The sequence below is a fragment of the Ranitomeya imitator genome, chromosome 3 (assembly GCF_032444005.1).
Source record: "Ranitomeya imitator isolate aRanImi1 chromosome 3, aRanImi1.pri, whole genome shotgun sequence".
Lineage (NCBI taxonomy): Eukaryota > Metazoa > Chordata > Amphibia > Anura > Dendrobatidae > Ranitomeya > Ranitomeya imitator.
The window spans coordinates 751,868,492-751,940,580 of NC_091284.1; positions in this window are offsets into that span (position 1 = coordinate 751,868,492).

Below are 72,089 nucleotides of genomic sequence, written 5' to 3' on the forward strand. Positions count from 1 at the left end.
GGTATGTGTAAAGAGCTCCATGGAGTAACCCGTTGTGTCGCCTGCTGCATTCTTCTCTGTTGTTGTTTTTGCTGAAGAGGACAAGGAAGTGACTTGTCCCTGACCGTGAACATCCACTAACGACGCGCTGCTTTTACTTTTACCAGTTTCACGAGATGAGGCAAAAGAGCTAGAGGCTGAGTCAGCAAGATAAGCCAAAACTTGCTCTTGCTGCTCCGGCTTTAAAAGCGGTTTTCCTAATCCCAGAAAAGGGAGCGTTCGAGGCCTTGTGTAGCCGGACGACGAACCTGGCTCCACAGCTCCAGACTTAGGTGCAATATTTTTTCCCCCACGACCACCTGATGCTCCACCACTACCACTACCCTCATTACCAGCTGACAATGAACGCCCCCGGCCACGACCTCTTCCACTAGACTTCCTCATTGTTTTAAAAACGTAACCAAACTAACGTTATTTGTTGCAGTCACACAACTTACACGGTGAGCTATAACTTCAGTATGATTTAGCTACCCCTTTACAGGTTGGTGAGACCACAGCGAAAATCAGGCCCAATGTTACACACTCTTTTTTTGGTGGCTGCAAATTAGAGAGATGCCCCACACGCAGGACTGTCACTGAAGCACAAATGTTAATATTAATGTCACACTATTATTTTTTTTTTATTTTTATTTTTTTCAGGAACACTTTAGAAACCCCCCAAAAAAAAAAAAATAGATTTTTGCAGGGAGAATTTAGAAAACAAATGTAACAAACTATATGCTTTCTATGGGCCACTGAGTGAGAGATGACGCACACAGGAATCAGGAGTGGCACACAAGCCCAGAGGCCAATATTTTTCTACCAATGATTGATGGAGTTATTTTCTCTGGTAGATTTTGGAACCCAAATCAAGGAAAAAAAATGTAGGCTTTCTATGGACCACAATTGGAGAGAGAGAGAGAGAGAGATGGCACACCCAGGAGTCAAGACTGGCACACAAGCAGAAAGGCCAATATTAATCTCCCACTGTTTTTTTTTTTTTTTTTTTTTTTCAGGGAGACTTTAGAAAAAAAAATAATAAAAAAAATATGATTTTATCAGGAAGAATTTAGAAACCAAATAAAATAAAATGATTTTTTCAGGGAGAATTTATAAAACAAATAAAAACAAAAATAGGCGTTCTATGGCCCACTGACTGAGAGATGACGCACACAGGAGTCAGGAGTGGCACACAAACCCAGAGGCCAATATTTTTCTACCAATGATTGATGTAGTTATTTTCTCTGGTAGATTTTAGAACCCAAATCAAGGAAAAAAAATATAGGCTTTCTATGGACCACAATTGGAGAGAGAGAGAGAGAGAGAGAGAGAGAGAGAGAGAGAGAGAGAGAGAGATGGCACACCCAGGAGTCAAGACTGGCACACAAGCAGAAAGGCCAATATTAATCTCCCACTGTTTTTTTTGGTTGTTTTTTTTTTTTTTTTTTTCAGGGAGACTTTAGAAAAAAAAATAATAAAAAAAATATGATTTTATCAGGAAGAATTTAGAAACCAAATAAAATAAAATGATTTTTTCAGGGAGAATTTATAAAACAAATAAAACCAAAAATAGGCGTTCTATGGCCCACTGACTGAGAGATGACGCACCCAGGAGTCAAGACTGGCACACAAGCAGAAAGGCCAATATTAATCTCCCACTGTTTTTTTTGGTTGTTTTTTTTTTTTTTTTTTCAGGGAGACTTTAGAAAAAAAAATAATAAAAAAAATATGATTTTATCAGGAAGAATTTAGAAACCAAATAAAATAAAATGATTTTTTCAGGGAGAATTTATAAAACAAATAAAACCAAAAATAGGCGTTCTATGGCCCACTGACTGAGAGATGACGCACCCAGGAGTCAAGACTGGCACACAAGCAGAAAGGCCAATATTAATCTCCCACTGTTTTTTTTGGTTGTTTTTTTTTTTTTTTTTTCAGGGAGACTTTAGAAAAAAAAATAATAAAAAAAATATGATTTTATCAGGAAGAATTTAGAAACCAAATAAAATAAAATGATTTTTTCAGGGAGAATTTATAAAACAAATAAAACCAAAAATAGGCGTTCTATGGCCCACTGACTGAGAGATGACGCACCCAGGAGTCAAGACTGGCACACAAGCAGAAAGGCCAATATTAATCTCCCACTGTTTTTTTTTTTTTTTTTCAGGGAGACTTTAGAAAAAAAAATAATAAAAAAAATATGATTTTATCAGGAAGAATTTAGAAACCAAATAAAATAAAATGATTTTTTCAGGGAGAATTTAGAAAACAAATAAAACCAAAAATAGGCGTTCTATGGCCCACTGACTGAGAGATGACGCACACAGGAGTCAGGAGTGGCACACAAACCCAGAGGCCAATATTTTTCTACCAATGATTGATGTAGTTATTTTCTCTGGTAGATTTTAGAACCCAAATCAAGGAAAAAAAATATAGGCTTTCTATGGACCACAATTGGAGAGAGAGAGAGAGAGAGAGAGAGAGAGAGAGAGAGAGAGATGGCACACCCAGGAGTCAAGACTGGCACACAAGCAGAAAGGCCAATATTAATCTCCCACTGTTTTTTTGGTTGTTTTTTTTTTTTTTTTTTCAGGGAGACTTTAGAAATAAAAATAATAAAAAAAATATGATTTTATCAGGAAGAATTTAGAAACCAAATAAAATAAAATGATTTTTTCAGGGAGAATTTAGAAAACAAATAAAACCAAAAATATGCGTTCTATGGCCCACTGACTGAGAGAGAGAGAGAGATGGAACGCTTAGTACTGGCACACAAGCCCAAAGGGCAATATTAATCTCCCTTTTTTTTTCCAGGGAGAATTTCTGAAACCCAAAAAAAAAATAAAATAGGCTTTCTATGGCCCACTATTTGTGAGAGAGATGGGACGCTCAGGACTGGCACAGATGGCACGCTCAGGACTGGCACAGAAGCCCAGAGGCCAATATTAATCTCCCTTTTTTTCTGGGAGAATTTATAAAACCAAAAAAATATTTAAATAGGCTTTCTATGGCCCACTATTTGTGAGAGAGATGGCACGCTCAGGACTGGCACAGATGGCACGCTCACAACTGGCACACAAGCCCAGAGGCCAATATTAATCTCCCTTTTTTCAGGGAGAATTTCTAAAACCCAAAAAAAAAATAAAATAGGCTTTCTATGGCCCACTATTTGTGAGAGAGATGGGACGCTCAGGACTGGCACAGATGGCACGCTCAGGACTGGCACAGAAGCCCAGAGGCCAATATTAATCTCCCTTTTTTTCTGGGAGAATTTATAAAACCAAAAAAATATTTAAATAGGCTTTCTATGGCCCACTATTTGTGAGAGAGATGGCACGCTCAGGACTGGCACAGATGGCACGCTCACAACTGGCACACAAGCCCAGAGGCCAATATTAATCTCCCTTTTTTCAGGGAAAATTGATAAAACAAAAAAAAAAATTAAATAGGCTTTCTATGGCCCACTATTTGTGAGAGAGATGGCACGCTCAGGGCTGGCTGGCACAGATGGCACGCTCAGGACTGGCACACAAGCCCAGAGGCCAATATTAATCTCCCTTTTTTTCTGGGAGAATTTATAAAACCAAAAAAATATTTAAATAGGCTTTCTATGGCCCACTATTTGTGAGAGAGATGGCACGCTCAGGACTGGCACAGATGGCACGCTCACAACTGGCACACAAGCCCAGAGGCCAATATTAATCTCCCTTTTTTCAGGGAAAATTGATAAAACAAAAAAAAAAATTAAATAGGCTTTCTATGGCCCACTATTTGTGAGAGAGATGGCACGCTCAGGGCTGGCTGGCACAGATGGCACGCTCAGGACTGGCACACAAGCCCAGAGGCCAATATTAATCTCCCTTTTTTTCTGGGAGAATTTATAAAACCAAAAAAATATTTAAATAGGCTTTCTATGGCCCACTATTTGTGAGAGAGATGGCACGCTCAGGACTGGCACAGATGGCACGCTCACAACTGGCACACAAGCCCAGAGGCCAATATTAATCTCCCTTTTTTCAGGGAAAATTTATAAAACAAAAAAAAAAATTAAATAGGCTTTCTATGGCCCACTATTTGTGAGAGAGATGGCACGCTCAGGGCTGGCACAGATGGCACGCTCAGGACTGGCACACAAGCCCAGAGGCCAATATTAATCTCCCTTTTTTTCAGGGAGAATTTATAAAACCAAAAAAAAAAATAAATAGGCTTTCTATGGCCCACTATTTGTGAGAGAGATGGCACACTCAGGACTGGCACACAAGCCCAAAGGCCAATATTAATCTCCCACTGTATTTTTATCAGGGAGAATTTATACACCCCACAAAAAAAAATACAGAAAAATGAAAAGGCTTTCTATGGCCCACTATGTGAGAGAGATGGCACACACAGGGATGGCACTCTAGCAGAAATGCCAAATTGCCAATCTTAATCTCCCACCAAAAAAAAAAAAAAAAAAAAAACAGGGAATGTCCTACAATTACTATCTCCCTGCCTGCAGTAATCTCAGCCAGGTATGGCAGGCAGCTACTATCTCCCTGCCTGCAGTAATCTCAGCCAGGTATGGCAGGCAGCAATAAGGAGTGGACTGATGCACAAATGAAATAAAAAGTGTGGACAAACAAAAAAGATAGCTGTGCAGAAAGGAAGGAACAAGAGGATTTGTGCTTTGAAAAAAGCAGTTGGTTTGCACAGCGGCGTACACACAGCAATGCAGCTATCAGGGAGCCTTCTAGGGCAGCCCAATGAGCTACAGCGCTGAGGGGAAAAAAAAAAAAAAAAAAACTTCCACTGTCCCTGCACACCGAGGGTGGTGTTGGACAGTGCAAATCGCTGCAGCACAAGCGGTTTTGTGGTTAATGGACCCTGCCTAACGCTATCCCTGCTTCTGACAAAGCGGCAGCAACCTCTCCCTAAGCTCAGATCAGCAGCAGTAAGATGGCGGTCGGCGGGAACGCCTCTTTATAGCCCCTGTGACGTCGCAGACAGCAAGCCAATCACTGCAATGCCCTTCTCTAAGATGGTGGGGACCAGGACCTATGTCATCACGCTGCCCACACTCTGCGTTTACCTTCATTGGCTGAGAAATGGCGCTTTTCGCGTCATTGAAACGCGACTTTGGCGCGAAAGTCGCGTACCGCATGGCCGACCCCGCACAGGGGTCGGATCGGGTTTCATGAAACCCCGACTTAGCCAAAAGTCGGCGACTTTTGAAAATGTTCGACCCGTTTCGCTCAACCCTACTCACTGGCAGGGTCCTCTCTCCTACTGTACCAGTCGTGACTTGTATTGTTTAAGATTATTGTACTTGTTTTTATTATGTATAACCCTCCTCACATGTAAAGCGCCATGGAATAAATGGTGCTATAATAATAAATAATAATAATATAACAGCTTCCACTCTTTTTGGAAAAATTTGTACAAAATTTTGGAGGTGTCTGTGGGAATTTTTGGCTAATCTATTCATTCAGGTAAGCATTTATGAAGTCAGTGACTGGTGCTGGAGGAGATGGCCGGGCTCACAATCTCCATTTTAGTTCGTCCCAAAGCCATTCAATAGGGTTGAGATCAGATCTCTGCTCTTTCGCACTAAACTTACCCAAACGAGCCTTATGCCTTTAGAGACCTTGCTTTGTGCACTGTACAGTTATGGGGAAAAAAAGAAAAGAGCCTTCTCCAAACTGTTCCCACAAAGTTAGCAGCATAAAACTATCCAAATTAGCTTAGTATACTGAAGAATTAAACATTTTTGCTACTGGAACTAAGGGGACTAGTTTGAAGCTTTAAAAACAACCATTCAGTATTACCTCTCTGCCACCAAGCTTTACGGTTGGCACAATACAGTCAGGCAGGTCATGTTCTTTTGGTATTTGCCAAACCCAGACTCACTCATCAGTTGTCAGATAGAGAAGTGTCATCCGTCACACCACAAAACACTTTTCCATTGCTCTAAAGTCTAGTGGCGACTGCTTTACACAACTTAATTCAAAGCTTGGCATTGTATGACTTACATGCAGCTTCTCTACCAGGGAAAGCCATGCCATGAAGCTCCTGATGCACAGTTTTGGTATACAGTGGTACAGAAAGAATTCAGTCCCCTTTACATTTTTCACTCTGTTTCATTGCAGCCATTTGGTAAATTCAAAAAAGTTATTTTTTTTTCTCATTAATGCACACTCTGCACCCCATCTTGACTGAAAAAAAACAGAAATGTAGAAATTTTTGCAAATATATTAAAAAAGAAAAACTGAAATATCACATGGTCATAAGTATTCAGACCCTTTGCTCAGACACTTACAGTATATTTAAGTCACAGTCTGTCTATTTCCTTGTGATCCTCCTTGAGATGGTTCTACTCCTTCATTGGAGTCCAGTTGTGTTAAATTAAACTGATAGGACTTGATTTGGAACGGCACACACTTGCCTAACTGTGGGAGTCGGCTGTCAATCAGAATTATGTCAACAGTCATGCCCCATCAACAGAGCAAGGTTGGAAATAAGTTGCCACTCTGTTGATGTGACATCAGCATAGGCAGCTGAATCGCTGGCAGGAGCGGTCTGTGACAGTTCTGTGTCTGAGAAGAATGGCGCCGGGCACAACAGGCAGGTAGGCACCTGCCTGTTAGAATGTAGGCACATTTTTTTGTCCTTTTTAATATTGTATATGAGAAATGATAGAATTAACTTTATTTTTTGGCAATTTCTTAGAGAACCCCACGGCTTATTATGAACATTTTTATTATAGTCAGATATACAGTAAAGAGGCACTAGAAAAAACAGTATAGGCACTATGGCGCTGATTCCACAGTGCACCTGCTTCATTCTCCGGGTTTGGTGAAAGTCAGACACTCACCAATGATCAAGTAATGACTAGGGTTGAGCGAAACGGGTCGAACATTTTCAAAAGTCGCCGACTTTTGGCTAAGTCGGGGTTTCATGAAACCCGATCCGACCCCTGTGCGGGGTCGGCCATGCGGTACGCGACTTTCGCGCCAAAGTCGCGTTTCAATGACGCGAAAAGCGCCATTTCTCAGCCAATGAAGGTAAACGCAGAGTGTGGGCAGCGTGATGACATAGGTCCTGGTCCCCACCATCTTAGAGAAGGGCATTGCAGTGATTGGCTTGCTGTCTGCGACGTCACAGGGGCTATAAAGAGGCGTTCCCGCCGACCGCCATCTTACTGCTGCTGATCTGAGCTTAGGGAGAGGTTGCTGCCGCTTTGTCAGAAGCAGGGATAGCGTTAGGCAGGGTCCATTAACCACAAAACCGCTTGTGCTGCAGCGATTTGCACTGTCCAACACCACCCTCGGTGTGCAGGGACAGTGGAATTTTTTTTTTTTTTTTTTTTCCCCTCAGCGCTGTAGCTCATTGGGCTGCCCTAGAAGGCTCCCTGATAGCTGCATTGCTGTGTGTACGCCGCTGTGCAAACCAACTGCTTTTTTCAAAGCACAAATCCTCTTGTTCCTTCCTTTCTGCACAGCTATCTTTTTTGTTTGTCCACACTTTTTATTTCATTTGTGCATCAGTCCACTCCTTATTGCTGCCTGCCATACCTGGCTGAGATTACTGCAGGCAGGGAGATAGTAGCTGCCTGCCATACCTGGCTGAGATTACTGCAGGCAGGGAGATAGTAATTGTAGGACATTCCCTGTTTTTTTTTTTTTTTTTTTTTTGGTGGGAGATTAAGATTGGCAATTTGGCATTTCTGCTAGAGTGCCATCCCTGTGTGTGCCATCTCTCTCACATAGTGGGCCATAGAAAGCCTTTTCATTTTTCTGTATTTTTTTTTGTGGGGTGTATAAATTCTCCCTGATAAAAATACAGTGGGAGATTAATATTGGCCTTTGGGCTTGTGTGCCAGTCCTGAGTGTGCCATCTCTCTCACAAATAGTGGGCCATAGAAAGCCTATTTTATTTTTTTTTGGGTTTTATAAATTCTCCCTGAAAAAAAGGGAGATTAATATTGGCCTCTGGGCTTCTGTGCCAGTCCTGAGCGTGCCATCTGTGCCAGTCCTGAGCGTCCCATCTCTCTCACAAATAGTGGGCCATAGAAAGCCTATTTAATTTTTTTTTTGGTTTTATAAATTTTCCCTGAAAAAAGGGAGATTAATATTGGCCTCTGGGCTTGTGTGCCAGTTGTGAGCGTGCCATCTGTGCCAGTCCTGAGCGTGCCATCTCTCTCACAAATAGTGGGCCATAGAAAGCCTATTTAATTTTTTTTTTGGTTTTATAAATTTTCCCTGAAAAAAGGGAGATTAATATTGGCCTCTGGGCTTGTGTGCCAGTTGTGAGCGTGCCATCTGTGCCAGTCCTGAGCGTGCCATCTCTCTCACAAATAGTGGGCCATAGAAAGCCTATTTAAATATTTTTTTGGTTTTATAAATTCTCCCAGAAAAAAAGGGAGATTAATATTGGCCTCTGGGCTTCTGTGCCAGTTGTGAGCGTGCCATCTGTGCCAGTCCTGAGCGTGCCATCTCTCTCACAAATAGTGGGCCATAGAAAGCCTATTTAAATATTTTTTTGGTTTTATAAATTCTCCCAGAAAAAAAGGGAGATTAATATTGGCCTCTGGGCTTCTGTGCCAGTCCTGAGCGTGCCATCTGTGCCAGTCCTGAGCGTCCCATCTCTCTCACAAATAGTGGGCCATAGAAAGCCTATTTTATTTTTTTTTTGGGTTTCAGAAATTCTCCCTGGAAAAAAAAAGGGAGATTAATATTGCCCTTTGGGCTTGTGTGCCAGTACTAAGCGTTCCATCTCTCTCTCTCTCTCAGTCAGTGGGCCATAGAACGCCTATTTTTGGTTTTATTTGTTTTCTAAATTCTCCCTGAAAAAATCATTTTATTTTATTTGGTTTCTAAATTCTTCCTGATAAAATCATATTTTTTTTATTATTTTTTTTTCTAAAGTCTCCCTGAAAAAAAAAAAAAAAAAAACAACCAAAAAAAACAGTGGGAGATTAATATTGGCCTTTCTGCTTGTGTGCCAGTCTTGACTCCTGGGTGCGTCATCTCTCAGTCAGTGGGCCATAGAACGCCTATTTTTGGTTTTATTTGTTTTCTAAATTCTCCCTGAAAAAATCATTTTATTTTATTTGGTTTCTAAATTCTTCCTGATAAAATCATATTTTTTTTATTATTTTTTTTTCTAAAGTCTCCCTGAAAAAAAAAAAAAAAAAAACAACCAAAAAAAACAGTGGGAGATTAATATTGGCCTTTCTGCTTGTGTGCCAGTCTTGACTCCTGGGTGCGTCATCTCTCAGTCAGTGGGCCATAGAACGCCTATTTTTGGTTTTATTTGTTTTCTAAATTCTCCCTGAAAAAATCATTTTATTTTATTTGGTTTCTAAATTCTTCCTGATAAAATCATATTTTTTTTATTATTTTTTTTTCTAAAGTCTCCCTGAAAAAAAAAAAAAAAAAAACAACCAAAAAAAACAGTGGGAGATTAATATTGGCCTTTCTGCTTGTGTGCCAGTCTTGACTCCTGGGTGTGCCATCTCTCTCTCTCTCTCTCTCCAATTGTGGTCCATAGAAAGCCTACATTTTTTTTCCTTGATTTGGGTTCCAAAATCTACCAGAGAAAATAACTCCATCAATCATTGGTAGAAAAATATTGGCCTCTGGGCTTGTGTGCCACTCCTGATTCCTGTGTGCGTCATCTCTCACTCAGTGGCCCATAGAAAGCATATAGTTTGTTACATTTGTTTTCTAAATTCTCCCTGCAAAAATCTATTTTTTTTTTTTTGGGGGGTTTCTAAAGTGTTCCTGAAAAAAATAAAAATAAAAAAAAAATAATAGTGTGACATTAATATTAACATTTGTGCTTCAGTGACAGTCCTGCGTGTGGGGCATCTCTCTAATTTGCAGCCACCAAAAAAAGAGTGTGTAACATTGGGCCTGATTTTCGCTGTGGTCTCACCAACCTGTAAAGGGGTAGCTAAATCATACTGAAGTTATAGCTCACCGTGTAAGTTGTGTGACTGCAACAAATAACGTTAGTTTGGTTACGTTTTTAAAACAATGAGGAAGTCTAGTGGAAGAGGTCGTGGCCGGGGGCGTTCATTGTCAGCTGGTAATGAGGGTAGTGGTAGTGGTGGAGCATCAGGTGGTCGTGGGGGAAAAAATATTGCACCTAAGTCTGGAGCTGTGGAGCCAGGTTCGTCGTCCGGCTACACAAGGCCTCGAACGCTCCCTTTTCTGGGATTAGGAAAACCGCTTTTAAAGCCGGAGCAGCAAGAGCAAGTTTTGGCTTATCTTGCTGACTCAGCCTCTAGCTCTTTTGCCTCATCTCGTGAAACTGGTAAAAGTAAAAGCAGCGCGTCGTTAGTGGATGTTCACGGTCAGGGACAAGTCACTTCCTTGTCCTCTTCAGCAAAAACAACAACAGAGAAGAATGCAGCAGGCGACACAACGGGTTACTCCATGGAGCTCTTTACACATACCGTCCCTGGCTTAGAAAGTGAAGCAGTTAACAGTCCATGCCCATTACAAATTGAATCTGACATGGAGTGCACTGACGCACAGCCACAGCCAGACTACTATGCTGGTCCTTTGACTCAGACCACAACATTGCCCTCGCAGGGTGCTGATCAAGAATCAGACCCTGATGAGACTATGTTGCCCCATCACGAACGCTATACCACCGAACGACACGGTGACACAGACGAAGTTGCGCAGGAGGTACAAGAAGAGTTATTAGATGACCCAGTTCTTGACCCCGATTGGCAGCCATTGGGGGAACAGGGTGCAGGCGGCAGCAGTTCTGAAGCAGAGGAGGAGGAGGGGCCGCAGCAGGCATCAACATCGCCACAGGTTCCATCTGCCGGGCCCGTATCTTGCCCAAAACGCGTGGCAAAGCCAAAACCTGGTGGAGGACAGCGTGGCCATCCGGTTAAAGCTCAGTCTGCAATGCCTGAAAAGGTATCCGATGCTAGAAAGAGTGCAGTCTGGCATTTTTTTAAACAACATCCAATTGATCAGCGCAAAGTCATCTGTCAAAAATGTTCTACTTCCTTAAGCAGAGGTCAGAATCTGAAAAGTCTCAATACTAGTTGCATGCATAGACATTTAACCACCATGCATTTGAAAGCTTGGACTAACTACCAAACGTCCCTTAAGGTTGTTGCACCCTCGGCCAATGAAGCTAGTCATCAACGCAACATCCCTTCCGGCAGTGTAGGACCACCATTTAGCGCACCACCTGCTGTATCTGTGCAGGTATCTTTGCCAGGCCAAAGCAGTCAGGGTCAGGGAATCACCAGTTTCGTAGTAGGAAACACTGCATCTAGGGCACCGGCGGCAACAATACCATCTCCCACCGTCTCTCAGTCTGCCATGTCCACCGGCACCCCCGCTAGTTCCACGATCTCCAGCTCTCCAGTCCAGCTCACCCTACATGAGACTATGGTTAGAAAAAGGAAATACTTAGCCTCGCATCCGCGTACACAGGGTTTGAACGCCCACATAGCTAGACTAATCTCGTTAGAGATGATGCCCTACCGGTTAGTTGAAAGCGAAGCTTTCAAAGACCTGATGGACTACGCTGTACCACGCTACGAGCTACCCAGTCGACACTTTTTTTCCAGAAAAGCCATCCCAGCCCTCCACCAGCATGTTAAAGAGCGCATCGTCCATGCACTCAGGCAATCTGTGAGCACAAAGGTGCACCTGACAACAGATGCATGGACCAGTAGGCATGGCCAGGGACGTTACGTGTCCATCACGGCACACTGGGTAAATGTGGTGGATTCAGGGTCCACAGGGGACAGCAAGTTTGGGACAGTTCTGCCTAGCCCACGGTCTAGTAAACAGTTGTCTGTAGCCGTTCGCACCCCCTCCTCCTCCTCCTCCTCGTCCTCCTGCAGAAGCAAGAGCTCGTCCACAGACCGCAGTCGCACAAACACTCCATCCGCACCTGCCACTGTTGCACACCAGGTCTCCCATTATGGGGCAGCTACTGGCATACGTCAGCAGGCTGTATTGGCTATGAAGTGTTTGGGCGACAATAGACACACCGCGGAAGTTCTGTCCGAGTTCTTGCAGCAAGAAACGCAGTCGTGGCTGGGCACTGTAGATCTTGAGGCAGGCAAGGTAGTGAGTGATAACGGAAGGAATTTCATGGCTGCCATCTCCCTTTCCCAACTGAAACACATTCCTTGCCTGGCTCACACCTTAAACCTGGTGGTGCAGTGCTTCCTGAAAAGTTATCCGGGGTTATCCGACCTGCTCCTCAAAGTGCGTGGACTTTGCGCACATATCCGCCGTTCGCCTGTACACTCCAGCCGTATGCAGACCTATCAGCGTTCTTTGAACCTTCCCCAGCATCGCCTAATCATAGACGTTGCAACAAGGTGGAACTCAACACTGCACATGCTTCAGAGACTGTGCGAACAGAGGCGGGCTGTTATGTTTTTGTGGGAGGATACACATACACGGGCAGGCAGTAGGATGGCAGACATGGAGTTGTCAGGTGTGCAGTGGTCGAAGATTCAAGACATGTGTCAAGTCCTTCAGTGTTTTGAGGAATGCACACGGCTGGTTAGTGCAGACAACGCCATAATAAGCATGAGCATCCCCCTAATGCGTCTGCTGATGCAAAGTTTGACGCACATAAAGGATCAGGCGTCTGCACCAGAGGAAGAGGAAAGCCTTGATGACAGTCAGCGATTGTCTGGTCAGGGCAGTGTACATGACGAGGTACCGGGCGAAGAGGAGGTGGAGGATGAGGAGGATGATGGGGATGAGTATATTTTTAATGAGGAAGCTTTCCCGGGGGCACGGGAAATTGGTGGCGTGGCAAGGCCGGGTTCTGGTTTTTTGAGGGACACAAGTGACGTAGATTTGCCTGCAACTGCCCCTCAACCAAGCACAACCGCAGATTTGACAACGGGAACTTTGGCCCACATGGCGGATTATGCCTTGCGTATCCTCAAAAGGGACACACGCATTACAAAAATGATGAACGATGACGATTACTGGTTGGCCTGCCTCCTTGATCCTCGCTATAAAGGCAAATTGCAAAATATTATGCCACATGAGAACTTGGAACTAATATTAGCAACAAAACAATCAACTCTTGTTGACCGTTTGCTTCTGGCATTCCCTGCACACAGCGCCCGTGATCGTTCTCACACGAGCTCCAGGGGCCAGCAGACCAGAGGTGTTAGAGGGGCAGAAATCAGAAGTGGCGTTGGACAGAGGGGTTTTCTGACCAGGTTGTGGAGTGATTTTTCTATGACCGCAGACAGGACAGGTACTGCAGCATCAATTCAAAGTGACAGGAGACAACATTTGTCCAGTATGGTTACAAACTATTTTTCATCCCTTATCGACGTTCTCCCTCAACCGTCATTCCCATTTGATTACTGGGCATCCAAATTAGACACCTGGCCAGAATTGGCAGAATATGCATTGCAGGAGCTTGCTTGCCCGGCAGCTAGTGTCCTATCAGAAAGAGTATTCAGTGCTGCAGGTTCAATACTAACAGAAAAAAGGACTCGTCTGGCTACCCAAAATGTAGATGATCTAACCTTCATTAAAATGAACCACAACTGGATTTCAAAATCTTTTGCCCCACCCTGCCCGGCTGACACCTAGCTTTCCTATGAAAAGGTCTTGCCTGTGGACTATTCTGAATGACTTTTCCAATCTCGTAATTTTCTTCACCTGATTGTCCAGCATACGACATGTTTCCACCTCACGAAATGGCCAAACTCCCCACACGGGGCCGTGCTATCGCCACTTTGCGCTTGGACCCTTGAGAGTGCTGTTTGTCTGAAGAGGTGGGTGTGGCCGCTTTTGGTCGACGGCACTGCCACTGGGTCCCTCATAGTACAATAAAGTGTCTCTGGCGGTGGTGGTGCGCACCCAACGTCAGACACACCGTTGTAATATGAGGGGCCCTGTGCCTGTACCGCCGGCCACAAGACAGTTCCCCCCCCCAGCTCAAACAGTGCTCTACCACTAGCAAAATTATCTCTCACAGCTTCACCAATGTGTAGTCTAGCCGCTGACATCCTTCAATGCCTGGCACTGACAATACCATTGTTTTGACATTTTTGTTATGTTAGGCCTTCGAAGCCTGTCTGCGGTCCCTTCTTTCTACAACTACTACACTGACCAGGCCACTGCTGGCCGTGTTACCCTGGAACCAATTTAAAAGTGCCTACAGTCAGCCCAATTTTGTTATGTTAGGCCTTCGAAGACTGTCTGCCGTCACTCCTTCCACTAGACTTCCACTGACCATACACTGCTGCCCATGTACCCCTGGAACCAATTTAAAGTGCCTACAGCCAGCCCAATTTTGTTATGTTAGGCCTTCGAAGCCTGTCTGCGGTCACTCCTTCCACTAGACTTCCACTGACCAGACCACTGCTGCCCGTGTACCCCTGGAACCAATTTAAAAGTGCCTACAGCCATGTGTTATTATTTTAGGCCTTCGATGCCTGTCTGCGGTCACTCCTTCCACTAGGCCTCCACTGACCACACCACTGCTGCCCGTGTACCCCTGGAACCAATTTAAAATTGCCTACAGCCAGCCCAATTTTTTTATTTTAGGCCTTCGATGCCTGTCTGCGGTCCATTCTTTCAACTACTACTACACTGACCAGGTCACTGCTGCCCGTGTACCCCTGGAACCAATTTAAAATTGCCTACAGCCAGCCCAATTTTTTTATTTTAGGCCTTCGATGCCTGTCTGCGGTCCATTCTTTCAACTACTACTACACTGACCAGGTCACTGCTGCCCGTGTACCCCTGGAACCAATTTAAAATTGCCTACAGCCAGCCCAATTTTTTTATTTTAGGCCTTCGATGCCTGTCTGCGGTCCATTCTTTCAACTACTACTACACTGACCAGGTCACTGCTGCCCGTGTACCCCTGGAACCAATTTAAAATTGCCTACAGCCATGTGTTATTATTTTAGGCCTTCGATGCCTGTCTGCGGTCACTCCTTCCACTAGGCCTCCACTGACCACACCACTGCTGCCCGTGTACCCCTGGAACCAATTTAAAATTGCCTACAGCCAGCCCAATTTTTTTATTTTAGGCCTTCGATGCCTGTCTGCGGTCCATTCTTTCAACTACTACTACACTGACCAGGTCACTGCTGCCCGTGTACCCCTGGAACCAATTTAAAATTGCCTACAGCCAGCCCAATTTTTTTATTTTAGGCCTTCGATGCCTGTCTGCGGTCCATTCTTTCAACTACTACTACACTGACCAGGTCACTGCTGCCCGTGTACCCCTGGAACCAATTTAAAAGTGCCTACAGCCAGCCCAAGTTTGTTATGTTAGGCCTTCGATGCCTGTCTGCGGTCCATTCTTTCAACTACTACTACACTGACCAGGTCACTGCTGCCCGTGTACCCCTGGAACCAATTTAAAATTGCCTACAGCCAGCCCAATTTTTTTATTTTAGGCCTTCGATGCCTGTCTGCGGTCCATTCTTTCAACTACTACTACACTGACCAGGTCACTGCTGCCCGTGTACCCCTGGAACCAATTTAAAATTGCCTACAGCCATGTGTTATTATTTTAGGCCTTCGATGCCTGTCTGCGGTCACTCCTTCCACTAGGCCTCCACTGACCACACCACTGCTGCCCGTGTACCCCTGGAACCAATTTAAAATTGCCTACAGCCAGCCCAATTTTTTTATTTTAGGCCTTCGATGCCTGTCTGCGGTCCATTCTTTCAACTACTACTACACTGACCAGGTCACTGCTGCCCGTGTACCCCTGGAACCAATTTAAAATTGCCTACAGCCAGCCCAATTTTTTTATTTTAGGCCTTCGATGCCTGTCTGCGGTCCATTCTTTCAACTACTACTACACTGACCAGGTCACTGCTGCCCGTGTACCCCTGGAACCAATTTAAAATTGCCTACAGCCAGCCCAATTTTTTTATTTTAGGCCTTCGATGCCTGTCTGCGGTCCATTCTTTCAACTACTACTACACTGACCAGGTCACTGCTGCCCGTGTACCCCTGGAACCAATTTAAAATTGCCTACAGCCATGTGTTATTATTTTAGGCCTTCGATGCCTGTCTGCGGTCACTCCTTCCACTAGGCCTCCACTGACCACACCACTGCTGTCCGTGTACCCCTGGAACCAATTTAAAATTGCCTACAGCCATGTGTTATTATTTTAGGCCTTCGATGCCTGTCTGCGGTCACTCCTTCCACTAGACTTCCACTGACCAGACCACTGCTGCCCGTGTACCCCTGGAACCAATTTAAAAGTGCCTACAGCCAGCCCAAGTTTGTTATGTTAGGCCTTCGATGCCTGTCTGCGGTCCATTCTTTCAACTACTACTACACTGACCAGGTCACTGCTGCCCGTGTACCCCTGGAACCAATTTAAAATTGCCTACAGCCAGCCCAATTTTTTTATTTTAGGCCTTCGATGCCTGTCTGCGGTCCATTCTTTCAACTACTACTACACTGACCAGGTCACTGCTGCCCGTGTACCCCTGGAACCAATTTAAAATTGCCTACAGCCATGTGTTATTATTTTAGGCCTTCGATGCCTGTCTGCGGTCACTCCTTCCACTAGGCCTCCACTGACCACACCACTGCTGTCCGTGTACCCCTGGAACCAATTTAAAATTGCCTACAGCCATGTGTTATTATTTTAGGCCTTCGATGCCTGTCTGCGGTCCATTCTTTCAACTACTACTACACTGACCAGGGCACTGCTGGCCGTGTACCCCTGGAACCAACATCAGAAAATATAAAAATAAGTATTTTGCTTATAAAAAAGAAAATACTGGTGAGATATCAAATGCAGACATTTTAACATTAAAAACAAACACACAACTCTAATCTGGTACAGTACTAAAAATGGCCACCAGCTACAATTACTTTCTCCTGCAAGTAGTTAACTGAAAGTTTTTTTAAATTGAAAACACACATATGGCATCCACCGAGTGTTGTCCTGTCGCGTCTTCTTTATATTATTGCCGAGAAGATGCAAAATAATGAAAATAATAAAATCATTAATTACCAAAATAATAGAGAAAGTCAACACCACATTGCAAATAAACATTCATTCCAAATAAAGAAGCAGGGCGCGTCCGAGGGTGAGTATATACCTAATAAGAATATAATCACCCTCGGACGCGCAATGCTTATTTCCAACAGCCTTCCTTCCTAAGAATCAGCCCTTCCGTCGTGTAGAGAGACGTTGTGTTACACTCCAAGGTGTTCCCCAGGTTGCCTTTCCTGAGCTTCGATCTTCCGGCTCTCGTTTAGTAGTTCTTGGAAACTACTCTGCATTAGGCCTTCAAATTGGGTATGGGGTGTAGAGAGATGGTGTGTTCCACTCCAAGGTGTTCCCCAGGTTGCCTTTCCTGAGCTTCGATCTTCCGGCTCTCGTTTAGTAGTTGTTGGAAACTACGCTGCATTAGGCCTTCAAATTGGGTATGGGGTGTAGCGAGAGGGTGTGTTACACTCCAAGGTGTTCCCCAGGTTGCCTTTCCTGAGCTTCGATCTTCCGGCTCTCGTTTAGTAGTTCTTGGAAACTACACTGCATTAGGCCTTCAAATTGGGTATGGGGTGTAGAGAGAGGGTGTGTTACACTCTAAGGTGTTCCCCAGGTTTCCTTGCCATTGCTTCGGTCTTCCGACTCTCGTTTAGTAGTTGTAGAAAAGTACACTGCATTAGGCCATACAAAATGGGTATGGGGTGGAGAGAGATGGTGTGTTACACTCCAAGGTGTTCCCCAGGTTGCCTTTCCTGAGCTTCTATCTTCAGGCTCTCATTAAATTGTGGTTAAATGGAACAACTGCATTTGGCGTACTAGTTGGTTTGGGGCCTACTATCGGTGTCTGCCACTCCTTGCTGTTCTCCTCCACTGAACAAAGCTGTGCCGCCTGTTTACTACGGTTGCCAATTTTGAACTGCATTTCGACTACTTACTGATTTGGCCCTACTCTCTGTGTCAGCCTCTCATTCCAGTTGTCCTCCACTGCAATGCCCCCTGGTTATTCCTGTGTTACCAATTTTGAACTGCATTTAGCCCACTTTCTTCTTTGGGCCTATATCTGTGTTTCCACTTCATCGTGCCCATTGCCCAGCCAGTGATAGATGAGTCTGCTGGTACATTGACCCATAACGCAACATTCCCCGTGCACGCTACACAACAACATTGTGACCCTGCTGAAAGTCAGGTTGCTCTTCCCGCATACCATACCACCTTACACGGGGACAAAGAGGAAGGTGCAGATGAAAGTGCAGGTTCCTTCATCAGGTGGGGGGAGGAATACTAGTTGGCGACGTCACTGGCACAGGGCCTCTCATAGTACGCAAAAGTGTTGCTGCCGGTGGGAGGCGCCCCCGCCGTGCAAACACACCGCTGTACTTTGAGGGGCCCTGTGCCAGTGCCAATGCCAACGAGTGGGCCCCCCCTGCTTGCTCAGGTTCACAGCACTTGCAAAGTTGAAATACTTACCTCTCCCTGCTCCACTGCCGTGACGTGGTCCAGATTTCCTGGGCCCACTAATTACTTGAACCAGCCCTACCCCCCACAACTTTAGCCAAATGACCCCCAATTTCAAATGCCTTCCAATTATTATAAGGTAAATTACGCTTGACAAGCTTCATTAAGAAGAATGGATGGTTTTGACATTAAAATGGCCACTCTAGGTGTTTTCCTGGCCCCCACTCACTGCCGACTATGCTGCCCCATTGACTTGCATTGGGTTTCGTGTTTCGGTCGATCCCGACTTTACGTCATAATCGGCCGATTTCACTCGACCCGACTTTGGACATAGTCGGGTTTCGCAAAACCCGGCTCGACTCTAAAAAGGTCAAGGTCGCTCAACTCTAGTAATGACGTATGGTCCTGACGTGCCATACCTTTTTAATTCTAGGCTTATCCCCATTTGACCAGATGATGAAAAATACTACAACTCTAGATGTGCTCTCTGTAATTCAGGTGGAAATGTTCTTGTTTGTTTCCGTTTTAATAACATAGAAGCGGATTGCGCACCTTTCCACAGCCTAATGCACAAAAGCATCTGGAGAAAAACTGCCTGACTCTGTCTTGAATTCTTTTTAATCCACATACTTTAATAAAGCTGAAGAATTTATTTTGTTTACGCCACTCGAGGTGCCGCTACAAGGCCACGGTGTACATTCACGGACTGACAAGTTATGATGCCTGCATTGCAATAAAAATGTCAGATTTGCACATGCTGGTAGACTGGAATTGAGAAGAATAAAAGGAGATTTAGTAATCTTCTGAGCAAAATGTAAAAACTTTGTGACAAGGATAAATGTATAAGCCTTAAATGCTAATAGTTAAAACAGATTGAATGATTGTGCTTGGGTTGGTTTATACTTGGAGCGCAACAACGAAGACGAAATCGGAAAAGTTTATCAACTAATGGGAAACTATTAAAGTTTAGCAATTTGCAAGAGTAGGAACGTATAAAAATGAAGCACAGCTCTTCTGCTGGCCCTGCCATGTAATTGAGAGGCAGACACTAAAATATAGGCGTGTGAGGACTATTTTGGCAGAAGCTTAGTTATAGAATGAACAATAATATGTGACCTCTCTAATCTTTTGGATGCCAGTTAACTTCTAGTGAAGAGACCAAAAAAATTAAATGCTTCACTATATTTTAATGGCAAATCCAAAACTAAAATTAGAATATAAATACCAGGGGATGAACCCAGTAATGCATAATAATTTTGAGATTTTAAGTAAACTAATGCTTGCCATTATATTTTGACATTTTAATTCCAATTTTATCCCTGAATGCACAGTCCATATACACTGGCACTTTCTTTTTGTCTCATTTGTCTATCCGTTGTATTGAAAATACCAAATGGCAGTCATACAGGACTTCCGCTACACCAAATTCTGCAGGCACTCAAGAGAGTTGTGCCTCCAGCAGTTAAAGGAGTTGCCATCTCTTCTGATAAAAGTTTGCAATCACTCTATGAATCCTGCAGTCACTCTGAGTCATTCTTCTGATTCCTATAAACATAAAGATGAATGACGTCGGGGAGATCAAAACATCCAACACCGCGGAGACACCATCACGTGTTTCTCAACGCAGTGATCCAGAACACTGCTCCCATTCCTTATGGGAAATATGCAAATGCATGTGGAAAAGCCGCGGAGACACCATCACGTGTTTCTCAACGCAAGCAATAAATAGCCAGGTCTTTCACCGGGAAGGGACAACCACGGGAAAGGCAGCATCCAAAAAGGAAAACCACCTATGCCAAAACATGGTATCCATCCACAGACAGCTGTTTCGGGGTATTTGCCCCTCATCATTGTGGAGTAGGAAACTGGCTATTAGGAGCAGATAGTTGTTTCGGGGTAGGTTATTCATCCTTATGTTTATCGTCCTTTTACTAGGCACTGCTCCTAATAGCCAGTTTCCTACTCCACACTGGTTGTTCCTTCCCAGTAAAAGACCTGGCTATTTATTGCTTGCATTGAGAAACACATGATGGTGTCTCCACGGCTTTTCTACATGCATTTGCATATTTCCCATAAGGGATGGGAGCAGTGTTCTGGATCACTGCGTTGAGAAACACGTGATGGTGTCTCCGCGGTGTATGATGTTTTGATCTCCACGAGGTCATTCATCCTTATGTTTATAGTCCTTTTACTGGGCACTGCTCCTAATAGCCAGTTTCCTACTCCACACTGAGGAGGGGCAAATACCCCGAAACAGTTGTCAGGAGTGATGTTTTCTGGAGGAATCCAGACCCTTTTGCAGAGAATTCTGTTTTTTTTCTGTGGTATTTTGTACCGACAGCTTTGAAGATGAGTTACGTGAAGAACAACATCCGAGTGACGTTGGAGCCATCTATCCGGGCAAGGAATAGCGTGGTCTTTATTGTTCGTGACCTTATTGAGGAAAAGGCTGGAGGAAAGCGAGAAAACATCTATAGTATCAATAAGTTCCCTAATCAAGGTAATTACGACATTACTTTTATGTCAGAGCATTATTGCCTGAATATCTATGAGTGGTTCCGGAATCATGCCAGAGATCCCTGTTTGAAGGGAGTGAAATGTGAACCACTGTTTGGTCTTCAGGAAAGGCAGGTGACTATCACTGTCTATAACCCCTTTACTGAACCTGCATTGTTGGAGAGCTTCCTCTCACAGTATTGTGACTTTGTTTCAAAGGGAGAGAAGCAAGTGAACTGCTTAGGAATCTTCAATTGTCGATACAAGTATCGTGTAAGGTTCAGAAGAGATCCTGGCAGTGTGGGTGGGTTCAGACACCCTCCGGCGAACTTCTCTGTGGCAGGGCATAGGGGTTTCCTCACGTACCCTGGGCAGCCTCTGTTTTGCCGGAGATGTTTCTCTTTTGGACATGTCCAGGCAGACTGCCAGAAGGGGCAGTGTTGCCGAAAATGCAAGAAGGAGGGGCATATGGCTGGTGATTGCCCGATGGCTAAGACCTGTGACGTGTGTGGTAGTAGTTAAGTAAACAGGGCAGCACACTGCAGCGCCAAAACATGCAAACTTGAAAACACGAAATTTGAACTGCATTACTGCACTAGAAATATGAAAAATGAGAGCTTTTAGCGCATAAAAATGGCCAATTTTATGTGTACCTCGTAGCCACTTTACGGCATCTCTCTTATACGAGGTCCTACGCTTGACCTACCTCGCTGAGAATAAACGTCTCCATCTGAATGGGTACATGTGAAACCTCTTCTTGGACTCAAATTCTCTTTCACTGTGGAGGGGTATTGGACCTACTATAATTAAAACACCTGAAGCTAGGAGGCGGGGAGTGCACGATCAGAAGGCTAGAGAATACATTTCAAAAACCTGACCTGCACATCCAAACATAGACTGAGTGTGAACAGGTGCTGAACCCAGAGTCGCCAACTCGTATATAGTTAAGTAAACAGGGCAGCACACTGCAGCGCCAAAACATGCAAACTTGAAAACACGAAATTTGAACTGCATTACTGCACTAGAAATATGAAAAATGAGAGCTTTTAGCGCATAAAAATGTCCAATTTTATGTGTACCTCGTAGCCACTTTACGGCATCTCTCTTATACGAGGTCCTACGCTTGACCTACCTCGCTGAGAATAAACGTCTCCATCTGAATGGGTACATGTGAAACCTCTTCTTGGACTTAAATTCTCTCTCACTGTGGAGGGGTATTGGACCTACTATAATTAAAACACCTGAAGCTAGGAGGCGGGGAGTGCACGATCAGAAGGCTAGAGAATACATTTCAAAAACCTGACCTGCACATCCAAACATAGACTGAGTGTGAACAGGTGCTGAACCCAGAGTCGCCAACTCGTATATAGTTAAGTAAACAGGGCAGCACACTGCAGCGCCAAAACATGCAAACTTGAAAACACGAAATTTGAACTGCATTACTGCACTAGAAATATGAAAAATGAGAGCTTTTAGCGCATAAAAATGGCCAATTTTATGTGTACCTCGTAGCCACTTTACGGCATCTCTCTTATACGAGGTCCTACGCTTGACCTACCTCGCTGAGAATAAACGTCTCCATCTGAATGGGTACATGTGAAACCTCTTCTTGGACTCAAATTCTCTCTCACTGTGGAGGGGTATTGGACCTACTATAATTAAAACACCTGAAGCTAGGAGGCGGGGAGTGCACGATCAGAAGGCTAGAGAATACATTTCAAAAACCTGACCTGCACATCCAAACATAGACTGAGTGTGAACAGGTGCTGAACCCAGAGTCGCCAACTCGTATATAGTTAAGTAAACAGGGCAGCACACTGCAGCGCCAAAACATGCAAACTTGAAAACACGAAATTTGAACTGCATTACTGCACTAGAAATATGAAAAATGAGAGCTTTTAGCGCATAAAAATGGCCAATTTTATGTGTACCTCGTAGCCACTTTACGGCATCTCTCTTATACGAGGTCCTACGCTTGACCTACCTCGCTGAGAATAAACGTCTCCATCTGAATGGGTACATGTGAAACCTCTTCTTGGACTCAAATTCTCTCTCACTGTGGAGGGGTATTGGACCTACTATAATTAAAACACCTGAAGCTAGGAGGCGGGGAGTGCACGATCAGAAGGCTAGAGAATACATTTCAAAAACCTGACCTGCACATCCAAACATAGACTGAGTGTAAACAGGTGCTGAACCCAGAGTCGCCAACTCGTATATAGTTAAGTAAACAGGGCAGCACACTGCAGCGCCAAAACATGCAAACTTGAAAACACGAAATTTGAACTGCATTACTGCACTAGAAATATGAAAAATGAGAGCTTTTAGCGCATAAAAATGGCCAATTTTATGTGTACCTCGTAGCCACTTTACGGCATCTCTCTTATACGAGGTCCTACGCTTGACCTACCTCGCTGAGAATAAACGTCTTCATCTGAATGGGTACATGTGAAACCTCTTCTTGGACTCAAATTCTCTCTCACTGTGGAGGGGTATTGGACCTACTATAATTAAAACACCTGAAGCTAGGAGGCGGGGAGTGCACGATCAGAAGGCTAGAGGATACATTTCAAAAACCTGACCTGCACATCCAAACATAGACTGAGTGTGAACAGGTGCTAAACCCAGAGTCGCCAACTCGTATATAGTTAAGTGAACAGGGCAGCACACTGCAGGTCCAATACCCCTCCACAGTGAGAGAGAATTTGAGTCCAAGAAGAGGTTTCACATGTACCCATTCAGATGGAGACGTTTATTCTCAGCGAGGTAGGTCAAGCGTAGGACCTCGTATAAGAGAGATGCCGTAAAGTGGCTATGAGGTACACATAAAATTGGCCATTTTTATGCGCTAAAAGCTCTCATTTTTCATATTTCTAGTGCAGTAATGCAGTTCAAATTTCGTGTTTTCAAGTTTGCATGTTTTGGCGCTGCAGTGTGCTGCCCTGTTTACTTAACTATATACGAGTTGGCGACTCTGGGTTCAGCACCTGTTCACACTCAGTCTATGTTTGGATGTGCAGGTCAGGTTTTTGAAATGTATTCTCTAGCCTTCTGATCGTGCACTGCCCGCCTCCTAGCTTCAGGTGTTTTAATTATAGTAGGTCCAATACCCCTCCACAGTGAGAGAGAATTTGAGTCCAAGAAGAGGTTTCACATGTACCCATTCAGATGGAGACGTTTATTCTCAGCGAGGTAGGTCAAGCGTAGGACCTCGTATAAGAGAGATGCCGTAAAGTGGCTACGAGGTACACATAAAATTGGCCATTTTTATGCGCTTACAGCTCTCATTTTTCATATTTCTAGTGCAGTAATGCAGTTCAAATTTCGTGTTTTCAAGTTTGCATGTTTTGGCGCTGCAGTGTGCTGCCCTGTTTACTTAACTATATACGAGTTGGCGACTCTGGGTTCAGCACCTGTTCACACTCAGTCTATGTTTGGATGTGCAGGTCAGGTTTTTTGAAATTTGAAGTGTGTGGTAGTAGTGACCACATGTATAAGGATTGTCCGCGGAGGGCGCCTAGACGCTCAGAGAGTGAATGGAGAGAGGAGGAGGAGAGAAGGAGGAGGTTGGCGATTATCAGGAAGGAATATGAAAGAATGGAGAGAGAGGAAAGGAGGGAGAGGGAAAGATGCTCTGTGACTCCAGATGACATTGTGCTAGCCCCCCGTGGTGCTATGAGTGATGCACAGAAGGAAGATAAGGAGTTTTGGTTGGCGGCAAAAAAAGTAGAGAAGGGGTTTAATAAGGAAGAAGATCAGGAAGAAGATGAGGAAGAAGATGATGACTCTACTGTGCCTGAAATGTTTTCTCTTGAGGAAGCAATGGATGCAACGGAGGAAGACGTGCACATTTCTGAAGCTGAGAGCCCTGTGCATCCCTCAGATCCTCAGAATATTGGAGGGCTTTCTTCAGATGAGGACAGGGGTGGGAATAAGTGTCAGAGGGAGGAGGATGGGGAAAGTGATGAGGCATGCAGTAGTATGCCTAAGAGGAAAATTGGGCCAGCTAAAAAAAAATGGAGTGAGCACGAAGGTGTTAGTGGTTCAGAGACTTGCTGTTCAGTCCGAATGGCAGAGGAGGACTATGGTGATACTGGGTAAAATGAAAGCTCAGTGGATCTGTTGTTTTGTTTTCCTCTCCTTTCTGTGAGTCTTGACCTTTGTCAAGGGCTTTTTGTGTAATGTGTGTAATTTTGTGGTAATTTTTGCATTGTGTTTTTTGTTTTTGCAGTATGGGTTTTTCTATAGTTTCTCAAAATGTGAGAGTTTTTAAGGAAGCGAGGAGGAGAGCAGCAATTTTGGATTTTTTAGCTATGCAGAGTGCATCTATTTTTTGTTTGCAAGAATGTGGGATTGTGGATGGTGTGAAAGGGGATGAGTGGTCTTATGGTGCGTCTGTATGGTCTGGTAGTGCAAATAATAGAAATGATGGTGTGGGTATTTTAGTTAAGGGGCAGGAGGTTGTTTTGAATAATTATTTGGTGGTGGAGGTGGGGAGGTGTATCTTAGCAAATTTTGAATATAAAAATGTTAAGTTTTGTGTTATCAATATTTATGCGCCAGTAGAAAAAAAAGGGGGGAAGTTATTATTTGAAAAAGTGAAGCTTTTTGTTCCAGGAAGAGTGCCTGTGGTGATTGTGGGTGATATGAATTGTGATGTGGGGGGAGTGAATGTGGATGTGTCTGGAAAAGTTTTGCTGGAGTTAGTTACTGACTTTGATTTGAGTGATATGCAGCGTGTGTGTAAGGTTAACCCTTTGTTAGATACCTTTTTTTCTGATAGTGGAAGAGCACATTCCAGGTTGGATTATTGTTTTATTTCTAAAAATATTATTCCTGTTGGATATAAGCAGGATAGGGTCGTTTTTTCGGACCATGTTTGTGTGTTGTGCGAGTTAGATATTAATGTTAGTGGTGTGTTTGGAAAGGGTTTGTGGAAATTAAATGTGAAATTGTTGGAAAATGAAGCTGTGAGGAAGGAGTATGTGAGAAAGTATGAACAGTGGTGTAAAAGTAAGGAAAGTTTTGGGAATGTTTGTGAGTGGCGGGATTGGGTTAAGAGGCAGACAAAAAAATTTTTTAAAAGTGTGGGGTATGAATTTGCGGCAATTAAGAGGGAAAAGTTTGTTAAGTTGAATGCCCGTTTATGTTTATTGTATAAATTGAGGGAAGGAGGAATGGAGGTGGAGGAGGGGATAAAAAAGGTTAAAAAAGAAATTAAAGAGTTTCTGGAAGAGAAAGGGAAGAGTATTATTTTTAGGGCAAAAATTGATAGAATGGAGCAAGATGAAAGGTGTTCGAGGTTTTTCTTTAAAAAGGTTTTTGGGAAAAAGCAGAGTATGGGTGTTTTGAATGCAGTGGATGGAAGAGAGGTAAGTGGGGAGGATATGAGTGAACATGTGGCTAAGTTTTATGAGGAGCTGTATGCAGTGAAGTGGAGGGATGAGGCTTTGGAGGAGGATGTACTAAGTGTATTAGAAAATAAATTGAGTGAGATGGAGAAAGAGAGAGTGATGGGTGAGGTGACAGGTGATGAGGTATGGAAGGTAATGAATAGCATGACGTTAAATAAGACTCCAGGAGAGGATGGTCTTCCTATAGAGTTTTATAGGGTGATGTGGCATGTGATTGGTAAGGATTTTGTGGATATGTGTAAATATATGTGGTCTAGTATGGAGATGGCTGAGAGTATGCGTGCAGGGATGGTTGTGTTAATACCTAAAAAAGGAGATTTGAAGAGTTTAAAAAATTGGAGACCGATAACGTTGTTGAATTGCGATTATAAGATCTATGCGAAAGTAATGGCGAATAGGATGCGTGATGTGATAGAGAGTGTGATTGGGGATGAACAGTGTTGTGCAGTGCCTGGGAGACGTATACATGAGTGTGTGTGTATGTTGAGAGATTGTTTGTGGACTGTATGAGTCGGAAGAAGAGTGTATTTGTTTTGAGTTTGGACTTTGAAAAGGCGTATGATCGGTTAGCACATAGTTTTTTGTTCCGGGTATTATTGAGAATGGGGTTTCCGCCTGATTTTGTTTGGAGGGTGAGGAGCTTATATAAAGACATTTATAGTTGTGTTTTGATGAATGGTTCTGTGGGTAGAAGAGTGAATGTTTTTTCAGGTGTGCGACAAGGTTGTCCTTTGTCTCCTGTGGTTTTTATTTGTGCGATTGAACCGTTGCTTTGTATGTTGAGGAAAGATAAAGTGATTAGAGGTGTATAAGTGCCAGGAGGTGGGGGGAGGGAATGGAAGGTTAGTGCTTATATGGATGACGTGTGTGTTTTGTGTGATTCAGAGTATTCTGTGAGGCGGGTGAAGTTATTAGCGTCTATTTCTTGTGGTGCGTCAACATTTCAGGTGAATTGGGAGAAGAGTGAGTGTAAGGTTTTTGGGGGAGGGGTTTTAAGTAAGGATGTAGGAGTGAATGAGGTGACTGGGTCTATTAAGGTTTTGGGTGTGAAATTTTCAGAGAGTTTGGATGGGAAAGAAAGTTGGGATGATGCGAAAGGAAAGGTTGAGCGGAAGTTATGTTTTTGGAAGATGAGAAGTCTTTCATTTTTTGGAAAAATCTTAGTTATTAAAAGTGTGATTTTTGCCTATTTTCTTATATATCATCATGGGCGACTTCAACATCCCCATTGACACTTCCCTCTCAGCTGCCACTAAACTTCTATCTCTCACTTCCTCCTTTGGCCTCACTCAATGGTCTTCTACAGCCACCCACAAAGATGGTCACACACTGGACCTCATTCTCACCCGCCTCTGCTCCCTATCTAACCTCTCAAACTCACCTCTTCCTCTTTCTGACCACAACCTACTTACATTCTCTTCCCTTTCCACTCCTTGTCTACAACCCCCACCCCACAAACTCTCACACCCTCGCAGAAATCTTAAACACCTTGATCTTCACTCACTCTCTGAATCCCTCCTCCCTCTCACAGACATAAGCTCCCTACACAATGCGGATGATGCTGCCACTCTATATAACACCACAATAGCTGCAGCTTTGGAATCTCTTGCCCCTCTCACACATACCAAAGCTCGCAAAATCAACAGACAACCCTGGCACACCAGCATGACAAAAGAACTGAGGCGAGCTTCCAGAGCTGCTGAGCGCAGATGGAAAAGATCCCACTCCATCGAGCACTTCATCGCATTCAAACAGTCCCTCACTGCTTTCAAAACCATGCTCGCCACAGCAAAACAAACCTACTTCTCATCTCTCATATCCTCCCTGTCTCACAACCCCAAACAGTTATTCAACACCTTCAACTCTCTCCTCCGTCCCCCAGCACCTCCTCCCTCCCCACTCATCTCAGCTGAAGACTTCGCCTCATTTTTCAAGCAGAAAATTGAGAACATCAGAGACAATTTTAGTAAACAACCCCCAGAACCCTTCCTCCCAACTACCCAGCCCTCCACCTCCAAAACCAACTTCTCCACCATTACAGAAGACGGACTCTCCACTCTACTCTCAAGATCGCATCTCACCACCTGTGCACTTGACCCACTCCCATCCCACTTCATCCCAAACCTCACCACAGTCTTCATCCCAACCCTAACCCATCTCTTTAGCCTATCACTAACAACTGGCATTTTCCCCTCAAGCTTTAAACATGCCACAATCACACCTATCCTCAAAAAGCCCTCTCTTGACCCATCCTCTGTATCTAGCTATCGCCCTATATCACTTCTCCCCTTTGCCTCAAAACTACTGGAACAACATGTCCATACTGAACTGTCCTCCCATCTATCTTCCTGCTCCTTCTTCGACCGCTTTCAATCAGGCTTCCGGTCACACCACTCCACTGAAACTGCCCTAACTAAGGTCACCAATGACCTATTAACCGCCAAGAGCAAGCGACACTACTCTGTCCTCCTCCTCCTGGACCTGTCCTCTGCCTTTGACACAGTGGACCATTCCCGACTCCCCTTCTTGAAGAAGCACTCGTGCGAAACGCGCGTCAAGGGGTCAGCAGGAGGACCTAGGACACTTGTTATTATGGGTGAGTGATGGCATCCGATCTAGAGGTGTGGTGAATATGGGGACTTTGTAATTAAGGTAGCATCCGTATATAGTTACACATGGAGTCTGGATGTTAGACCTATATAGAGTGTATCTCTCCCCCCTTCTCACTATACTCAGGATTAACTGTACCCACCCGTACATATATTGTAGTATTGGTCCATTGAGTCTGCTGTATTAGTAGGTTCCCTATACATATGTATATTATTTTTCCTCTTTATGGTATTTTGCCCTCAGATTGGGCTGCTTTTGTATGTTTTTAATGTATTAATAAAATGATTGTTTTACTTTTACAATCAGTTGGTGCTTTTTGTACTCCATGTTCTCTAGTTTGTTACATGCTTTAGGAGTAGTACACCTATGATTATTTTGGTTTTATCCATGTACGTACGGAGAGAGCAGGGCCTTTGCCCCTCTCAGTCTGGTTACTTTGCTAGATTTGTTGTGATTTTTGTTCTAACATTCCCTATTATTACAGACCCTCTCATCCCTTGGCATCACAGAATTGGCCCTATCCTGGATCTCATCATACCTAACTGACCGTACATTCAGCGTCTCCCACTCACACACCACCTCCTCACCTCGCCCCCTATCTGTCGGAGTCCCGCAAGGTTCAGTTCTAGGACCCCTGCTCTTCTCCATTTACACCTTTGGCCTGGGACAGCTCATAGAATCTCACGGCTTTCAGTATCATCTCTATGCTGACGACACACAGATCTACATCTCTGGACCAGATATCACCTCCCTACTAACCAGAATCCCTCAATGTCTGTCTGCTATTTCATCCTTCTTCTCCACTAGATTTCTAAAACTTAACATGGACAAAACAGAATTCATCATCTTTCCCCCATCTCACGCGATCTCCCCAACGAACCTATCCATTACAGTAAACGGCTGCCCACTCTCCCCAGTCCCACAAGCCCGCTGTCTTGGGGTAATCCTTGACACTGATCTCTCCTTTAAACCACATATCCAAACCCTTTCCACTTCCTGCCGCCTCCAACTCAAAAATATTTCACGGATCCGCACATTCCTAAACCAAGAATCTGCAAAAACCCTAGTCCATGCCCTCATCATCTCCCGCCTTGACTACTGTAACCTCCTGCTCTGTGGCCTCCCCTCTAACACTCTTGCACCCCTCCAATCTATTCTAAACTCTGCTGCCCGACTAATCCACCTGTCCCCCCGCTATTCCCCGGCCTCTCCCCTCTGTCAATCCCTGCACTGGCTCCCCATCACCCAGAGACTCCAGTACAAAAGCCTAACCATGACATATAAAGCCATCCACAACCTGTCTCCTCCATACATCTGTGACCTCGTCTCCCGGTACTTTCCTGCACGCAACCTCCGATCCTCACAAGATCTCCTTCTCTACTCCCCTATTATCTCCTCTTCCCACAATCGCATACAAGATTTCTCTCGTGCATCCCCCCTACTCTGGAATGCTCTACCACAACATATCAGACTCTCGCCTACCATCGAAACCTTCAAAAAGAACCTGAAGACCCACCTCTTCCGACAAGCCTACAACCTGCAGTAACCACCGATTGACCAAACCGCTGCACGGCCAGCTCTACCCTCACCTACTGTATCCTCACCCATCCCTTGTAGATTGTGAGCCCTCGCGGGCAGGGTCCTCTCTCCTCCTGTACCAGTTGTGACTTGTATTTTTCAAGATTATTGTACTTGTTTTATTATGTATACCCCTCCTCACATGTAAAGCGCCATGGAATAAATGGCGCTATAATAATAAATAATAATAATAATAATAATAATAATATATTGCAGTGGTCTTTCCACCGGGGTATATGTGTATGAGAGGGCTAAATAGGATTCTGTTTGTGTTTTTGTGGAATTCTAGAATGGAGAGGGCTAGGAGGGAGGTTTTGGTGAAACGTTTAGAAAAAGGTGGGTTGGGTTTTCCAAACCTTGAGGTGTTTTTTGGTGTAAATATTGTGGTTTTTGTGTTGAGGGTGATTAGGATGGATGGGAAGTTTTCTTGTCTGTGTAGGTTTTTGTTTGGGCCGTATTTATTTCGTTTGAGGTGGCGAGAGAGGGATCTGATGTATCCGGTGGCTTTTGACGTGCCTAGATGGTATGTGTGGGTTTATAAATTTTTGGTGAAGTATGAGTTGTGTGATGTGGATGTTAGGTTGTTGAGCAATAAGAAGGCGGTGTATAGGATGATTGAATGTAGAGAGACAGAGTGTGGAATAAACATGGTTAGAGGGAATGATATAGAAAAAGTATGGAAGAAAGTGCGGTTGGACGGTATGACGAATAGGCAGAGTGAGATTGTGTGGCAGTCTTTGCATGGAGTGTTACCAGTTAGAGAATTTCAGAAGAATCGTGGGTTGGGGAGAAGTGATATGTGTCCGAGAGGTGGGTGTGGTGGAAGGGAAAGTGTAATACATGTGTTTTGGAATTGTCATTATGCTAGGGAGGTGATTGGAAGAATGGGACCATTGTGTAAAGAATTGTGTGGTGTGAGCTTGTCATCATTCGAGTTGTTCATGTTTGGCTTGGGAATGTGTGATGGAGTGAAGGAGAGAGTGTTGTGGTTAATAGTTGCATGTATAAAGGAAGTATTATGGGATGTGAGGAATGTGTATGTTTTTAAGAGAAAGGAAATTGTAGTAAAGAATAGTCTAAAAGTGATTTTGGGGAAGATGTATGTGTGTTTTCTATGGGATAAAAGAAGAAAGGGGGAGGTGGATGCCGAAGGGATTTGGAAGGTGAAGAAGTGGAGATACCTTGTAAATATAATAACTTGTTTTTTCTGATGTTGTAGTAAACTGAAATTTTCCGATGATGATGGAAACAGCTTTTGTGTTTTGGATTTGACGCAGCTGTTTGGGATTTTTCTTTGGTCTTGGATTTCTGGACCGTGGATTTTCCCATCTGAGGGAAAAAAAAAAAAAAAAGAAACAGCTGTCTGTGGATGGATACCATGTTTTGGCATAGGTGGTTTTCCTTTTTGGATGCTGCCCTTCCCGTGGTTGTTCCTTCCTGGTGAAAGACCTGGCTATTTATTGCTTGCATTGAGAAACATGTGATGGTGTCTCCGCGGCTTTTCTACATGTATTTGCATATTTCCCATAAGGGATGGGAGCAGTGTTCTGGATCACTGCGTTGAGAAACACGTGATTGTGTCTCCGCGGTGTTGGATGTTTTTATCTCCCCGAGGTCATTCATCCTTACGTTTATAGTCCTTTTACTAGGCACTGCTCCTAATAGCCAGTTTCCTACTCCACACTGATGAGGGGCAAATACCCTGAAACATCTGTCTGTGGATGGATACCATGTTTTGGCATAGGTGGTTTTCCTTTTTGGATGCTGCCCTTCCCATGGTTATTCCTTCCCGGTGAAAGACCTGGCTATTTATTGGTTGCGTTGAGAAACACGTGATGCCGCAATGCCGGCGGCACTCGGGACCGGAGCGTTCAGCTGCACAGATATACATGCAGCCGCACCCTCTGGTGTCGAGTGTCGGCGGCAGCTATGGGTATTGATGCCAGTTTCTCGCATCACACGCACAAGTGTGACCCCGGCCTAAGAGAGAGATAGGGAGGTGCCATCAGCAGTGTGATTGATAAGCAATATGGTGTAGTATCCTTCCTTTTTCATTTGACTTACAATTACATTTTTTCTTCATTCATAAAGCAATAGAGAGCAGAAACAAGACAGCGCAATCGTTTTTACAGACAAAACCAATTAAATCAGTGACAGACAGTGTGACAGAGTTTTTGCATTTGTTCTGCAAAACAAATTCTCTAAAATCAAGGCTTATAAATGCGATTTGTCAGTGTCACAAAGATTGTGTTTTATCAGTCACATTTTACATCAGTACATGACTCACAAATACAATGCCCTGTTGCAGGTGCTGATTTTTTTGGTAATGAACCTACCTAGTATTTATATGCAAACAGGGAGAGGAAAAGGGTAAAAATTCAGCTCACCAATCTCAGCAGGAACCCAACAACCATATAACACGCACAAATGTGTAAGGCTAGGTTCTCATTTCGTTTTCGGGTGAGCGCTAACGGACAGCGTTGCACGGCGAAATTAACGCCGTGCAACGCGTCTGTTAGCGCTCCCATTGCCAGCAATGTTAAAGCGCATTGCTAGCGCGTGCCATTTTTGGCACGCGCTAGCGATGTGCCGTTCTTTTGTGGCGTGCCTCGGACGCTGCTTGCAGCGTCCGAGGCGCGTCCGAGGTCCGTTCCCCGCTCTCGCAGATCGGGGATCTGCGCTAGCGGGGCCGTTTAACGCGACCCCTAAAAAGACATTGCGTTAGCGCAATCCGCTAGCGCTTAGCGCTAAACGGATTGCCCTAACGCAATGAGAACCTAGCCTATGTCCTAGTAGAGTGTACAGGTAATACTGTACATGCATGGAGGTGCCTTGCTCAGAGGCGCTGTCCACGAGGAAAAAACAGAGGAAAAAGAGTAATCTCCAGCGTGAAGACTTGGATTAAAAGTCCAGATTTATTAAAAAATATATTTAAAAATCAAAGTTCATAGTGATACAACAGATGGACAAGGTCCCTGGTACAACCAACACGTTTCTACCTGTTAAGGTCGAAACATGAGACTTTTAATTGCTGCTTCTGTCATTTGTATTGTGTTTGTTATATAGGACTCCCTGGTCTAACCAAACAGCATTCCATGATTAAGACCTTAACAGGTGTTGGTTTTACCAGGGACCTTGTCCATCTGTTGTATCACTATGAATTTTGATTTTTAAATATATTTTTTTAATAAACTGGACTTTTAATCCGAGTCTTCACGCTGGAGATTACTCTTCCTCCTCCCTTTTTACCTAGTATTTATCACGTCAAGTTGATTTTTTTTAAATAGAAAAAAATAAAAAAAAGGAGGCATTTTGCCTAGCATGTTTATTTTTGCACATATGATTTACTATTCCAATTAGATAACTATATTGCAGCTGACTGCCACATTTTGCAATTTACGCTTATTATGTCTTTTTTGGCAAGGGTTAAATAAAGGTTTTATTTAAAAGATTGTCAAAAGTTAATAATGGAGAGAAGGCTAGTGTCATGATCGAGTTCTGAGTTTGTGTTCAACTGTCTTGTCTCTGGACTGGTCATGTGGGAGTTAATCCCCTCTGCCTCACTTTGAAGCTGACTGAGCTATTTAAGTCCTCTGCAGCCTGTGGGCCAGTGTCAGCTATAGTTCATGCTGCACGGTTTGAGCACCTGACCTGTACACTTGTACTAGTGTTCCTTTTGCCTCTGACTGCTTGTTCCCGTTTATGACTTGTTCTGACCTCTGGCTTGTATCCCGACTTCGTCTTACGTCTGACATTTTGGTCACCACGTTCCCGGTAGGCTCTGACTTCTTGTTTGACCCCGACTATTCCTCTTACTCCCCCTGTGTACTACGCTGATCTCTCTGTGTATGACCTTGGCTTGTCTGACTTCTCTTTCATTAGCCGTGACACCTGTGTTGTTCAGAGTTGCTGCGCTGCGTGTACAACCTCTTTTCCTTAACCAGCACCCCCTGGTAGAGGTTGCACTATACTGCACTGCAGCAGCACATTACAGCTAGAAGACAAAAGCGTAATAGGGTCTTATCCGATGGTATGGAGAAAATAGAAATGTGAGACCACTCACCTGATAAGGTTGCAGACTAGCAACATAAGAAAGGCATATGTAACAGCTGCTGCAGGACACCAGTCAGAAATACCACAGGAAAAACTATGTGCAAAAGGTGGTGTCATTCAATTAATAGCATTGAACAAAATGTATTTTAAAGAAAAAGTGGCAATGGATCAGGTAGTGTTAAAGAAAAATATAACCCAAACCATGGCTAGGAGTGTGGGGCCTACGAGTAGCATCAGAAGCATGACTGTTGTGAATTCTGTTGTTAAGCTCCCTCCTGTTGTCATGAATGGTACTTCGGCTGGTTCTGTCCATGGGCTTCCTCTGGTGGTTGTGAGTGGAGCTGCGGCTTCTGAGGTTCCTTCCACAGGTGACGAGGTTAATTCGTTAGCTGGCTGCTCTATTTAACTCCACCTAGATCATTGCTCCATGCCACCTGCCAATGTTCCAGTATTGGTCTAGTTCGCTCCTGGATCGTTCTTGTGACCTGTCTTCCCAGCAGAAGCTAAGTTCCTGCTTGTTTTTCTCTGTTTGCTATTTTTTCTGTCCAGCTTGCTATTTTGATTTTTGTCTTGCTTGCTGGAAGCTCTGGGACGCAGAGGGAGCGCCTCCGCACCGTGAGTCGGTGCGGAGGGTCTTTTTGCGCCCTCTGCGTGGTCTTTTTGTAGTTTTTTGTGCTGACCGCAAAGTTACCTTTCCTATCCTCTGTCTGTTCAGTAAGTCGGGCCTCACTTTGCTAAATCTATTTCATCTCTGTGTTTGTAATTTTCATCTTTACTCACAGTCATTATATGTGGGGGGCTGCCTGTTCCTTTGGGTAATTTCTCTGAGGCAAGGTAGGCTTTATTTTTCTATCTTTAGGGCTAGCTAGTTCCTTAGGCTGTGACGAGGCACCTAGGGAGCGTCAGGAGCGCTCCACGGCTATTTCTAGTGTGTGTGATAGGTTTAGGGATTGCGGTCAGCAGAGTTCCCACGTCTCAGAGCTTGTCCTGTATTATTAGTAACTATCAGGTCATTCCGTGTGCTCTTAACCACCAGGTCCATTATTGTCCTCACCACCAGGTCATAACAGTACAGGTGGCCAAAAGTATTAATGCATCTCAATAGAGGGATAAGAGAAGTTCTGAGACCATTTTTTTTCTTTGCAGTGTGTTTTGTCTCTCTTTTCCCCTTTACTTCTGGGTGGTTCAGGATACAGGTGTAGATATGGACATTCAAGGTCTGTCCTCTTGTATGGATAATCTCACTGCAAGGGTACAAAACATTCAAGATTTTGTGGTTCAGAATCCGATGTCAGAGCCTAGGATTCCAATTCCTGATTTGTTTTTTGGGGATAGATCTAAGTTTCTGAATTTCAAAAATAATTGTAAATTGTTTCTTGCTTTGAAACCTCGCTCCTCAAGTGACCCTGTTCAACAAGTGAAAATCATTATTTCTTTGTTACGTGGCGACCCTCAAGACTGGGCATTTTCCCTTGCGCCAGGAGATCCGGCATTGCGTGATGTGGATGCGTTTTTTCTGGCGCTTGGATTGCTTTATGATGAACCAAATTCAGTGGATCAGGCAGAGAAAATCTTGCTGGCTCTGTGTCAGGGTCAGGATGAGGTAGAGATATATTGTCAGAAGTTTAGGAAGTGGTCTGTACTCACTCAGTGGAATGAATGTGCGCTGGAAGCAATTTTCAGAAAGGGTCCCTCTGAAGCCCTTAAGGATGTCATGGTGGGATTTCCCATGCCTGCTGGTCTGAATGAGTCTATGTCTTTGGCCATTCAGATCGATCGACGCTTGCGTGAGCGTAAAGTTGTGCACCATTTGGCGGTATTATCTGAGCATAGACCTGAGCCTATGCAATGTGATAGGACTTTGACCAGAGCTGAGCGGCAAGAACACAGACGTCGGAATGGGCTGTGTTTTTACTGTGGTGATTCCACTCATGCTATCTCCGATTGTCCTAAGCGCACTAAGCGTTTCGCTAGGTCTGCCACCATTGGTACGGTACAGTCGAAATTTCTTTTGTCCGTTACTCTGATTTGCTCTTTGTCATCCTATTCTGTTATGGCATTTGTGGATTCAGGCGCTGCCCTGAATTTGATGGACTTGGAGTTTGCTAGGCGCTGTGGTTTTTTCTTGGAGCCCTTGCAGTATCCTATTCCATTGAGAGGAATTGATGCTACGCCTTTGGCCAAGAATAAGCCCCAGTACTGGACCCAATTGACCATGTGCATGGCTCCTGCACATCAGGAGGATATTCGCTTTTTGGTGTTGCATAATCTGCATGATGTGGTCGTTTTGGGGTTGCCATGGCTATAGGTCCATAATCCAGTATTGGATTGGAAATCTATGTCTGTGTCCAGCTGGGGTTGTCAGGGGGTACATGGTGATGTTCCATTTTTGTCTATTTCGTCATCCACCCCTTCTGAAGTCCCGGAGTTTTTGTCGGATTACCGGGATGTATTTGATGAGCCCAAATCCAGTGCCCTACCTCCTCATAGGGATTGCGATTGTGCTATCAATTTGATTCCTGGTAGTAGGTTTCCTAAGGGCCGACTGTTCAATTTATCTGTGCCAGAACACGCCGCTATGCGGAGTTATATAAAGGAATCCTTGGAGAAGGTTCATATTCGCCCGTCGTCGTCACCACTGGGAGCAGGGTTCTTTTTTGTGGCCAAGAAGGATGGTTCTTTGAGACCTTGTATTGATTACCACCTTCTTAATAAGATCACGGTCAAATTTCAGTACCCTTTGCCGCTGCTGTCTGATTTATTTGCTCGGATTAAGGGGGCTAGTTGGTTCACCAAGATAGATCTTCGTGGTGCGTATAATCTTGTGCGTATTAAACAGGGCGATGAATGGAAAGCAGCATTTAATACGCCCGAGGGCCATTTTGAGTACCTGGTTATGCCATTCGGGCTTTCCAATGCTCCATCAGTATTTCAGTCCTTTATGCATGACATCTTCCGAGAGTACCTGGATAAATTCCTGATTGTGTACTTAGATGACATTTTGATCTTCTCGGATGATTGGGAGTCTCATGTGAAGCAGGTCAGAACGGTGTTTCAGGTCCTGCGTGCTAATTCTTTGTTTGTGAAGGGATCAAAGAGTCTCTTTGGAGTTCAGAAGGTTTCATTTTTGGGTTTCATTTTTTCCCCTTCTACTATCGAGATGGACCCTGTTAAAGTCCAGGCCATTTATGATTGGACTCAGCCGACATCTGTGAAGAGTCTGCAAAAGTTCCTGGGCTTTGCTAATTTTTATCGTCGCTTCATCAGTAATTTTTCTAGTGTTGCTAAACCGTTGACTGATTTGACCAAGAAGGGTGCTGATGTGGTCAATTGGTCTTCTGCAGCTGTGGAAGCTTTTCAGGAGTTGAAGCGTCGTTTTTCTTCTGCCCCTGTGTTGTGCCAGCCAGATGTTTCGCTCCCGTTTCAGGTCGAGGTTGATGCTTCTGAGATTGGAGAAGGAGCTGTTTTGTCGCAAAGAAGTTCTGATGGCTCGGTGATGAAACCATGTGCCTTCTTTTCTAGAAAGTTTTCGCCTGCTGAGCGCAATTATGATGTTGGCAATTGAGAGTTGTTGGCCATGAAGTGGGCATTCGAGGAGTGGCGTCATTGGCTTGAAGGAGCCAAGCATCGCGTGGTGGTCTTGACGGATCACAAGAATTTGACTTATCTCGAGTCTGCCAAAAGGTTGAATCCTAGACAAGCTCGTTGGTCGCTATTTTTCTCCCGTTTTGATTTTGTGGTTTCGTACCTTCCGGGCTCTAAGAATGTGAAGGCTGATGCCCTGTCAAGGAGTTTTGTGCCCGACTCTCCGGGTGTTCCTGAGCCGGCGGGTATTCTCAAAGAGGGGGTAATTTTGTCTGCCATCTCCCCTGATTTGCGGCGGGTGCTGCAAAAATTTCAGGCTGATAGACCTGACCGTTGCCCAGCGGGACTGTTTGTCCCTGATAAATGGACTAGTAGAGTTATCTCTGAGTTTCATTGTTCGGTGTTGGCTGGTCATCCTGGAATCTTTGGTACCAGAGATTTGGTGGCTAGATCTTTTTGGTGGCCGTCTTTGTCGCGGGATGTGCGTTCTTTTGTGCAGTCCTGTGGGACTTGTGCTCGGGCTAAGCCCTGCTGTTCTCGTGCCAGTGGGTTGCTTTTGCCCTTGCCAGTCCCGAAGAGGCCCTGGACGCATATTTCTATTGATTTTATTTCGGATCTACCTGTCTCTCAAAAGATGTCGGTCATTTGGGTGGTTTGTGATCGCTTCTCTAAGATGGTCCATTTGGTACCCTTGTCTAAATTGCCTTCCTCCTCTGATTTGGTGCCGTTGTTTTTCCAGCATGTGGTTCGTTTACATGGCTGTTATGAAAGGTAATTCAGTACCACAATGGACATAGAGGTCAGCGCACATACAGTGACCTGGCAATAACCCAAAAAACAAGAACGAGCTCTGAGACGTGGGAACTCTGTTGACCGCAATCCCTAATCCTCTCCAACCACACTAAAGGCAGCCGTGGATTGCGCCTAACGCTCCCTATGCAACTCGGCACGGCCTGAGAAACTAGCTAGCCTGAAGATAGAAAATAAGCCTACCTTGCCTCAGAGAAATACCCCAAAGGAAAAGGCAGCCCCCACATATAATGACTGTGAGTTAAGATGAAAAGACAAACGTAGAGATGAAATAGATTTAGCAAAGTGAGGCCCAACTTTCTGAACAGAGCGAGGATAGGAAAGGTAACTTTGCGGTCAACACAAAACCCTACAAAAACCACGCAAAGGGGCAAAAAGACCCTCCGTACCGAACTAACGGCACGGAGGTACACCCTCTGCATCCCAGAGCTTCCAGCAAGCAGTAAAAAACAAATTGACAAGCTGGACAGAAAAAAACAGCAAACAAATAGCAAAGAGGAACTTAGCTATGCAGAGCAGCAGGCCACAGGAACGATCCAGGAGGAAACAGGTCCAATACTAGAACATTGACTGGAGGCCAGGATCAAAGCACTAGGTGGAGTTAAATAGAGCAGCACCTAACGACTTCACCACATCACCTGAGGAAGGAAACTCAGAAGCCGCAGTACCACTTTCCTCCACCAACGGAAGCTCACAGAGAGAACCAGCCGAAGTACCACTTGTGACCACAGGAGGGAGCTCTGCCACAGAATTCACAACAGTACCCCCTTCTTGAGGAGGGGTCACCGAACCCTCACCAGAGCCCCCAGGACGACCAGGATGAGCCATATGAAAGGCACGAACAAGATCGGGAGCATGGACATCAGAGGCAAAGACCCAGGAATTATCTTCCTGAGCATAACCCTTCCACTTAACCAGATACTGGAGTTTCCGCCTTGAAACACGAGAATCCAAAATCTTCTCCACAATATACTCCAACTCCCCTTCCACCAAAACCGGGGCAGGAGGATCAACAGATGGAACCATAGGTGCCACGTATCTCCGCAACAATGACCTATGGAATACGTTATGTATGGAAAAAGAATCTGGAAGGGTCAGACGAAAAGACACAGGATTAAGAACCTCAGAAATCCTATACGGACCAATAAAACGAGGTTTAAACTTAGGAGAGGAAACCTTCATAGGAATATGACGAGAAGATAACCAAAACCAAGTCCCCAACCCGAAGTCGGGGACCCACACAGCGTCTGCGATTAGCGAAACGTTGAGCCTTCTCCTGGGACAAAGTCAAATTGTCCACTACATGAGTCCAAATCTGCTGCAACCTGTCCACCACACTATCCACACCAGGACAGTCCAAAGACTCAACCTGCCCTGAAGAGAAACGAGGATGGAACCCAGAGTTGCAGAAAAACAGCGAAACCAAGGTAGCCGAGCTGGCCCGATTATTAAGGGCGAACTCAGCCAAAGGCAAAAAGGACACCCAGTCATCCTGATCAGCAGAAACAAAGCATCTCAGATATGTTTCCAAGGTCTGATTGGTTCGTTCGGTCTGGCCATTAGTCTGAGGATAAAAAGCCGAGGAAAAAGACAAGTCAATGCCCATCCTACCACAAAAGGCTCGCCAAAACCTCGAAACAAACTGGGAACCTCTGTCAGAAACGATATTCTCTGGAATGCCATGTAAACGAACCACATGCTGGAAAAACAATGGCACCAAATCAGAGGAGGAAGGCAATTTAGACAAGGGTACCAAATGGACCATCTTAGAGAAGCGATCACAGACCACCCAAATGACTGACATCTTTTGAGAGACGGGAAGATCTGAAATAAAATCCATAGAGATATGTGTCCAAGGCCTCTTCGGGACCGGCAAGGGCAAAAGCAACCCACTGGCACGAGAACAGCAGGGCTTAGCCCGAGCACAAATCCCACAGGACTGCACAAAAGTACGCACATCCCGCGACAGAGATGGCCACCAAAAGGATCTAGACACTAACTCTCTGGTACCAAAGATTCCAGGATGACCAGCCAACACCGAACAATGAACCTCAGAGACAACTTTATTCGTCCACCTATCAGGGACAAACAGTTTCTCCGCTGGGCAACGATCAGGTTTATTAGCCTGAAATTTTTGCAGCACCCGCCGCAAATCAGGGGAGATGGCAGACACAATTACTCCCTCTTTGAGGATACCCGCCGGCTCAGATACACTCGGAGAGTCGGGCACAAAACTCCTAGACAGAGCATCCGCCTTCACATTTTTGAGCCCGGAAGGTATGAAATCACAAAGTCAAAACGGGCAAAAAACAACGACCAACGAGCTTGTCTAGGATTCAACCGCTTGGCGAACTCGAGATAAGTCAAGTTCTTATGATCAGTCAAGACCACCACGCGATGCTTAGCTCCTTCAAGCCAATGACGCCACTCCTCGAATGCCCACTTCATGGCCAGCAACTCTCGATTGCCCACATCATAATTTCGCTCAGCAGGCGAAAACTTCCTGGAAAAGATGGCGCATGGTTTCATCACCGAGCAATCAGAACTTCTCTGCGACAAAACAGCCCCTGCTCCAATCTCAGAAGCATCAACCTCGACCTGGAACGGAAGCGAAACATCTGGTTGACACAACACAGGGGCAGAAGAAAAATGACGCTTCAACTCTTGAAAAGCTTCCACCGCAGCAGAAGACCAATTGACCAAATCAGCACCTTTCTTGGTCAAATCGGTCAATGGTTTAGCAATACTAGAAAAATTGCAGATGAAGCGACGATAAAAATTAGCAAAGCCCAGGAACTTTTGCAGACTTTTCAGAGATGTCGGCTGAGTCCAATTATGGATGGCTTGGACCTTAACAGGGTCCATCTCGATAGTAGAAGGGGAAAATATGAACCCCAAAAATGAAACCTTCTGAACACCAAAGAGACACTTTGATCCCTTCACAAACAAAGAATTAGCACGCAGGACCTGAAACACCGTTCTGACCTGCTTCACATGAGACTCCCAATCATCCGAGAAGATCAAAATGTCATCTAAGTACACAATCAGGAATTTATCCAGGTACTCTCGGAAGATGTCATGCATAAAGGACTGAAACACTGATGGAGCATTGGCAAGTCCGAATGGCATTACTAGATACTCAAAATGGCCCTCGGGCGTATTAAATGCAGTTTTCCACTCATCGCCTCGCTTAATACGCACAAGATTATACGCACCACAAAGATCTATCTTGGTGAACCAACTAGCCCCATTAATCCGAGCAAACAAATCAGATAACAATGGCAAGGGGTACTGAAATTTAACCGTGATCTTATTTAGAAGGCGGTAATCTATACAAGGTCTCAGTGAACCATCCTTCTTGGCTACAAAAAAGAACCCTGCTCCTAATGGTGACGATGACGGGCGAATATGCCCCTTCTCCAAAAACTCCTTCACATAACTCCGCATAGCGGCGTGCTCAGGCACAGATAAATTAAAAAGTCGACCTTTTGGGAATTTACTACCAGGAATCAAATCGATAGCACAATCACAATCCCTATGCGGAGGTAGGGTATCGGACTTGGGCTCATCAAATAAATTCCGGTAATCAGACAAGAACTCAGGAACCTCAGAAGGGGTGGATGACGAAATAGTCAGAAATGGGACATCACCATGTACCCCCTGACAACCCCAGCTGGACACAGACATGGATTTCCAATCTAATACTGGATTATGGACTTGTAGCCATGGCAACCCCAACACGACCACATCATGCAGATTATGCAACACCAGAAAGCGAATAACCTCCTGATGTGCAGGAGCCATGCACATGGTCAGCTGGGTCCAGTACTGAGGCTTATTCTTGGCCAAAGGCTTAGCATCAATTCCTCTCAATGGAATAGGACACTGCAAGGGCTCCAAGAAAAACCCACAACGCCTAGCATACTCCAAGTCCATCAAATTCAGAGCAGCGCCTGAGTCCACAAATGCCATGACAGAATACGATGACAAAGAGCAGATCAAGGTAACAGACAAAAGAAATTTTGACTGTACCGTACCAATGGTGGCAGACCTAGCGAACCGCTTAGTGTGCTTAGGACAATCAGAGATAGCATGAGTGGAATCACCACAGTAGAAACACAGCCCATTCAGACGTCTGTGTTCTTGCCGTTCAACTCTGGTCAAAGTCCTATCGCACTTCATAGGCTCAGGTTTAAGCTCAGGTAATACCGCCAAATGGTGCACAGATTTACGCTCGCGCAAGCGTCGACCGATCTGAATGGCCAAAGACATAGACTCATTCAGACCAGCAGGCATAGGAAATCCCACCATGACATCCTTAAGGGCTTCAGAGAGACCATTTCTGAAAATAGCTGCGAGCGCACCTTCATTCCACTGAGTGAGTACGGACCACTTTCTAAATTTCTGACAATATACCTCTATTTCATCCTGACCCTGACACAGAGCCAGCAAATTCTTCTCTGCCTGATCCACAGAATTAGGCTCATCGTACAGCAATCCGAGCGCCAGGAAAAATTCATCTATATTACTTAATGCAGGATCTCCTGACGCAAGAGAAAATGCCCAGTCCTGAGGGTCGTCACTAGTGTTGAGCATTCCGATACCGCAAGTATCGGGTATCGGCCGATATTTGCGGTATCGGAATTCCGATACTGAATTCCGATACTTCCCGCGTATCGGATACCGGAATCGGAAGTTCCCAGAATTCAAATTGAACGCAGCAGCCAATGAGGAATGAATGAAAGTGTGGGCACATCCTGTTTAGCATGGTGGGCATGTAAGTACTGGCAAGGCTGGGATTGGCTGCTGAAATGATGTCACTCTGCACTATAAAAAAGCGCTGCCGCCATTTTGCGCTCACTCTGCTGTGATTTCAGTTAGGGACAGGACGCTGTGTTCTAACTGAGGGCCAGTTGAGCTTGCTAATTGCTTTATTTTCCTTTCCAAAGGCTAATTTAGCAAAACGCTGTGTGTTCTTCACTGTTCACCTTGCTCTTGCCTTGCAGCGCTGTTTTAACAGCGTTCTGCAAGGTCTCTGTGTGTGTGTGTGTGTGCAGCTCACTCTGTAGTCTGTGTGCAGCCATATACCCGGTTGTATTCAGCTCAGGGGGGGTTCACACAGCCTTACACAGTTGTTCTTTTTTGCTCTTAGTGCAGCCTGCTGCACATTTTTTCTCAAATTTCCTATTAGTGTTTTTCCACCAGTCTCCAGCTCTATTGTGGAAAAACACTACATAGGATAACCTAGAGGGGGTTTTTTGGGCCTTGCAGCGCCGTTTACGGCTGTCTGCACGGTCTCCGTGTGAGCCCAGCTCGCCCTGTAGTCTGTGTGCAGCCATAGCCGGTTGGATTCAGCTCAGGGTTCGTTACTGGCTCATACCTTGAGAAAAATTTTCCTTTTTTTCAAATAGTGCAGCCTGTTTAAAATTTGAAAAAAAAAATTCCTATTAGTGTCTTTCCACTCGTATCCAGCTAAATAGTGGAAAAACACTATATAGGATAACCTAGAGGAGGGTTTTTTGGCCTTGCAGCGCCGTTTACGGCTGTCTGCACGGTCTCCGTGTGAGCCCAGCTCGCCCTGTAGTCTGTGTGCAGCTATAGCCGGTTGGATTCAGCTCAGGGTTCGTTACTGGCTCATACCTTGCGAAAAATTTTCCTTTTTTTTCAAATAGTGCAGCCTGTTTAAAATTTGACAAAAAAAAATCCTATAAGTGTCTTTCCACTCGTATCCAGCTAAATAGTGGAAAAACACTATATAGGATAACCTAGAGGAGGGTTTTTTGGCCTTGCAGCGCCGTTTACGGCTGTCTGCACGGTCTCCGTGTGAGCCCAGCTCGCCCTGTAGTCTGTGTGCAGCCATAGCCGGTTGGATTCAGCTCAGGGTTCGTTACTGGCTCATACCTTGAGAAAAATTTTCCTTTTTTTGAAATAGTGCAGCCTGTTTAAAATTTGAAGAAAAAAAAATTCCTATTAGTGTCTTTCCACCAGTCTCCAGCTCAATTGTGGAAAAACACTACATAGGATAACCTAGAGGGTTTTTTTGGGGCCTTGCAGCGCCGTTTACGGCTGTCTGCACGGTCTCTGTGTGAGCGCAGCTCGCCCTGTAGTCTGTGTGCAGCCATAGCCGGTTGGATTCAGCTCAGGGTGCGTTACTGCCTCATACCTTGAAAAACAATTTCCTTTTTTTCAAATAGTGCAGCCAGTTTAAAATTTGAAAAAAAAAATTCCTATTAGTGTCTTTCCACTTGTATCCAGCTAAATAGTGGAAAAACACTATATAGGATAACCTAGAGGAGGGTTTTTTGGCCTTGCAGCGCCGTTTACGGCTGTCTGCACGGTCTCCGTGTGATTTAAACTAGCTCTGTAGCCCGATCTGCACCAAAAAAAAAGTTAAGTTCACCAAACACAACTTAACACTTGTGTAGGCCACATTTGAAAAATAATAAAGTTTAGTCCACAATTTACAACATTAGTGTTTCTTACACCTGTTAGGAGGAGCATTACAGGAATAAGCACACTAAGGCCTTAGTACTTTTCTGCTTATCTTTATCTGTCAACCAAGATGAAGAGGGCAGGGAGTAAGGCACGTGGGCGTGGGCGCGGAGCAGGGAGAGGAGCAGGGAGAGGACGTGGTGATTCTGTGCCTGCTGCGGGCGCCGGTGACTCGTCGTCACTCAGTTTCAGCAGGGAACAGTCCTTCATGCGCAGCTTTGTCGGAGAGCGCCGTGCACCGCTGCTGCGTGAAGACCAAATTGAAGCCGTTGTCGGGTGGATGGCAGCTAACGCCTCGGCATTGACTTCAGTTAGTGCCACATCCTCTCAGGCACAGAGCACTGGAGAGCAGCCATCTGTCTCTTCACCACCTGCCAAATTGGCCAGGCAGTCAGAGAGCCCAGGACAGGAGCCGTCTCTACTTCTGTTCTCTGAATCTCTTGGCTTGGAAACAGGGGGCCAGCCAAGCAGCATTGGAGAAATGGAAGAAGAGGCAGTGTGCAGTGATGCCCAACACCTTTTTCTCTCTGACTCTGAAGAGGCAGGTGGGCCAGTGCCTCCGGTGACCACAGCGCAGTACGCATCTGATGATGAAACTCAGGTGCCGCTTTCTCGTGCGTACTGTGCTGCTGAGACTACCCAGGAGGAGCAGTTGGTGGCAGAGGGTAGTGGAGATGATGAGGTCCTTGACCCATCGTGGCGTGAGGAACAGGAAGGTGGTGGGAGCAGCTCAGAGGAAGAGCTTCCTCTTACGGGCCAAAGAGGGAGAGGGAGGGGGAAGACTGCGGAGCCTGTAGCCTCCACTTTGGCACCCGTTAGGAGCCTGTCTCTTTCCAAAGCCAAAAAGGGCGCTCCCAAGACTTGCAGTGCCTGGTCCTTTTTTGACACAGTTGCAGATGACATTTGTTTTGTCAAATGCAAGCTGTGTCATCATAAAGTAAAAAGAGGGAAAAATGTCAGCAACCTCAATACCACAAATATGTGGAAACATGTGCGGACCAGGCACGCGGTGGAGTTACAGAAACACACTGAAGATGTAGGCCAACCAACAGCGGCAGCTACCACCTCTTCAGCTCGTGTTGCCTCTTCCTCCAGCTCACGCACAGCTGGTTTGGCTTCCTCCCAGAGACCTTGTGTAATTCCACCCACAGCACCACCTTCCCAGTCATCCTCACACTCCCAGTCTACTCTACAGCCATCGGTAGTACAGGCATGGGAGAAAAGGCGGGCATTCTCGGCCAACCACCCCCGAGCACAGGCTCTGAATGCAGGCATTGCCAAACTGTTGTCCCTGGAAATGCTCTCGTTCAGGCTGGTGGAGACTGACAGCTTCCGTGACTTGATGGCATTGGCAATCCCACAGTACAAGGTGCCCAGCCGCTTTTACTTCAGCAGGCAGGCTGTCCCTGCCCTGCACAGGCATGTTGAGGCAAACATAAAACATGCGCTACTGAACGCCGTCAGTAGCAAGGTCCACCTCACCACCGATGCGTGGACCAGTCAGCATGGACAGGGGCGATATGTTTCCCTCACTGCCCATTGGGTTAATGTTGTTGAGCCAGGTACAGATCGTGCGAGTGGCGCAGGACGTGTCCTGCCCACTCCAAGGATTGCAGGAATCCAGTCTGTACGCATCGACTCCTCCTCTTACACCAGTTCCTCTGATTCCTCTCTGCAGGATCCGTCACAGTCCACCCCCACATGGACCCGTGAACGTTTACCTATGACCGACATGAGCACAGCCGTGGCCAAACGTCAGCAGGCCGTCTTGAAACTAGTTTCATTGGGGCATCGAAGCCACACAGCGCAGGAGCTCTGGAATGCCATAAAGCAGGAGAGCGATGTGTGGTTACTGCCAGCGAATCTCCAGCCAGGCATGGTAGTGTGTGACAATGGCCGAAATCTGGTGGCAGCTTTGGCCCTTGGCAACCTCACTCACATCCCATGTCTGGCACATGTGCTCAATTTGGTTGTGCAGAGTTTTCTGAGGGACTATCCGGATCTTGATGCCCTGCTGCACAAGGTCCGCCTAGAGTGTGCTCACTTGCGGCGTTCCAGCTTGGCCAGATCCCGCATTGCTGCTCTGCAGCGCCGATTCCGCCTTCCGGAACACCGCATCATATGTGACCTACCTACCCGGTGGAATTCCACGTTACATATGTTGGAGCGGTTGTGTGAGCAGCAGCAAGCAGTTATGGAGTACCAGCTGCATCAGGCGCAAAGAAGTCGCAGTCAGCGCCGATCAGACTTCACAACCACAGAGTGGGCCACTATGAAGGACGTCTGCCAGGTTTTGCGTCCTTTTGATTATTCCACGCGGATGGCAAGTGCAGATGATGCACTAGTCAGCATGACTGTCCCCCTTATCTGCCTGCTTCAGCAAACTTTGCAAGGGTTAAGGGATGATGTGGTGGAAGAGGTGGAGGATGAGGAGTCACCTTTTCCATCAGCTTCTGGAGAGTCAGCGCCACGTGGTTCCTCACAAAGGGGTACGCAGGGGCCAATTTGTGAGGAGGATGAGGAGGAGTCAATGGAGGAGGAAGAGCTCCGTCCAGAGGAGGGAGCGACACAATTGTCCAGTGGTCAGTGTGTACAGCGAGGGTGGGGTGATGACGAGCGGGCAGAGATCATGTCTCAAGCAGGGGACAGCGTTTCTGGGCCAGTTGGCACTCTGCAGCACATGGTGGATTTCATGCTGAGAAACGACCGCCGCATCGACCACATTCTCAACATGCCTGATTATTGGGTGTTCACCCTCCTCGATCCTCGCTACCGGGACAACGTCCAAAACCTCATCCCTGCGTTGACCCGGGAGCGTAAATTGCGGGAGTACCACGACACACTGGTGAATTCCATCATCTTCTCCTGTCCAACTGAGAGGAGTGCTGCTAGTGCTTTACAAAGCAGCTCAGTGCGTCGAGGCAGTGGGGGAGGCTCTGCCCAAAGAGGGAGCAGAAGCAGTGCCTCTGCCCAAGGCAAGCCCAGTATGGCACAACTCTGGCACACTTTTGTGTGCCCGCCCCAAATGTCTACACCATCACCGGCGGCTCCAGTCAGCAGGAGGCAACGGTTCCGTCAGATGGTGACAGACTACATGGCTTACCCTCTTACTGTACTCCCAGACGGCTCTTCCCCGTTCAAGTTTTGGGTCTCTAAGCTGGATACATGGCCAGAGCTAAGCCAGTATGCATTGGAGGTGCTGGCTTGCCCTGCGGCTAGTGTCTTATCGGAACGTGTCTTTAGTGCCGCAGGTGGTGTACTAACAGACCGTCGCATGCGACTATCCTCCGATAACGTTGACCGGCTTACTTTCCTGAAAATGAACCAGGCCTGGATCTCGCAGGAATTTGCCACTCCTCTGCCTGATTAAGTAATTGGGTGTCATCCAGGTCTCCTGCTGTGTTCATCTTTCTACCACCTGAACTGCTATTCCTGGGCTCCAACACCGCCAGTTGCGGCTCAGAAGTGCAGGCTGCACAGTAAAAACATACGACCCAGTGTTATTGGGTTTCAGTAACGTCAGCTGATCCCCAGCTGTGTAGCCGGCAATGTGTCCTGCGACCGCCACGCTGGCACAACAACCTAAATGTAAGGGAACCTGTCCCCCCCCCCGTCGTTTGTTACTGAAAGAGCCATCTTGTGCAGCAGTAATGCTGCACAAGGAAAAGGTAGCTTTTTTTTTTTAGCTCTTTGCACACGCAGAACTTAACACTTATAAAATGTGTTCACTGATACCGTTATACCGTCCCGGAGCTGGGACTTTCCTTTGTAATGTGACGCAGCACAGCCGTCATTCCTACCCCCTTGGTGCCATGCGCTGCCTCCTCAGCGTTGTTTTAAGCTGTCACGGAGCCTGCGCTGTTCTGTTATCCCTTGGGCATGCCCTATTTGCGCTGCCTGTCTTCTGACATAATTTGGTGTCAGGCTGGCTGCGCCTGTGCGGCCGCGGTGCCCGAGATCCCGCCTCGCAGTGTCTTCTGATTGAGTCACACTGCGGGCCTGGGATCCATGGGCATGCGCAGTGCATATCTTCCCCTCGGGCTCTCGCTCATTTCCCTCCGCCTTCTTTAGACTGTGCGCCGTCAGCTGATCCCTAGCATGCCACGGCCGTGACACCGCACAGTCTGAAGAAGAGGGAAGGAGGGGAGTGAGAGTCGAGGTTATGCACTGTGCATGCCCATGGTTCCAAGGCCCGCAGTGGGATTACGTTAGATGAGACTGCGAGGTGGGATCTGGAGCAGCGTGGACGCACAGGCACTGACAGCCTGACACCAAATTATGTCAGAAGACAGGCAGCGCTAATTGGGCATGGCCAAGGGCTAACAGAACAGCGCAGGCTCCGTGACAGCTTAAAACAACGCTGAGGAGGCAGCGCACGGCATCAAGGGGATAGGAATGACAGCTGTGCTGTGTCCCATTACGAAGGAAATTCGCACCTCCGGAACGGTTTAACGGTATAAAGGGACACATTTTTAGTGTTTACTTCGGTGTTTGCAAGGAGCATAATTAAAAGAGCAACCTTTTCCTTTTGCATCCTTAGTGCTGCACAACATGGCTCTTTCAGCTACAAACGTCTTGGGGGGGGGGGGTTAAAGGTTTCCTTTCAACTTGCTCCAATCAGGCTTCGGCCTACACTCTGTTCCTCTGCTCCTCCTGCTGTCCCTGGGCTCTAACACCGCCAGTTGGTGCCTGGAAGTGCTGTGTGCACAGTCAACAGTCGCTCCTCTGTTATTGGGGTTCAGTAACGTCAGCTGATCCCCAGCTGTGTGTGCGGCAATACCTCCAATCTGCTCCTCCTGCTGTCCCTGGGCTCTAACACCGCCAGTTGGTGCCTGGAAGTGCTGTGTGCACAGTCAACAGTCGCTCCTCTGTTATTGGGGTTCAGTAACGTCAGCTGATCCCCAGCTGTGTGTGCGGCAATACCTCCAATCTGCTCCTCCTGCTGTCCCTGGGCTCTAACACCGCCAGTTGGTGCCTGGAAGTGCTGTGTGCACAGTCAACAGTCGCTCCTCTGTTATTGGGGTTCAGTAACGTCAGCTGATCCCCAGCTGTGTATCCGGCAACGTGTCATGCGACCGCCACGCTGGCACAACTAAACTGTAAGGGGACCACTAATACTGCACAAGGGAAAGGTCGCTCTTGAAATTATGCTCCTTGCAAACGCTGAACTACACACTCATGTAATGTGTCCCCTCACACCGTCCAACCGTCCCGGAGGTGGGACTTTCCTTTGTAATGTGACGCAGCACAGCCGTCATTGCTACCCCCTTGGCACCGTGCGCTGCCTCCTTAGCGTTGTTTGATTCCGTCATGGACCCTGCGCTGTTATGTTATCCCTTGGCCATGCACAGTTTGCGCTGCCCGTCCTCTGACATCATTTGTTGTCGTCCTGGCTGCGCCTGTGCGTCCACGCTGCCCGAAATCACACCTCGCAGTGTCGTCTAATGTGATCCCACAGTGGGCCTGGTATCCATGGCCATGCGCAGTGCATATACTAGCCTCTCACTCCCCTTCTTCACGCTTCTTCAGACTAGGCGGCGTCAGCTGATCCCTAATAGCATGCCACGGCCGTGACGCCGCACAGTCTGAAGAAGCAGGAAGGAGGTGAGTGAGAGGCGATGATATGCACTGCGCATGCCCATGGATCCCTGGCCCGCAGTGGGACTACATTAGATGACACTGCAAGGTTGGATCTCGGGCAGCTTGGACGCACAGGCACTGCCAGCCTGACACCTACATGATGTCAGAAGACGGGCACCGCTAACTGTGCATGGCCAAGGGATAACATTACAGCGCGGGCTCCGTGACAGAACCAAACAACGTTGAGGAGGTGGCGCCCGGCACCAAGGGGGTTGGAATGACGGCTGTGCTGTGTCACATTACAAAGGAAAGTCCCACTTCCGGGATGGTTTGACGGTGTGAGGGGACACATTATATGAGTGTGTACGTTTGCAAGGAGCATAATTTTCGGAACAACCATTTTCCATGTGCAGTATTACTGCTGTACAAGATGGCTCTTTCAGCAACAAATGCCTGGGGGGGGGGGGGGGGGGTTAAAGGTTCCCTTTCAACTTGCTCCACTGCAGGCTTCGGCCTACACTCTGCTCCTCTTTGATTCCCTGGGTTTCAACACTGTCAGTTGCCACCTGGAAGTGTTGTCTACACAGAAAAAACACTAGGTGATGTGTCAGTGGGGTTCAGCACCGCCAGCTGTTCCCCTGCTGTGTAGTCGGCAACGTGTCCAGCACAAGCCACGCTGGCACAACAGAACAAAAGCTGCCACCAGTGCAGGCTTCGGCCTACACTCTGCTCCTCTCCTCCTCCTGCTGACCCTGGGCTCAAACACCGCTAGTTTTTGCCCGGAAGTGCTAGCTGCACAGAGAAAAACACCAGCCAATGTGTTAGTGGGGTTCAGCAACGCCAGCTGTTCCCCTGCTGTGTAGCCGGCAACGTGACCTGCAAACGCCATGCAGGCACAGGAACTGAAATTAAAAGGGAACCTGGCCCCACCCCCCCAGGTGTTTCTATGTATAACAGCCACCTAGTACAGCAGTACTGCTGCATTTGTACAAGGTGGCTGACTTTTTCTCCTTGCCCACGTGGAACTCAACACGTACAAAATGTGTCTCATTGAGACCATTCCACTGTCCCTGAGGTGTGACTTTCCTTTGTAATGATACGCAGCACCCCCCTTGGTAGCGTTTCCCGTCTTTTGTCATCATGGTTAGCTGGCTGCGCCTGTGCATCCGCCCTGCTAGAAACAACGCCCCTCGTTGTCATATTTATTTTGTCAGCGAGGGTGTGGTTTATGGGCACGAGCAGTGCATATGTTCGCCTGTCTTAACTCATCTCCTTCCGCCTTCTTCAGACTGTGCGGCCTCCTGGCCGTGGTAGGCGATAAGGGATCAGCTGAGGCCTCCCAGTCTGGAGCAGGTGTAAGGACATGTGTAAGCGGCAAACCTATTTACTGCACAAGGCCACGAATCCCAGCCACGCAGTGTGATTTTTTGAAAACACACTGTGGGTCTGGGATTCATGTCCATCACTAACCGCAACGGCCGACATGAAATGAGGTCAGAAGACAGGAAGCGCTCACAGCGCATGGCCAAGGGATCACAATAGCGCAGACTCCTGTACAGCAAATAACAACGCTCAGGAATCTGCGCCCAGTACCTAGGTGCAAATTTTGACACCTGTGCTGCGTCTCGTTAAAAAGACAAGTCACGCCTCCACAACTGTTTGACAGTATAATGGGCTAAATAGTGTACGTGTTTTAGTCAGCGTGTGCAAGGAGCAAAACAAATAGAGCAACCTTTTACTTGTGCAGCATTAATGCTGCACAAGGTGTGGCTCTTGTACCTTGCAACACCTGAGGGGGGTTAAAGGTAACCTTTGAAATTGGTTCAACTAGGCTTCGGCCTACACTCTGCTCCTCTACTCCTCCTGCTGACCCTGGGCTCAAACACCGCTAGTTTTTGCCTGGAACTGCTAGCTGCACAGAGAAAAACACCAGCCAATGTGTTAGTGGGGTTCAGCACCGCCAGCTGTTCCCCTGCTGTGTAGTCGGCAACGTGTCCAGCACAAGCCACGCTGGCACAACAGAACAAAAGCTGCCACCAGTGCAGGCTTCGGCCTACACTTTGCTCCTCTCCTCCTCCTGCTGACCCTGGGCTCAAACAACGCCAGTTTCTGCCCGGACATGCTAGCTGCACAGAGAAAAACACCAGCCAATGTGTTAGTGGGGTTCAGCACCGCCAGCTGTTCCCCTGCTGTGTAGTCGGCAACGTGTCCAGCACAAGCCACGCTGGCACAACAGAACAAAAGCTGCCACCAGTGCAGGCTTCGGCCTACACTTTGCTCCTCTCCTCCTCCTGCTGACCCTGGGCTCAAACAACGCCAGTTTCTGCCCGGACATGCTAGCTGCACAGAGAAAAACACCAGCCAATGTGTTAGTGGGGTTCAGCACCGCCAGCTGTTCCCCTGCTGTGTAGCTGGCAACGTTTCCTGCAAACGCCACGCAGGAACATGAACTGAAATTGAAGGGAGCCTGCCCCCCACCCCCCCAGGTGTTTCTATGTATAACAGCCACCTTGTACAGCAGTACTGCTGCATTTGTACAAGGTGGCTGACTTTTTCTCCTTGCACACGTGGAACTCAACAAGTACAAAATGTGTCTCATTACAGACCATTACAATGTCCCTGAGGTGTGACTTTCCTTTTTAATGACACGCAGCACCCCCATTGTTAGCGCTGCCCGTCTCCTGACATCATTGGTTGGCTGGCTGGCTGTGCCTGTGCGTCCCCCCTGCCCGACACAACGCCCCCCGTTGTCTCATATATTTTGACTGCGAGGGTGTGATTGATGGGCACGAGCAGTGCATATGTTCCCCTGTTTTCACTCCCCTCCTTCCGCCTTCTTCTGACTGTGCGGCCTCATGGCCGCGGCATGCGATAAGGGATCAGCTGAGGCCGCCCAGTCTGAAGCAGGTGTAAGGACATGTGTGAGCGGCGAACATATTTACTGCACAAGGCCACGAATCCCAGCACCGCAGTGTGACTTTAGGAAAAGCCACTGTGGGTCTGGGATTTATGGCCATCGTTAACCGCACCGGCCAACATGAAATGAGGTCATGAGACGGCCTGCACTAACAGGGTATTGCCAAGGGATAACACAAGAGCGCAGTTTCCTGTACTGCAAATAACAACGGTAAGGAATCTGCGCACAGCACCTAGGTGTAAATTTGTACACCTGTGCTGCGTCTCCTTAAAAAGACTAGTAGTCACGCCTCCACTACTGTTTGACAGTATAATGGGCTAAATAGTGTACGTGTTTAATTCAGCGTGTGCAAGGAGCAAAATTAAATAGAGCAACCTTTGACTTGTGCATCATTAATGCTGTTCAAGGTGTGGCTCTTGTACCTTGCAACACCTGAGGGGGGGGTTAAAGGTAACCTTTGAAATTGGTTCAACTAGGCTTCGGCCTACACTCTGCTCCTCTACTCCTCCTGCTGACCCTGGGCTCAAACACCGCTAGTTTTTGCCCGGAAATGCTAGCTGCACAGAGAAAAACACCAGCCAATGTGTTAGTGGGGTTCAGCACCGCCAGCTGTTCCCCCGCTGTGTAGCCGGCATCGTGTCCAGCACAAGCCACGCTGGCACAACCGACCAAAAGCTGCCACCAGTGCAGGCTTCGGCCTACACTTTGCTCCTCTCCTCCTCCTCCTGCTGACCCTGGGCTCTAACACCGCTAGTTTTTGCCCGGACATACAATCTGCACAGAGAAAAACACCAGTCAATGTGTCAGTGGGGTTCAGCAACGCCAGCTGTTCCACTGCTGTGTAGCTTGCAACGTGACCTGCAAACGCCACGCAGGCACATGAACTGAAATTGAAGGGAGCCTGCCCCCCACCCACAGCTGTTTCTATGTATAACAGCCACCTTGTACAGCAGTACTGCTGCATTTGTACAAGGTGGCTGACTTTTTCTCCTTGCCCACGTGGAACTCAACACGTACAAAATGTGTCTCATTAGAGACCATTACAATGTCCCTGAGGTGTGACTTTCCTTTGTAATGACACGCAGCACCACCCTTGTTAGCGCTGCCCGTCTTTTGACATCATTGGTTAGCTGGCTGCGCCTGTGCATCTCCCCTGCTCGAAACAACGCCCCACGGTGTCTTATTTTTTTGGACAGCGAGGGTGTGATTGATGGGCATGTGCAGTGGATATGTTTGCCTGTGTTCACTCATCTCCTTCCACCTTCTTCAGACTGGGTGTCCTCATGGCCCCGGCAGGCGATAAGGGATCAGATGAGGCCGCCCAGTCTGAAGCAGGTGTAAGGACATGTGTGAGCGGCAAACATATTTAGTGCACCAGGGCACGAATCCCAGCACCGCAGTGTGATTTTTTAAAAACACACTGTGGGTCTGGGATTCATGTCCATCGCTAACCGCAACGGCCAACATGAAATGAGGTCATAAGACAGGAAGCGCTCACAGCGCATGGCCAAAGGATCACAAGAGCGCAGACTCCTGTACAGCAACTAACAACGCTCAGGAAGCTGCGCCCATGCAAAAAGGTGTTGTTTTCGACACCTGTGCTGCTTTTCTTTAAAAAGACAAGTCACGCCTCCACTACTGATTAACAGTATAATGGGCTAAATAGTCTACGTGTTGCATTCAGCTTGTGCAAGTAGAAAAATTAATAGAGCAACCTTTTACTTGTGCAGCATTAATGCTGCAGAAGGAGTGGCTCTTGTACTTTGTAACACCTGAGGGGGGGTTAAAGGTAACCTTTGAAATTGGTTCAACTAGGCTTCGGCCTACACTCTGCTCCTCTCCTCCTCCTGCTGACCCTGGGCTCTAACAACGCTATTTTTTGCCCGGAAATGCTAGCTGCACAGAGAAAAACACCAGCCAATGTGTTAGTGGGGTTCAGCACCGCCAGCTGTTCCCCCGCTGTGTAGCCGGCATCGTGTCCAGCACAAGCCACGCTGGCACAACCGACCAAAAGCTGCCACCAGTGCAGGCTTCGGCCTACACTTTGCTCCTCTCCTCCTCCTCCTGCTGACCTTGGGCTCAAACACCGCTAGTTTTTGCCCGGAAATGCTAGCTGCACAGAGAAAAACACCAGCCAATGTGTTAGTGGGGTTCAGCACCGCCAGCTGTTCCCCTGCTGTGCAGCTTGCAACGTGACCTGCAAACGCCACGCAGGCACATGAACTGAAATTGAAGGGAGCCTGGCCCCCACCCCCAGGTGTTTCTATGTATAACAGCCACCTTGTACAGCAGTACTGCTGCATTTGTACAAGGTGGCTGATGTTTTCTCCTTGCCCACGTGGAACTCAACACGTACAAAATGTGTCTCTTTGAGACCATTCCACTGTCCCTGAGGTGTGACTTTCCTTTCTAATGATACGCAGCACCCCCCTTGGTAGCGCTTCCCGTCTTCTGACATCATTGGTTGGCTACTTGCGCCTGTTCGTCCGCCCTGCCTGAATAAAATGCTCCTCGTTGTCTTAATTATTTTGACTGCGAGGGTGTGATTGATGGGCACGAGCAGTACATATCTTCGCCTGTCTTAACTCATCTCCTTCCGCCTTCTTCAGACTGTGCAGCCTCATGGCCGCGGCATGCGAGAAGGGATCAGCAGAGGCCGCCCAGTCTGAAGCAGGTGTAAGGACGTGTGTGAGCGGCCAAAATATTTACTGCTCAAGGCCACGAATCCCAGCACCGCAGTGTGGCTTTATGAAAAGACACTGTGGGTCTGGGATTTATGGCCATCGTTAACCGCACCGGCCAACAAAGATGGGCAGTGCTAACAGGGCATTGCCAAGGGATAACACAAGAGCGCAGACTCCTGTACAGCAAATAACAACGCTCAGGAAGCTGCGCCAAGCACCAAGGCGTTATTTTGGACACCTGTGCTGCGTCTCATCAAAAAACCAAGTCACGCATCCACTACAGTTTGACTGTAGAATGGGGTAAATTGTGTATGTCTTTCATTCAGCGTGTGCAAGTAGACAAATTAATAGAGCAACCTTTCACTTGTGCAGCATTAATACTGCACAAGGTGTGTCTCTTGTACTTTGTAACACCTGAGGGGGGGTTAAAGGTTTCCTTTGAAATTGGTTCAACTAGGCTTCGGCCTACACTCTGCTCCTCTCCTCCTCCTCCTGCTTCAACACGGGCTCTAACATCGCTAGTTTTTGCCCGCAAGTGCTAGCTGCACAGAGAAAAACACACGCCATTGTGTTAGTGGGGTTCAGCAACGCCAGCTGTTCCCCCAGTGTGTAGCCGGCAAAGTGTCCTGCAAACGCAACGCAGACACAAAGCTGCCTCCAGTGCAGGCTTCGGCCTACACTCATCTCCCCCTGCTTACCCTTTGCTCCAACACCGCTAGTTGGGGCTCTAGGAAGACAATCTTTAATAGGCAAGGCAACGCATCTGGGTTCCAGCACCGCCAGCTGGTTCTCGGCAGTGTTCTTGTCACAGGTACTCCCTCGTGCCAAGCCTGGTTTCAGCACCGTCAGCTGTTTCCGGGTTGTGTCAACTTCACTGAGACGCCTATGCTTGCCCCGTCGTGGTGCGGTCGAGTTAGCCAACTCCAGGGTGCCTCCAGTTTAGGAGCTTCCTATGTGGGCTGCGTGAACTGGTAGTCAAGGCTGGTTCTGTAGTGCCAGTAGGCCCAGCTCCCCCTGTAGGACTGTTGGGGTTCGGTAACTGCGGCTGCCTCGCGGCCTAGCTGTTCTCTCCTCTCCTGTGGGCCTTGGGGTCCACCACCTGGTTCCAGCACCGTCAGCTGGTTCCGGGCCGAGCCTTTGGCTTAGGTGCCTCCTCCTGGGTATCCGAGTTCCGCCAACGCCAGGCGGTCCTTGGTAGTGCTTTTAAGCGCGGGCACCTACAGCTTAGTAACCGGGTTCCAGCACCGTCAGCTGGTCCTCGGTCGTGCCATTGGCTCTTGCACACTGGGGCAACGCATCCGGGTTCCAGCACCGCCAGCTGGTTCTCGGCAGTGTTCTTGTCACAGGTACTCCCTCGTGCCAAGCCTGGTTTCAGCACCGTCAGCTGTTTCTGGGTTGTGTCAAGCTCACTGAGACACCTATGCTTGCCTCGTCGTGGTGCGGTCGGGTTAGCCAACTCCAGGGTGCCTCCAGTTTAGGAGCTTCCTATGTGGGCTGCGTGAACTGGTAGTCAAGGCTGGTTCTGTAGTGCCAGTAGGCCCAGCTCCCCCTGTAGGACTGTTGGGGTTCGGTAACTGCGGCTGCCTCGCGGCCTAGCTGTTCTCTCCTCTCCTGTGGGCCTTGGGGTCCACCACCTGGTTCCAGCACCGTCAGCTGGTTCCGGGCCGAGCCTTTGGCTTAGGTGCCTCCTCCTGGGTATCCGAGTTCCGCCAACGCCAGGCGGTCCTTGGTAGTGCTTTTAAGCGCGGGCACCTACAGCTTAGTAACCGGGTTCCAGCACCGTCAGCTGGTCCTCGGTCATGCCATTGGCTCTTGCACACTGGGGCAACGCATCCGGGTTCCAGCACCGCCAGCTGGTTCTCGGCAGTGTTTTTGTCACAGGTACTCCCTCGTGCCAAACCTGGTTTCAGCACCGTCAGCTGTTTCCGGGTTGTGTCAAGCTCACTGAGACACCTATGCTTGCCTCGTCGTGGTGCGGTCGGGTTAGCCAACTCCAGGGTGCCTCCAGTTTAGGAGCTTCCTATGTGGGCTGCGTGAACTGGTAGTCAAGGCTGGTTCTGTAGTGCCAGTAGGCCCAGCTCCCCCTGTAGGACTGTTGGGGTTCGGTAACTGCGGCTGCCTCGCGGCCTAGCTGTTCTCTCCTCTCCTGTGGGCCTTCGGGTCCACCACCTGGTTCCAGCACCGTCAGCTGGTTCTCGGCAGTGTCTTTTGCTCTTGTACCTTCTGCTCCCCATCCTGGTTCCAGTACCGTCAGCTGGTTCCGGGCAGAGCCTTTGGCTTAGGTGCCTCCTTCTGGGTATCCAAGTTCCACCAACATCAGGTGGTCCTTGGTAGTGCTTTCAGGCACGGGTACCTCCTGCTTAGTAACCGGGTTCCAGTAACGTCAGCTGGTCCTTGGTAGTTCCATTGGCTCTTGGACCTTCGGCTACCCATCCGGGTTCCAGTACCGTCAGCTGGTTCTCGGCAGTGTCTTTTGCTCTTGTACCTTCTGCTCCCCATCCTGGTTCCAGTAACGTCAGCTGGTTCCGGGCAGAGCCTTTGGCTTAGGTGCCTCCTTCTGGGTATCCGAGTTCCGCCAACGTCAGGCGGTCCTTGGTAGTGCTTTTTAGCACGGGTACCTCCTGCTTAGTAACCGGGTTCCAGTAACGTCAGCTGGTCCTCGGTAGTTCCATAGGCTCTTGAACCTTCGGGTAGCCATCCGAGTTCCAGTTCCATCAGCTGGTTCTTGGCATTTTCTCAGCCTTCTTGTACCTTCTGCTACATTTCCAAGTTGAAGACCCTAAAGTCGACGACCCGGAAGACCACCCCGATGACGACGACCCGGAAGACCACCCCGATGACGACGACGACGACGGCGGAGACGACGACGGCGGAGACGACGACGGCTGAGACGACGACGGCGGAGATGACGACACTGGAGACGACGACCCTGGAGACGACAACATGGAAGACCGAGAAGCAGAAGAACAAGAGGCTGCAGAACAAAGAGCAGAAGAACATTAAGCATAAGACTTAATATCAGAGCAAAAGATATTATCTCAATTATATGCAGAAGAAGACTAAGCAGTGTATGGGGGTGAGTCCGTTCCTCCTCGTGGTGCCCCTGGATAAAGCCTGATGCTGCAGGCCAAACTGAACGCGGACAAATGTAACTTTTGTGACTGGCAGAACGGAAGGTGTAATCTTCCAACTTTTATAGATAACAACTACGGGAATGCCTGTCACAAATGAGAATATGATGAACATAGTAACATAGTAACATAGTAACATAGTTAGTAAGGCCGAAAAAAGACATTTGTCCATCCAGTTCAGCCTATATTCCATCATAATAAATCCCCAGATCTACGTCCTTCTACAGAACCTAATAATTGTATGATACAATATTGTTCTGCTCCAGGAAGACATCCAGGCCTCTCTTGAACCCCTCGACTGAGTTCGCCATCACCACCTCCTCAGGCAAGCAATTCCAGATTCTCACTGCCCTAACAGTAAAGAATCCTCTTCTATGTTGGTGGAAAAACCTTCTCTCCTCCAGACGCAAAGAATGCCCCCTTGTGCCCGTCACCTTCCTTGGTATAAACAGATCCTCAGCGAGATATTTGTATTGTCCCCTTATATACTTATACATGGTTATTAGATCGCCCCTCAGTCGTCTTTTTTCTAGACTAAATAATCCTAATTTCGCTAATCTATCTGGGTATTGTAGTTCTCCCATCCCCTTTATTAATTTTGTTGCCCTCCTTTGTACTCTCTCTAGTTCCATTATATCCTTCCTGAGCACCGGTGCCCAAAACTGGACACAGTACTCCATGTGCGGTCTAACTAGGGATTTGTACAGAGGCAGTATAATGCTCTCATCATGTGTATCCAGACCTCTTTTAATGCACCCCATGATCCTGTTTGCCTTGGCAGCTGCTGCCTGGCACTGGCTGCTCCAGGTAAGTTTATCATTAACTAGGATCCCCAAGTCCTTCTCCCTGTCAGATTTACCCAGTGGTTTTCCGTTCAGTGTGTACTGGTGATATTGATTCCCTCTTCCCATGTGTATAACCTTACATTTATCATTGTTAAACCTCATCTGCCACCTTTCAGCCCAAGTTTCCAACTTATCCAGATCCATCTGTAGCAGAATACTATCTTCTCTTGTATTAACTGCTTTACATAGTTTTGTATCATCTGCAAATATCGATATTTTACTGTGTAAACCTTCTACCAGATCATTAATGAATATGTTGAAGAGAACAGGTCCCAATACTGACCCCTGCGGTACCCCACTGGTCACAGCGACCCAGTTAGAGACTATACCATTTATAACCACCCTCTGCTTTCTATCACTAAGCCAGTTACTAACCCATTTACACACATTTTCCCCCAGACCAAGCATTCTCATTTTGTGTACCAACCTCTTGTGCGGCACGGTATCAAACGCTTTGGAAAAATCGAGATATACCACGTCCAATGACTCACCGTGGTCCAGTCTATAGCTTACCTCTTCATAAAAACTGATTAGATTGGTTTGACAGGAGCGATTTCTCATAAACCCATGCTGATATGGAGTTAAACAGTTATTCTCATTGAGATAATCCAGAATAACATCCCTCAGAAACCCTTCAAATATTTTACCAACAATAGAGGTTAGACTTACTGGCCTATAATTTCCAGGTTCACTTTTAGAGCCCTTTTTGAATATTGGCACCACATTTGCTATGCGCCAGTCCTGCGGAACAGACCCTGTCGCTATAGAGTCACTAAAAATAAGAAATAATGGTTTATCTATTACATTACTTAGTTCTCTTAGTACTCGTGGGTGTATGCCATCCGGACCCGGAGATTTATCTATTTTAATCTTATTTAGCCGATTTCGCACCTCTTCTTGGGTTAGATTGGTGACTCTTAATATAGGGTTTTCATTGTTTCTTGGGATTTCACCTAGCATTTGATTTTCCACCGTGAATACCGTGGAGAAGAAGGTGTTTAATATGTTAGCTTTTTCCTCGTCATCTACAACCATTCTTTCCTCACTATTTTTTAAGGGGCCTACATTTTCAGTTTTTATTCTTTTACTATTGATATAGTTGAAGAACAGTTTGGGATTAGTTTTACTCTCCTTAGCAATGTGCTTCTCTGTTTCCTTTTTGGCAGCTTTAATTAGTTTTTTAGATAAAGTATTTTTCTCCCTATAGTTTTTTAGAGCTTCAATGGTGCCATCCTGCTTTAGTAGTGCAAATGCTTTCTTTTTACTGTTAATTGCCTGTCTTACTTCTTTGTTTAGCCACATTGGGTTTTTCCTATTTCTAGTCCTTTTATTCCCACAAGGTATAAACCGCTTACACTGCCTATTTAGGATGTTCTTAAACATTTCCCATTTATTATCTGTATTCTCATTTCTGAGGATATTGTCCCAGTCTACCAGATTAAGGGCATCTCTAAGCTGGTCAAACTTTGCCTTCCTAAAGTTCAGTGTTTTTGTGACTCCCTGACAAGTCCCCCTAGTTAAAGACAGGTGAAACTGTACAATATTGTGGTCGCTATTTCCTAGATGCCCGACCACCTGCAGATTTGTTATTCTGTCAGGTCTATTAGATAGTATTAGGTCTAAAAGTGCTGCTCCTCTGGTTGGATTCTGCACCAATTGTGAAAGATAATTTTTCTTGGTTATTAGCAGAAACCTGTTGCCTTTATGGGTTTCACAGGTTTCTGTTTCCCAGTTAATATCCGGGTAGTTAAAGTCCCCCATAACCAGGACCTCATTATGGGTTGCAGCTTCATCTATCTGCTTTAGAAGTAGACTTTCCATGCTTTCTGTTATATTTGGGGGTTTGTAACAGACCCCAATGAGAATTTTGTTACCATTTTTCCCTCCATGAATTTCAACCCATATGGACTCGACATCCTCATTCCCTTCGCTAATATCCTCCCTTAAAGTGGACTTTAGACAAGACTTTACATAGAGACAAACCCCTCCTCCTCTCCGATTTTTACGATCCTTTCTAAACAGACTGTAACCCTGTAAGTTAACTGCCCAGTCATAGCTTTCATCTAACCATGTCTCGGTTATTCCCACTATGTCAAAGTTACCTGTAGATATTTCTGCTTCTAGTTCTTCCATCTTGTTTGTCAGGCTTCTGGCGTTTGCGACCATGCAGTTTAGAGGATTTTGTTTTGTTCCAATCTCCTCACTGTGGATTGTTTTAGAAATGTTCTTACCTCCCTTCTGAGTATGTTTTCCTGGGTCGTCTTTGTTCGAGTCTAATGTTTTTCTTCCCGTCCCCTCTTCTTCTAGTTTAACGCCCTCCTGAAGAAGTAGAATAGGAAGAATAATAACAGTGGAATAAAAAGAATATGTAGAATAGGAAGAATAATAATAGTTGAAGAAAATGAATATGAAGAATGTAATAAAAAAAAAAATATAGGTAGAAGATGAAGAAGAAGATGAATAAGGTGAAGAAGTTGATGTCAAAGATGCTGATGATGATGAAGATGAAAGTGTGGGAAAAGGAAAAAAAAGAAGGGGAAGGTCGTGGAATAGTGAAACATCAATATCTGACAAAATAAAAAAAATTTACATAGTCAATATCTTTTTCAATCCGAACGTCTTTTAAAAAAAAAAAATCATGCTATTCTATTTGATTGGACTAATCCTCATTGCCTTTAATGTCTCCGCCACCTCCCCCATACATCCTATATTATTCTTAGTTGTTTTCCTTCATGTAGAATGAACCTACAAGGAAAGAAAGGGTTTATTTTAATTCCGATATTTTGGTCCCATTGACTTGCATTGGGATCGGGTATCGGTATCGGCGATATCCGATATTTTTTGAATATCGGCCGATCCAAACCGATACCGATACTTTCCGATATCGGAAGGTATCGCTCAACACTAGTCGTCACGCAAAAAAGAAATAACGATCCTAACTTGTTGAACTGGGTCACCAGAGGAGCGAGGTTTCAAAGCCAGAAATAGTTTACAATTTTTTTTGAAACTCAGAAATTTAGTTCTATCTCCAAAAAACAAATCAGGAATAGGAATTCTCGGTTCTAACATAGAATTCTGAACCACAAAGTCTTGAATACTTTGTACTCTTGCCGTGAGCTGATCCACACATGAAGACAGACCTTTAATGTCCATTGCTACACCTGTGTCCTGAACCACCCAAATGTCTAGGGGAAAAAAAAGGCAAAACACAGTGCAAAGAAAAAAATATGGTCTCAGAACTTCTTTTTTCCCTCTATTGGGAATCATTAGTACTTTTGGCTTCCAGTACTGTTATGAAAGGTAATTCAGTACCACAATGGACATAGAGGTCAGCGCACATACAGTGACCTGGCAATAACCCAAAAAACAAGAACGAGCTCTGAGACATGGGAACTCTGTTGACTGCAATCCCTAATCCTCTCCAACAACACTAAAGGCAGCCGTGGATTGCGCCTAACGCTCCCTATGCAACTCGGCACGGCCTGAGAAACTAGCTAGCCTGAAGATAGAAAATAAGCCTACCTTGCCTCAGAGAAATACCCAAAAGGAAAAGGCAGCCCCCACATATAATGACTGTGAGTTAAGATGAAAAGACAAACGTAGAGATGAAATAGATTTAGCAAAGTGAGGCCCAACTTTCTGAACAGAGCGAGGATAGGAAAGGTAACTTTGCGGTCAACACAAAACCCTACAAAAACCACACAAAGGGGCAAAAAGACCCTCCGTACCGAACTAACGGCACGGAGGTACACCCTCTGTGTCCCAGAGCTTCCAGCAAGCAGTAAAAAACAAATTGACAAGCTGGACAGAAAAAAACAGCAAACAAATAGCAAAGAGGAACTTAGCTATGCAGAGCAGCAGGCCACAGGAACGATCCAGGAGGAAACAGGTCCAATACTAGAACATTGACTGGAGGCCAGGATCAAAGCACTAGGTGGAGTTAAATAGAGCAGCACCTAACGACTTCACCACATCACCTGAGGAAGGAAACTCAGAAGCCGCAGTACCACTTTCCTCCACCAACGGAAGCTCACAGAGAGAACCAGCCGAAGTACCACTTGTGACCACAGGAGGGAGCTCTGCCACAGAATTCACAACACATGGCATTCCGGAGAACATCGTTTCGGACAGAGGTTCCCAGTTTGTTTCAAGGTCTTGGCGATCCTTTTGTGCTAGGATGGGCATTGATTTGTCTTTTTCCTCGGCTTTCCATCCTCAGACTAATGGCCAAACCGAACGTACTAATCAGACTTTGGAAACATATCTGAGATGCTTTGTTTCTGCTGATCAGGATGATTGGGTGTCCTTTTTGCCTTTGGCTGAGTTCGCCCTTAATAATCTGACCAGCTCGGCTACTTTGGTTTCGCCGTTTTTCTGCAATTCTGGTTTCCATCCTCGTATCTTTTCAGGGCAGGTTGAGTCTTCGGACTGTCCTGGTGTGGATACTGTGGTGGATAGGTTGCAGCAGATTTGGACTCATGTGGTGGACAATTTGACATTGTCCCAGGAGAAGGCTCAACGTTTCGCTAACCGCCGGCGCTGTGTGGGTCCCCGACTTCGTGTTGGGGATTTGGTTTGGTTGTCGTCTCGTTATGTTCCTATGAAGGTTTCCTCTCCTAAGTTTAAGCCTCGCTTCATTGGTCCGTATAAGATTTCTGAGGTTCTCAATCCTGTGTCATTTCGTTTGACCCTTCCAGCTTCTTTTGCCATCCATAATGTATTCCATAGGTCGTTGTTGCGGAGATACGTGGCGCCTGTGGTTCCATCCGTTGATCCTCCTGCCCCGGTGTTGGTTGAGGGGGATTTGGAGTATGTGGTGGAGAAGATTTTGGATTCTCGTGTTTCAAGACGGAAACTCCAGTATCTGGTTAAGTGGAAGGGTTATGGTCAGGAAGATAATTCCTGGGTCTTTGCCTCTGATGTTCATGCTGCCGATCTGGTTCGTGCCTTTCATTTGGCTCGTCCTGGTCGGCCTGGGGGCTCTGGTGAGGGTTCGGTGACCCCTCCTCAAAGGGGGGGTACTGTTGTGAATTCTGTTGTTAAGCTCCCTCCTGTGGTCATGAATGGTACTTCGGCTGGTTCTGTCCATGGGCTTCCTCTGGTGGTTGTGAGTGGAGCTGCGGCTTCTGAGGTTCCTTCCACAGGTGACGAGGTTAATTCGTTAACTGCTGCTCTATTTAACTCCACCTAGATCATTGCTCCATGCCACCTGCCAATGTTCCAGTATTGGTCTAGTTCGCTCCTGGATCGTTCTTGTGACCTGTCTTCCCAGCAGAAGCTAAGTTCCTGCTTGTTTTTTTCTGTTTGCTATTTTTTCTGTCCAGCTTGCTATTTTGATTTTTGTCTTGCTTGCTGGAAGCTCTGGGACGCAGAGGGAGCGCCTCCGCACCGTGAGTCGGTGCGGAGGGTCTTTTTGCGCCCTCTGCGTGGTCTTTATGTAGTTTTTTGTGCTGACCGCAAAGTTACCTTTCCTATCCTCTGTCTGTTCAGTAAGTCGGGCCTCACTTTGCTAAATCTATTTAATCTCTGTGTTTGTAATTTTCATCTTAACTCACAGTCATTATATGTGGGGGGCTGCCTGTTCCTTTGGGGAATTTCTCTGAGGCAAGGTAGGCTTTATTTTTCTATATTTAGGGCTAGCTAGTTCCTTAGGCTGTGCCGAGTTGCATAGGGAGCGTTAGGAGCAATCCACGGCTATTTCTAGTGTGTGTGATAGGTTTAGGGATTGCGGTCAGCAGAGTTCCCACGTCTCAGAGCTTGTCCTGTATTATTAGTAACTATTAGGTCATTCCGTGTGCTCTTAACCACCAGGTCCATTATTGTCCTCACCACCCGGTCATAACACATAACCATCACTGGTACCAACCTCCTTGGCAGCTGTACTACCAAACACAGGTCACAATTGGCCTCCTTTGCCTCTGACAAGTGTGAGTGGTAGGAAGAGGAGGATATTATGAAATAAATGGAACAACCAGAGGCGTTTCTAGGGAGGGGCAGCACGGGCATGTTCACCAGGGGCAGCCAGAAGGAAGGTGCAGTGAGGCCGCCTAATGCAGCAGTCTGAAATATCATCACCAGCGGCTGCAAACTGCTGCCCCCCGAAATGGGAGTTGACAGTTCTCAAGTTGACAGCCAGTTCAGAGGAGCTGCAGCATGCTGGCTCCCAGTATACAATTGTATTTGCATCTGAAAGAAAGACACAATTACAATTGAAGCTCTGATCTCTGGATCAGGGTGACTTCAGCAGCGTTGTCAGGTCATGTGATCACGTTGCTGACATCACTTGATGGCGCAAAGAGCATGGGTGTGTGGAGGAGGTATTTACTATGTGTGGGGGGTATTACTATGTGGGGGGTATTACTGCATGATGGAGTTATTTACTGTGTGGGGGGTATTTACTGTGTGTGGGGGTATTACTGTGAGTGAGTATGTGGGCGAGGTATTTACTGTGTGGGGGGTATTACTGTGTGGTGGAGTGTTACCGTGTGTCTGTGGGGAGGTAATTACTGTGTATATAAAGGGTATTTTCTGCTGTTGGGGTGTATTTACTGTGTGTGGGGTATTACTGTGTGTGTGAGTATATTTACTGTGTGGGGGATATTTGCTGTGTGTGGGGAAAGGTATTTACTGTGTGTGTGTAGGGGAGGTATTTACTGCTTGGGGGGTATTTACTGTGTTTAGGGGCGTATTTACTGTGTGTGTGATATTTACTGTATGCGGGGGATGTATGTACTGTGTGTGTGGGGGAGATTGACTGTAACAGGCCTGGGGAAGATTTACTATGATGGGGATATTTAGTGCAACGTGGGGATGATTTGAGGACACAACTTTGGGAAGCAAAGAAGTGACAGGTGCCAAGTTCCAACACAATTATGAAGAGGTAAGCTATAGGCTGGACCACGGTGAGTCATTGGACGTGGTATATCTCGATTTTTCCAAAGCGTTTGATACCGTGCCGCACAAGAGGTTGGTACACAAAATGAGAATGCTTGGTCTGGGGGAAAATGTGTGTAAATGGGTTAGTAACTGGCTAATTGATAGAAAGCAGAGGGTGGTTATAAATGGTATAGTCTCTAACTGGGTCGCTGTGACCAGTGGGGTACCGCAGGGGTCAGTATTGGGACCTGTTCTCTTCAACATATTCATTAATGATCTGGTAGAAGGTTTACACAGTAAAATATCGATATTTGCAGATGATACAAAACTATGTAAAGCAGTTAATACAAGAGAAGATAGTATTCTGCTACACATGGATCTGGATAAGTTGGAAACTTGGGCTGAAAGGTGGCAGATGAGGTTTAACAATGATAAATGTAAGGTTATACACATGAGAAGAAGGAATCAATATCACTATTACACACTGAATGGGAAACCACTGGGTAAATCTGACAGGGAGAAGGACTTGGGGATCCTAGTTAATGATAAACTTACCTGGAGCAGCCAGTGCCAGGCAGCAGCTGCCAAGGCAAACAGGATCATGGGGTGCATTAAAAGAGGTCTGGATACACATGATGAGAGCATTATACTGCCTCTGTACAAATCCCTAGTTAGACCGCACATGGAGTACTGTGTCCAGTTTTGGGCACCGGTGCTCAGGAAGGATATAATGGAACTAGAGAGAGTACAAAGGAGGGCAACAAAATTAATAAAGGGGATGGGAGAACTACAATACCCAGATAGATTAGCGAAATTAGGATTATTTAGTCTAGAAAAAAGACGACTGAGGGGCGATCTAATAACCATGTATAAGTATATAAGGGGACAATACAAATATCTCGCTGAGGGTCTGTTTATACCAAGGAAGGTGACGGGCACAAGGGGGCATTCTTTGCGTCTGGAGGAGAGAAGGTTTTTCCACCAACATAGAAGAGGATTCTTTACTGTTAGGGCAGTGAGAATCTGGAATTGCTTGCCTGAGGAGGTGGTGATGGCGAACTCAGTCGAGGGGTTCAAGAGAGGCCTGGATGTCTTCCTGGAGCAGAACAATATTGTATCATACAATTATTAGGTTCTGTAGAAGGACGTAGATCTGGGGATTTATTATGATGGAATATAGGCTGAACTGGATGGACAAATGTCTTTTTTCGGCCTTACTAGCTATGTTACTATGTTACTATGTAATATGGGGAGCTGAAATTTGAAAACAAAATATGAGGAAGGGCAGAGATGAGGGACATATATGGGGAAAGGGTGCAGACACATTATGGTGGGTGGGGTATGGGTGTGGACACAGTACGGAGAGCGATGGTGATGGGATGAGTGCAGACATAGTATAGGGAGTCTTGGAGGGATGTGTGAGGAGGCAGTGTGGAAAGTGCCAGGGTAAATGTGTGAGGAGGGAGGGGGAAATGTATGAGGATACTGTTAAGGGGAATAGTGCAAGGAGACAGTGGGGGGGAAAATAAAATGTGAGTGGGCACAGAATAGAGACTGAGTAATGTGGGGGGTAACATGGGGAACAGAGTAAGGGCACATAAGGGCACAGCATACCAAGGAGGTGCAGTGTGGTGAGGGGCATAGTATAGAGACTGGGCCCTAAAGGGGGGAACCAAGTGTGAAGACGGGGCCCATTATTGAAAGGATCGAGCAGTGAGGAGGGCATGCACCATAAGGGGGACAGTGTGGGGGTCATACTTTGTGCAGGGAATATAGTGAGAGGCAATTATTTATTCAGGGGCTCAGTGTAGGGCAAATATTTTTATTCAGGGGCATTACAATGATACTGTATCTTTAAGGGCATTGCGTGGGGATGTGCTGCACAAGACAGGTGAAGATGGAAGTCTGCAGAGATGAGTTGTGGGTGAGAAAACTCATCATGGAGTCTCGACAAGATAAAGAAGAAAAGAAAGAACGACTCCAGAGACAACATCATCTATCTATCTATCATTTAATTTTTATTTATAATAGGAGCATTAGAGGGAATGTCCAAGTTTGTGCTGAGTCTGCAGTCATTCTAATTAACTGCAGACTTCTGAATTCTCACAGTGTGTACTGCACGCTGTCAGGATTTTCTGGTGCCTGCGATTTGCATACATGTGGTCACATGCTAATTAGACATGCATGGCCTCACTCAATGAAAATGAATTGAGCGAGGCAGGAGACGTCTAGTAAAAAATGTGACCTGAAGTATACAAATTGCCTATTTGTGCAAGGGAGAATCATAAAAGCATGCAGTGCATGAGCTGTGAGAATTCAGAAGCCTGTAGCCACCTATAGTGACTGGAACTTTAGTCTCAAACCTGGACAAGCCCTTTAATTATAAAATGAAGCCCTTTAGCCAATCCTAACATTGTATAATATACTCACTGTCAGGATTCAGCTCTGCAGGTTCCATCAGTCATCACTTGGCCGCTTCACTCATATGCGATTTTCATACTTACAGTCACATGACAATGAGCTTTTTTTTCCTGCTTCTCTCAGTTTTTCACTGAACATTGAATTAGGAATTGAATTAGGAAGAGGAGCTTGTCGGCACATGACTAAGTGTGCAAATCGCATATGTGCTTGGGAGGAAGCGCCAAACTGAGTTCTTGCCCCGGGTGCCAGAAAACCTAGATACATCCTTGGGAACATCACTTGTCTCAGGTGCAGCAGGATGCAGTTACCTCTAAGGCCGGGGTCACACTGGCGTATTGCATCCGATACGAGATCTTCAGATGCGATATGCTAATGACACTCGGCTCCTGCTCGCAGCAGAGCAGGAGCTGAGTGTCATGCGTCTGTGATCCGTATCTCTCGCACAGGGAGGATCGGAGCACAGCATCGGAGGAGGCGGAGAAATGACGCTTATAACGCACAGCACTTGGATGATATCCGGGTGGTGTGCGCTGTCTCACTCGCACCCATAGGCTTATATGGGTGCGAGTGAGCCGAGAGTTTTCCTCGGTCCGAGGCAATTGCAGCATGCTGTGATTGTCTCGGACCGAGGAAAACGGCCGACAAAAAGCCGGCTGCTGAGAGCTGCACCATATAATATAATGCATTCTGCAATTATTGTGCATATGTTGCATTTTTTTCTGCAAAAAAACGCATCGCGGTAAAAAAACGGAGCATGTTTATTAATTTTGTGCATTTTTTGCGGATTTCCCACTACATTATTGCATTGGGAACCTCCGGAAAAAAACGCAAAAAACACAAGAAAAACGCTGGAAAAAAAGCGAAAAGAATGCATGCAGATTTCTTGCAGAAAATGTCCGGTTTTGTTCAGGAAATTTCTGCAAGAAATCCTGACGTGTGCACATAGCCTTACAGCGGCAATGTAAGTCAGTTCTGCATAGAAAGGTCTACCTTATTGCAAATGACTATGAGGGATAATTTTTGGACCAATTTTTAATTTAAAAAAACATGAATAGTCTGTCAATGTGCTGTGTTATTAAATGAGCTGATGGTTACTACCAGATTACTATCTCTTTCTATATTGAGATCACATTACTAAGACTATTTACGTTAAAGAGATTGAAAGGGGTTGGAGACAGTCCTAGGAGACCTAGGTGTTATAGACATCTTTTCATGGCAGTTGGAGTATCTGCGTTTCATGTTAAAATTATTTTCCGCAAATCACATTTTTTAAATCATTTTCAGAACGTGGTGAATATGAATTTCAAAAGATTCGAATTGCGTTGATCCAGGGAACTAGTCTGATTGCCGTATGTGGAGTCGGGAAGGAATTTTTTTCCCCAATGTGGAGCTTACTCTTTGCCACATGGTTTTTTTTTGCCTTCCTCTGGATCAACATGTTAGGACATGTTAGGTTAGGATATGGGTTGAACTACAGTAGATGGACTTAAAGTCTTCCTTCAACCTTAATAACTATTGTTAGAGAAGGGATTTCCAACCTACTCAGGTGTTCTGTCTTTAGGTACCTACGCAATGAAGCAATAATCAGAGAGACACACGCACGTTGTCTGTCAGAATAGTCTCTGCTCCTTTATTTTTAGAGCTGGGCTTATAAAGGCCCAAGATCAAAAGGAAATGTAGAGTTACATAATAAATTGGCATAAAAAGGTTATTACACAATGAAATATCATTAACATCCTGGGATAAGATGATGAATGCAGTATAAAAATGTGGGGAGTAGTTGTTCTCATGTCTGTGGTTTTGAGATCTGGCTTAAACTACACATTTTTGGGTGTTTCTGGACAAATAAAGATGCCCTTGACATGTTCTGGGAAAGCTTGACCAGAGATATGTAGATGTCCGGGAAGTGACCTTTAATTAGACTCAGATGATAATATTGTGCAACCCTTTATATAAGCCTTTATGCAAGACTTGTTTTTTTTTGCTATTTTCTGATATTTAACAAAAAGAAGATTAACCCTTTCTTAAACAGACCTGCTATGATTTCTTTAATAATTCCCCTCTTTTTATCATCTGATCTACCTTGCCCTAGCTGATCCCTTCCTGTTACTCAGGTCTGCAAGATAACCCTACTTCACGAAATACA